At 46.2% G+C, this 53,267-nt stretch overlaps 2 protein-coding genes across 3 annotated transcripts; one reads left to right on the plus strand and one right to left on the minus strand.

The window, feature by feature from the left end:
* The first annotated feature begins 2,078 nt into the window (after window positions 1–2,078).
* Window positions 2,079–9,927, plus strand: UCN3 (urocortin 3). Its single transcript, XM_083573234.1, has 2 exons — window positions 2,079–2,341; window positions 9,054–9,927. Exon 2 carries the CDS (start codon window positions 9,067–9,069, stop codon window positions 9,541–9,543), a length of 477 nt encoding a protein of 158 aa, XP_083429360.1. The 5' UTR covers window positions 2,079–2,341; window positions 9,054–9,066; the 3' UTR covers window positions 9,544–9,927.
* A 5,813-nt stretch (window positions 9,928–15,740) lies between these two features.
* On the minus strand, window positions 15,741–40,592 carry TSGA13 (testis specific 13). Of its 2 annotated transcripts, none has more exons than XM_083573185.1 (6): window positions 40,285–40,592; window positions 34,346–34,422; window positions 27,380–27,580; window positions 23,262–23,362; window positions 16,692–16,798; window positions 15,741–15,955 (listed from the first exon to the last, which is right to left on the minus strand). In XM_083573185.1, exons 2-6 carry the CDS (start codon window positions 34,400–34,402, stop codon window positions 15,762–15,764), a joined length of 660 nt encoding a protein of 219 aa, XP_083429311.1. In that variant the 5' UTR covers window positions 34,403–34,422; window positions 40,285–40,592; the 3' UTR covers window positions 15,741–15,761. The 2 variants fall into 2 exon arrangements, with proteins under 2 accessions (XP_083429311.1, XP_083429312.1); XM_083573186.1 differs by lacking the exon at window positions 40,285–40,592 and adding an exon at window positions 37,622–37,952.
* Window positions 40,593–53,267: the final 12,675 nt, after the last annotated feature.

Here is a 53,267-nt window from a genome sequence, read left to right on the forward strand (position 1 = left end):
TACTGGTTATCATTGTGGCATAGATTACCAAACCATTACCTTGCCCAATGCTTATGGCGAGATGAATTCTCCAGCCTTTGGACTAGCAGAATTCATGCCAAACTCCTGAGTTATGGAATCTCTCCCTCAGATTCCCTAAAACTAGACCAAATCACTGCTCAGAGACTGATCCGCCAAAGACTGGATGACATCGATTTACAGCGAAATTATACGCTGGGGGGAGGTGTTTGTTCGCCCCAGAACATTGGTATCACTTTAACTTACTGCGTTCCATCATACCTCTCCTCCCTTTCGACTGTTGCACATAGACTGGCCTTCACCAAAGCGAGGTTTAACGTTTTTCCCTCCAATGTCCTGAGACATAGGTTCTCAAAGGGTCAAGCCCCCGCCGTGTGCGAATGTGATAAGGTGTCGCCGGAGTCGCTCCAGCACATTATGTTCACTTGCCCCTTGTTTAATGTGCTACGGGCAAATTTGTTGGGATCAATCATACAGAAACTAGAGGGTACCCCACCAAAATTCCACCTTGCCCAAATCTTGCAGGACAAGGATACCCACACGACCCTGAAGGTGGCTAGGTTCCTAGTTGCTGTCCTTTCCCAAAAGCGACGCCAAGGAGCTCTACTAGCTAATTAAGGCGTAGTATGCCTTTCCATTTTATAGTATTTTATTGTTATAGTAGTGTTTTAGCGATTGCTTTTTTTTTCTCCTTACGGCACAAGCTGTTATTTATGTGTTGTTTTTACCTGTATGGGCCTATGGCCGTAATAAATGATATTCTATTCTATTCTGTGTTTATGGAAGAGAATCTTACTCGGCTACGGGTGATCGCCAAAGGAGAAGAAAAAGGGGACATTTTGCTTTGCAAAAAATTTGCGCACATTAGAAAAAAGATTGCATGGAAAGAGATGAATATGAGGAGTAATATGCACTAAAATGCCCGTGAATGTTCATGAGACTTTTTAAAAGTCACAAACTAACGTGGAAATGTGGAGAAGTGCATAGCTGTCAACGTTTCCCTTTTCTTGAGAGGAATCCTATTTAGAATAAGGGAATTTCCCTTTAATAAGGGAAGTTCCCAGCTATGGAACTGACGATTGGAAAAATGAGAAATTGACAGGAACTGAAACTGACACGTTCACCCTTCTCTCTCTTATACACACAAACACACGCTACATCATTGTCAATGGGACAGTTTCTCATCCAGATGCAAACAGAATCATCAATTTCTCCCTGATCTCTGCGCTCCTTACAGTCTTTTTTCCTTGGGCTGGTCCTCCCGAACCCACAGCCAATCAATCTCAATGGGTGGTCCTCCTTTTACAAGAGAAGGGGAACAAAATCACCTCTCCATGCCATTTGTGACTTTGCGACAGCTTCCCCCACCTTGATCTAAACAACCACCCCTCCCCAAAACTTTCACCTTCTTCCAAAAGGAAGGCGCTTTGACACCTTGATCATTTCAGTTGCACCTGTTTGAGCCATTGCGATATTATTTCTCAGATGGGCAAAGGAAGGAAGGAAAGGAGATAACTGAGGCAGGGCCCTATTTTTAGGTAAAGCCAAAGGGACCCCTGACCATTAGGTCCAGTTGTGGCTGACTCTGGGGTTGCGGCGCTCATCTCGCTTTACTGGCTGAGGGAGCCGGCGTACAGCTTCCAGGTCCTGTGGCCAGCATGACTAAGCCGCTTCTGGCGAACCAGAGCAGAACACGGAAACGCCATTTACCTTCCCGCCGGAGTGGTACCTATTTATCTACTTGCACTTTGACGTGCTTTCGAACTGCTAGGTTGGCAGGAGCAGGGACCGAGCAACGGGAGCTCACCCCGTTGCGGGGATTCGAACCGCTGACCTTCTGATCGACAAGTCCTAAGCTCTATAGGTTAGGGCTAAAGGTGGCTTGTGTTTGAAGGCCACTGATGTAAGGTGTTGCAAGAACCTTTGCCTCCCCCCAAAAAAAACAGGAACAGGGAGGGTGCCTCTGTTCCGTGACGTCGCCAGCTCTTCTGATTTCATTCAGATGAAATCATGTCCTAATAAGATCCCTACCTCTTTGGATTTACGCTTTAAACCCCGTGATCATTTCCTCTCTCTCTTCCTTTCCCCCCCATATATACTGGAGAGAAGAATTGAGGTGGGGAGGAGAGGAGAGGAGGTGTTTCCATAGAGAGAATAAAAGAGGGGGGGAAACACCCCCATATTGCCAGCTCTTTAACAACAATCATAGCCAGGGAAAAGGATTGAAGTTCAGGTTTAATGTGTCTCTCTCGTCCTGAGAGAGCCTCCTTGTAGCACTGACTGAGAGGTCTCACACTCTCCTAGCTACACAGCAGAATCGCAGGTAAGTGGATTTCGTCAGCCTGCTTCTTTTAGGGGGGAAAGCACCGGCAGACTTTGCTTGCAAAATGAATATTAAAAAAAAAAAAACGGAAAGGAAAAAGATTTAATACTCCAGTGTGCCTTGCAGGTAGCAGTGTTTCCAGGCAGGGAAAAAAGAAAAGAGGGGGGGAAATAAAGAAAGCGTTGGTTTTAATTCTGGAGACTAATTTAAGAGTATTAAGAGAAGCAGCATCTCTGGAGCTGAAGTGTAGTTTCGACATCGGTCACCTACAAGGTGGACTTTGATTTCTGCGATAAATAATCGTTATACTCTCTTCCGAAGCGGGCACTGGCAAGAACAAAAAAAATAGTATCAGGGTTCCAAGAAGCAAGTTATAAGAAAGGATGAAATAAAGTTGCTTAACTCCAGAAAAAAGAAAGGTTTGGGGGGTTGATAATATTTAAAAGCGGCAGCTGGAGGGGGGAATGGTTGCTATCTACTGAGGATAAGTGGCAACAGGAGGAAATGGTGAATCAGGTAGATTTAGGGTTAAAAATTAGGTACAGGAGAAGTTAAGACAGTTCGATGGGGAATGCCCTTGCCCCCACTGAAATGAATGGGTGCTGCAGGAGCCCACAGCAGGTTGTTAAAACTGCGAGCACAGTTGCAAAGCTAAGCAGGGTCCATTGTGGTTTCAAACTGGATGGGGACCACAGGCTGATATTCCTGCCTTGCTGGGGGTGGACTGGATGACCGTTGGTGTCCCTTCCAGCTCTACAATTCTATGGTTCTATGGTTCCTGCCAAAGTCTGTGCTTGAAGTGATCCATTAATGAATGGAATAAGAAGCTGTCTAGGGAGACTGTGGGTTCTCTAGCCTTCAACACACCTGCAATGCTTTTAGTACAGTATAGGAAATGAACAAGTCCCTTCGCACCCCACCAATCGCTGTCCATGGTGTGTACTCTCATCCCACTGCTGTCTCTTCTCAGATTTTCCAGGTTTCCTTTGCATTTCTTCTAAAAGGCAGCTGAAGGTTGTATGTGACCATTAGGCATCGTTTCTCAGAGTGCAGTTGTGCTTTTTCATTTGGTCCAGCTGTCATCCCCAGTCAAAACGGTCTTGCAGGGTTGGCTTGCTGGTTGTTGCTTTTTTGTAAAAGAACTAGCACAACGTTTCATGGCTAAACTGCTGGAGAGAGACAACAGAGGCAATGCAGTTTTGATGCCACCTTGAATTCTCAGACCATGCAAAGGAGCACCAAAAGGTTGCCTCCAGCCGGAACCCTGCACAACCTTCTTTGGCCAGTTTTGCATAAGTATTCCAAGAATTTGAGTTTCTTTATTCATTTAAATAGGGGGGAGGAAGGGACTAGGGAGTAGAAGTCTTCTCCACTGTGACCCTCTCCCGATGCTTTGGACTACAGCTCCCATTCGCCCACATGCAAATGTCTGGGACTCATGGGATTTGTAGTCTAAGATACCTGGAGAGCACCAGTGTGCTGAAGGCTGTGCTAGAGATTTTGTAGTTTTAAAAAGATATAGTAGTTTGGAGAAAGGAGAGAGAGGGACAGAGAGGGGTGAGTTTTCCTTCCTTGCCTGCAACACTAGACCTCAAGGACCACCCAACGGAACGGACCTGTGTTCGAATCAGGGCAGACCCAAGGAAAAGACCTCTCGTTCACTGCAGTACCAGGATGGGGAATCTCTCGTCTTCTAGATCTTGCTGGGCTCCAACTCTCATCAGCACCAACCAGCACAGCCAATAGGGGTGAATGGAACAGTAGCCTAGAAGCATCCCGAGAATCACAGACTCCTCAATCTCTGCTGTAAAAGCATCGCCGGCTTGTGGGCTTCACAGCCACTTTGGCCAGAGCCACCAGCTCTGAAAGGCTTCTAATGGACTATGGATAAACCCACATAGATCTATCAGCTGGCATTAGGCACGGAGGCTAAAATGATTTCCCATGAACGTGTTCTTGCAAGGACTAGTTGCTGGGCAGTGGTTGGAGGTGGCGATAGCTTGGACGATTCCCAGTGGAGTACCTGCCTACTGTAAAGATGCATTTTGCCGAATCTTTTTCCAGCAGGAAGGGCTGTAGCCCAGAGGCAGAGTGTCTGCCCTGCATGCAGGAGGTCCTAAGTTCAGGTGGGGCTGGGAATATCCCTGGTCTGAAACCTTGTAGAGCCACTGGCAGTCAGTGCTGTCCATACAGAGCTAGATGCATAATTGGTCTGGCTCAGTATAAAACACCTTCCTATGACTAGCCAGCTAGCCCTGGTGGTCATCCAATGTTTATTGGATGGATTTCCCCCCTAAACTGATATTTGAATTCTGAATTTATTGTTATTCACGTTTTATACTGTATTTTAAGCTGTTTTTTGTTGCATCAATTAGGTGTTTTAAATTTGTTAGCCGCCCTGAGCCCGGTTTTCAGAACCGGGGAGGGTGGGGTATAAATAAAAAATTATTATTATTATTATTATTATTATTATTAGGTAGACCTTTGCTCCAATCTAGCAGATGTCCCTGTAGAATTTCTTTAATCTCTCTCCAATGGAGTAAAAGTAAACCTACCTATCGTGCGGCAGTGGGTTAATTTGTCTTCTCCACTTTTAATTACTCAGCAGGGCAAAAGAAAATAAGTGTGCTCAAACTATGCTTTCTCTTCTGCAGTACAGTGGTACCTCGGGTTGCATACGCTTCAGGTTAAATACACTTCAGGTTACAGACTCCGCTAACCCAGAAATAATACCTTGGGTTAAGAACTTTGCTTCAGGATGAGAACAGAAATCGTGCTCCGGCAGCACAGCGGCAGCAGGAAGCCCCATTAGCTAAAGTGGTGCTTCAGGTTAAGAACAGTTTCAGGTTAAGAACAGACCTCCAGAACGGATTAAGTACTTAACCCGAGGTGCCACTGTATAGCCTTCCACTCTTTCAGAATCTTCTGTATCTCTTTCTTCAGCCTGATTGACTACAAAGCTGGGATTTATTGTCCTTAAGATTCCGTGAAACAAGCGGGGGGGGGGGGGCGGGTTTCCTACGCTTCCCTTCAAATGAGGAATTCCAAAAGGAAGGGAGAGGATAGTGAGGAGAGGAGATTTTAGGATGAGCAGAGAGCTGGTGAGAATTTAAAAGCTTTGAGGGTGCTCAAGATGTTCTGTCGAGGGAGAAGCAGGAGGGTTAAGGAAGCTGGCTTGTAAGCGACAGAGCTGATGTCCTATTAGAAACCTTGTTGGGTCAATAATGTATATTTGGTGGTTTTCCTTTGGAAAGGGGCTGGAACTCAGCGGCACAGATTCCTATGTTCTTAATCAAATACTAAATCATTTGCAAAGCAATCCAGCAAACAACACGACTTTATTTAAAGTCCGCACGAATCAAACTATTGATTAAAATATGGCAATTCGCAAAAAAATATCATAAACTTTCCAACGCAATCACATGGCAACAATCGCATAAGCAGCCGCCACTGTATGGCAGTAGTATTTTCAGATTTTTTTGGGGGGGGGGTTAAGTGCACACCATCCCTAGCAACACGATCATACATTATAAAATACATAGCAATGAATAAATCTCTACTGCAAGGTGGATAAAGAATTTATAGAGGCTAACAGTAGAAAGTGAACACATTTCAAAGTCGGTATAAAGCGACGAAGTGTACATTGCCGATCAGTGTTAGACAATAAATAAAGGTAAAGGTAAAGGGACCCCTGACCATTAGGTCCAGTTGTGGCCGACTCTGGGGTTGCGGCGCTCATCTCGCTTTACTGGCCGATAAATGCCGTTTACCTTCCTGCCAGAGCGGTACCTATTTATCTACTTGTACTTTGACGTGTTTTCTCGGTCCCTGCTAGGTTGGCGGGGATTCGAACCGCCGACCTTCTGATTGGCAAGTCCTAGGCTCTGTGGTTTAACCCACAGTGCCACCTGTGTCCCTAGACAATAAATACTTGGACCCATAGTCTGACTTTCATATAAGGCAGCTATAAGATGTCTGCCTTTTAATGCACTGATAAGTAAGCAGATCGTGACAGCAGCTTTTATGATGCTTTTAAGAGGGGCAAGGAGGGAGTCTCTCTGCGTCAATTATTGCAAACTTCCTGCACCGATATTTTGCTACACAGACACATTGGGCTGGGATCCTCAATATACCTGACACATTTAAGGCTATAAATGGTGACCAGCCATGATGGCATGTGAGAACAGAGTGCTGGACTAAATGGGCCGTTGGTCAAATCCAGAAGAGCCCTTATGTTTGTTAACCAAGAAATCTGAGGGCTCCCTTAGGCAAAAAACAAGGACACCAGCCAGAAATATCAGAGCTAAACAGCAGCCAGTAGGATTGGTCTTTATTGAAGACTGTCGTGACAGGACTCCCATCTGCCACCAGGTGGAACAAAATGGAAGCCCCGAACAAAAGAGAACCCAAACTTTTATTAGCTGCTAATCCCCATGTTACACCCCCCAAACTACATCACTAATACGTCATGGTTACATCATGAAAGGGGAGGTCTGGTGGCAGGAATCTGAGCATCCTGGACCCTGCCCCATGGTTCCCCTTGCCCTCCACCAAACACCCATCAAGTGCAACAAAAGAGATATTTACATTTCCCTGTTTCCCAGCCAAGTTAATCACACCCTTTTGTCTTCATCTGGGTTTGTTATTTCTGGAATGGCTACCTGTCTGGGACTCAGGTATCAGGATGCCAGGGATTATCACTCAGGCAGAGGGGCTGCTGAGTAGCTGAGCTCACATATGCTTATTCCCAGCAAAAGCAAATTTGCTGTTTTCTGAATGGCTCACTGATATACATTGCTGTTCTCGATTATGGCCACTAGGTGGAGCCTAATAACCGCAACTCCCTTCCTTATTTAAAAAGAAGATGGGTAGGCAAACTAAGGCCCGGGGGCCGGATCCGGCCCAATCGCCTTCTAAATCCGGCCCGCGGACGGTCCGGGAATCAGCGTGTTTTTACATGAGTAGAATGTGTCCTTTTATTTAAAATGCATCTCTGGGTTATTTGTGGGGCATAGGAATTCGTTCACTTTCCCCCCCAAAATATAGTTCGGCCCCCACAAGGTCTGAGGGACAGTGGACCAGCCCCCTGCTGAAAAACGTTTGATGACCCCTGAAATTGACCATCCTTCATCCAAAAATCACAGGGCAGCTTACAATACAAAACACAAAATGCATAACATAATGATGATATAATGATAATATAAGATATATAATGAAGGTGACAGGTGAGCCTCACCGGGGACAGCATTCCACAAACAGGGGGCTGCCACTAAAAAGGCCCCGTTCTCATGTTGCCAAACTCCAGGTTTCACATGAAGGAGGCAACACAAAGAAGAGCTTCGCGTGATGATCACAGGGACCAAGTCAGTTCATAAGGCGAGAGGTGGCCCTTGAGATATTGCTTTGTTGTTCCTTTCCAAAAACCAGGAACACTTAAGAACATTCCTTCCTTCTTGGGTTTCCTGTTATCAAAAGCTCAAATTACTTCCCACTAATGTGAAAGATGAATAATGTATACACTTAAATGGGGGAAAAATTGTTGCCGTGTTAAAATGCAAAATGTGAGCGATTGTGGGGTTTTAAAAAGAAAAAAAGAAACTCGTTTTTTAAAGTGTTATCTTGTATTGAGAGGACTATTTCGGTAATACGGTAAAAAGGACGGATTGTTAAGTATTGGGGAAGAGATCCGTTTGATTGGCGTTTTCATGTGAACCCACCAATTTTGCACATCCTGAATGTATCGAACATACATACAAGCCAATATGTATATATTTTTTTGAAATTCATTCTTCTTCTAATTTTGCTCTGCAGCTCCCCAGCCAAAGAATGGGAGTGTGCTAGGAGAAAGTACATCCAACCATCTCCAATGCGAGATCTACACAGAGTATACCCATTTAAATTAATGGTGAGGAGAGAGACAGTGAGGTGCAGTGGTTAGAGTGTCGGACTAGGAAGTGGGAGACCAGGGTTCAAATCTCTACTCAGCATAAAACTCACATGGTGACCTCTCAACCTAACATACCTCACAGGGCTGTTGCGGGGATTAAATGAGGAGGGCGAGAGCCCCAAATCCCACCTTGAAGGTGGCATATAAATGTAATAAACAAACAAACAAAATAACTCGGGTTAACTGGGGTCCAGTGCTGAGGGCCTTCTGGTGGTTCCCTTGCTGCGAGAAGCCAAGTTACAGAGAACTAGGCAGAGGGCCTTCTCGGTGGTGGCACCCGCCCTGTGAAATGCCCTCCCAGGAGATGTCAAAGAGAACAACTATCTGACTTTTAGAAGACATCTGAAGGCAGCCCTGTTTAGGGAAGCTTTTAATGCTTGATATACAGTGGTACCTCGGGTTACATACGCTTCAGGTTACATACGCTTCAGGTTACACACTCCGCCAACCCAGAAATAGTGCTTCAGGTTAAGAACTTTGCTTCAGGATGAGAACAGAAATCGTGCTCCGGCGGCGCGGCAGCAGCAGGAAGCCCCATTAGCTAAAGTGGTGCTTCAGGTTAAGAACAGTTTCAGGTTAAGTACGGATCTCCGGAACGAATTAAGTACTTAACCCGAGGTACCACTGTATTACTGTATTTTAATATTTGGTTGGAAGCCGCCCAGAGTGGCTGGGGAAGCCCAGCCAGATGGGCGGGGTATAAATAATAAATTATTATTATTGCCCTCAAACTGATGTGCCTCTTCTCCCTTCCTTGTGGCGCAGGGCCTCCAGGACGATGTCTCGCCCCAGGCTCCTCATCCTCTTCCTGATCCTCTTTGCGGCGCGGACGAGCCTCTCGTTCAAGTTGTACAAGGCCGAGTCCATCTTCGGCTGCGTCGACGCCGCGCTCTCCGAGGCTCGGAAAGGTCTCCCCGGCGAGAACTCCGTCCTGGGCAAGAGGAGCTTCAAGTACCCACGGGTGGCCGAAGAAGACCTCTCCTTGGAGGACAACCAAGAGGAAGCCGAGGAGGACAAGGACAAAAGGACGTTCCCGGCCGTCACCCGCTACCGATACCTTGCCCAGGCGCAGGGGAAAGGCAAGGTGTACCAAGGTGTGCCGGCGAAGGGCGACCGGCGCTCGAAGGTCACCCTCTCGCTCGACGTCCCCACCAACATCATGAACATCCTCTTTAGCATCGCCAAAGCCAAGAACATGAGGGCCAAGGCGGAGGCCAACGCTCAACTGATGGCGCAGATCGGCCGGCGAAAGTGATGAGGGACGGGGAGGGAGGGGTCCGGGCGAAGGTCGAGGCGGCCGCGAGGGTGGCGGTGGCGGCGGAAAAGGGGGCTTCTCGGCCGGCCTTCCCTTCCTCGAGACCCCCGGAGACGGAACTGTCCGCTGTACTATGTTATATAAGCGCTGTAGATTCGCCAACCCTTCCAGCTATCTAGCATTCGTACATCTTTCTGTCTTTCTCTCTCCCCGCACCCCGGTCTCCCATCCCAACCCCAGTTCTCCTCAAGTGGAAACCTGTGTTGTGGGACAAAAAACATACCAAAAGAAGAAAAGAAAGAAAGAAAAAACAACCATGAGGGGTGGGGTGGGAAATTGTTCACATCACATGACGCAGGCCCTCATTAAAGCAAATTCTCTTGAGTTTCTAATTATTATTATTATTATTATTTCCATTATTTCCAGTCAAGGCAGGGGGGTCTCTGTTTGGATCAGCGCCCTGCCTACCTCAGTGAGAGAAAGCGTGAGGAAGTGTCCGCCATGTTTTCTGGACCTAGACAGAGCCTTTTCCGGCCCGTTGCTATACCGTATTTTTCTGTGTATAAGACTAGGTTCCCCCCCTAAAAAAATAATGTCCGAAATTTGGGGGCGTCTTATACACGGATAGATCTTCCCAAATTTTCTTAAATCGGAGTCTCCCCAAAAATAGGGGGTGCCTTATACATGGGGGCATCTTATAGATGGAAAAATACGGTACATATTTATTTACTGGGGTTACGGACTGCCTTTCTGCCAAAGCATCCAGGTGATTTACCATGAAAAACACAAAAACGAAGACATCCTATAAAATGTAGAGTGACACAATAATTCCCTCAGGTCAACTGTGTTACCCTCCATTTCTGACTTCCCCCAGGTCACATGGAGCTCTAGGGAAGATGGCGGAGGAGCTGCCCCAACAGCTCTCTCAGGCCATTGATGGTCCTTGCTTCTCATAGCCTGTGGCAGACATTCGTTGCTGCTCCTTCGATTATGTAACAAAACATTTCAGTGATTTTTTTCTGTTCAGCTGCCAGCCAACCTTGCCCTTCACTAAGATATTCCATTCCACACACCCCTCTCCGTTCCCTATTTTATCATCATTTCCCCATAGCAGACATTCAAGTGGTTTTGGGGGAAAGGGGCTGGGTTGCCCACTTCATTTCTGTTGGTACAAATATATAGGTTTCTCGGGAAAGAGGCTGCGTTGCCCACTTTGTTTCAGTTGGTAAAGGTAAAGGGACCCCTGACCATTAGGTCCAGTCGTGGCCGACTCTGGAGTTGTGGCGCTCATCTCGCTTTACTAGCCGAGGGAGCCGACGTACAGCTTCCGGGTCATGTGGCCAGCATGACTAAGCCGCTTCTGGCGAACCAGAGCAGCGCACGGAAATGCCGTTTACCTTCCCGCCGGAGTGGTACCTATTTATCTACTTGCACTTTGACGTGCTTTCGAACTGCTAGGTTGGCAGGAGCAGGGACCGAGCAACGGGAGCTCACCCCGTCGCGGGGATTCGAACCGCCGACCTTCTGATCAGCAAGCCCTAGGCTCTGCGGTTTAACTCACAGCACCACCCGCGTCCCTTCAGTTGGTGTATACACACACACACACACACACACACACACACAGTGGTTACATACACTTCAGGTTAAATCCGCTTCAGGTTACCCAGAAATAGTGCTTCAGGTTAAGAACTTTGCTTCAGGATGAGAACAGAAATCGTGCTCCGGCAGTGCGGCAGCCGCAGGAGGCCCCATTAGCTAAAGCGGTGCTTCAGGTTAAGAACAGTTTCAGGTTAAGTACAGACCTCCGGAATGAATTAAGTACTTAACCTGAGGTACCACTGTGTGTGTGTGTGTGTATATATATACATATATATATATATATATATATATATATATATATATACACACACACACACACAGTCCTACATCATGTTATGTCCGCTTCATGTTACGTTCTTTCAGGTTACGACCCGCAGCGACCTGGTAGTACTGGACAGGGTTACCTCTGGGTTTCGCCGCTCGCGCATGCGCAGAAGTGCAAAATGACGTCGCACGCATGCACAGAAGCGGCGAATCGCAACCCGTGTGTGCACAAATGCACCGCTGCGGGTTGTGTGCTTTTCATGTTGCAAACGGGCCTCCAGAATGGTACCAGAGGTACCACGGTGTATGTGTATATATATGTGTGTGTTTGTGTAGGATAACTCCTAGATGCCAAGACCAAAGTATGGGACAAGTATTCATTGGTGAGAGAAGCCCAGCAGAGATTTAAAGTCACAAAATATGCAGCAAAGGAAAGCGTGGAAATATAAGCTGTTGGGCCTTTAAAATATTCACTTCCAAGTGAATCCCAAAATTTCCCTCTTCCCCTACAATAGGAAAAGACCACATGTTTGGTAAGTTAAAAATGGGTTTACTTACAAACTCTTCAAAGCTCTGATTCATGTGCTTTTCCATACATCAGTCGGAAAAGTTGCACAGACAGTGAAACTCAAGAGTGGTTGGTGAGAGCCATGCGGCTGAGCTGGAGCAACCGGTTTCTCAGGTAGACCGGGAGGAACAGTAGACTTAATTTCCTATTTCCTCCCAAGGTAAGGGAAGTGACATAGCTAAGCCTGGCAGCAACAGCTTGCTCCATGGTATTAACTCCTTCATGCATTAATTCGACTTTAGCATGTTGCTTATATGTGGGTGGTTATTCCACAGTTTTGTTCCCGTCCCCCCTGTCTTGGCAAAATATTTTTTACACTTCTGCAAAGCTTGGCGTTCTCCCCAACATGCTGATTCCCCTCATTCCTTTCCAAGTGTAAGGTTACCAGATTTTTTTCAATGACTCCAGGGACACAATCAATCAATCAATCAATCAATACTACATGTTCGGGACATTGATGCTGCAGCGATGGCGGTGGCAGAGGGGCGGCCGCCACCTTGACCTCAACCGCCATGTTTCCCCTTCCTCCGAGGCTTCTATCGCCTTTCTCCATGAGCCTCGGCAGCCCCTGAGTTGTTGGTTCATCGGTGGTGGTGGTGGGGAAGCAGTGCGCAGTGGGTCAGGCATGGAAGGCGGAGAAGGAGGGCTGAGAGCGGCGGCGAGGCTCGGGCAGCGCGATGCCTCCCTTCCCATAGGAGCAGCCCCAATCCCATTCCTACTTGCGTGCAAGCAGGAAGGGGCAGGGATCCCTCAGCTGGGAAGGGAGGCTTCCCGTTGCCTAACCGAGAGATCCCTGCCCCCTCCTGCTTGCACGCAAGTAGGAGTTGGGAGGCTGCTCCGATAGGCAGCATGAAGCCTCCCTTCACAGCTTAGTTGCTGGGGTCAGGGAAGGTGGAGGCATCCCGGAAGCTGCATCTTGGAGCCCCTGCGCCACCATCATATGGGGACTTCTGAGCAGCTCCTGAAGCCAGCCAGAGCCAACTGCTCCGGGCTGCTGAGACTGCCGCTGCTGCGTTTCCCGGGGACATTAGATGAAATCCGGCGACATTCCGGGGATGGAATTTGTCCGGGGACTTATTCACAAATCGGGGGACTGTCCCCAGGAAACAGGGACGTCTGGTAACCCTATAAAAGTGGCTTTGTTTAGGACTACAATCATGTTGGCACGTACCCATGGAGTTCCCTATTAGAGGGAACAATTAATAATAATAATAATAATAATAATAATAATAATAATAATAATAATAATATCTTTATTGTCATTGCCCCCTCTCAGGGACAACGAAATTACCTGACTGCTCCATAAAAACACTAATTAAAACAATACAGTATAGTACAGCAAGGAAGATTAGATGACTTTCAAAGTCCAGGCTTCCCATTCAGGGCCGAGATCGCTCTGGAGAAGAAGCTGTTCTTAAGACGGCTCGTTCTTGTCTTCATCGTCCTGTATCTCCGTCCCGACAGCAGGAGCTCGAAGAGACAGTGACCAGGATGCGATGGATCTTTTACTATGTCCAGTGCCTTCCTATGGCACCTTGTGGCATAAATCTGCTCTAAGGTGGAGAGTGGGCAGCCAACAATGCTCTCTGCTGCCTTAACAACTCTGCACAACCCCATCCTGTCCTGGGTAGTACAGCTTCCGTACCACACACATAAGCCATAAGTGAGCACGCTCTCAATGGCACAGTGATAGAAGGCAAGCAGCAGTTTCTGCGGAAGATGGTTTTTCCTTAGAATTCTCAAAAAGTACAGTCTCTGCTGCGCCTTCTTCACAAGCCCCCTTGTGTTGACACTCCAGGACAGATCCTCCTGTAATTCAATGCCCAAAAATCTGAACGTTGTTACCCTCTCCACACAGACCCCATCAATCAAAAGTGGCTGGATATTGCTCTCAAAACCAGCAGGCATATTAAAATATTAAAAGTGAGTGAGACAGGTCCGTCCCTCCTGCAACCTAAAATCAATAGTCCTGTTTTGTTCCATAGTTTGACCTTTAAAGATAGTTTAACAGAAGGGCATTGCGCCATCACAGGAACATAGGAAGCTGTCTTACAGGAGTCAGACCATTGGTCCATCCAACTCAGTATTGTCCGCACTGATTGGCTCTTCACAATTCATGCTCAGACCTTCCTGAAGATGTCAGAACTTGAACCTGGGAACCTCTGCATGCAAAGCAGGAAATTTACCACTGAGCTACAGGTCGATTTTGCAGCAGGTTGTGAGAGCCACTGCTTATGTACCCCCAAATGACACCACCCCTGCAAGAAGAGGTGTAGGTGTCAGCAGGCTTGAGGGTAAAACCCATCTTCAGAAAGATAAGAAATATTTAGAGGGGGGTGACCCCAAACACAACCCGTTGTGGAAATGTGCCTGTTCAGTGGCCGTAAAAATGACTGTTGGGAGTGGAAAACCAGGCTTTTGCCTCCTTACCTGTGGGTTCTTTTTAGCCTTGAGCTTAGGATGAAAATGGCATATATCTGGGGTGGCTAGTACCTATGGCCCTCTAAACATGATGGAGAAAGTTGTAGCTTTAAGAAATACAGTTTATTCCCCTATGTACACCTTCAGTCTGCATGCATGGAGTCCAGATCTTACAACATGGTCATTTCAAGAGGGGCTTGTCCCCCACAGCAGTCCAGGGCATCTTTCCCAGCCAGCCTTCAGCCAGCCTGCCCAAGATGGATCCCTGTTTTTCTTCTCTCCCGTTCTTCTTCCCAGCACAGCATGCTAAAGACTCTTGTTTCCTGTGGCCTCATACCCAGTTACCCCAGCAACCTTCCAACCCCCCCATTCTCTGTTCACACCTCAGGGCAAGGGGAGAAAGGACAGCTCTCTTACATTGCCAAGGAACTTCAATGGCCCTCTATTGTAGGAGTCGGCAAGGTTTATCTCGCCTCGGCCAGTTCACTCCAGCGGAGATTCCTCCGTGGGCTTGAGCATGCGCACCCACGATTCCCAGTGTCTGTGTCTGCACAGATGCGATTTTTGGCGTCTGCGCATGCGCAATTTCCAGAGCTGCAGAAGCGAGTACCCGCGCTGCGCTACGCCGGTTTAGCGCGGCACGCGGGGACGTGCCAAGCAGGCAGCTCGGTTCGGGGGCCGGTTAAATGACATCCGTGGGCCGCTTGTGGCCCACAGGCCTTAGGTTGCCAACCCCTGCTCTATTGTTTCTTAACGGTCCCAGCTTGGCCAAGTTGTTTTGCATAGGCTGGCCCAGGAATTCCATTGCAGCTTGTATTTCTCCCTCCGCATCCCAAATAATCAACATCCTAAAGGTAAAAAGGTAAAGGGACCCCTGACCATTAGGTCCAGTCATGGCCGACTCTGGGGTTGCGGCGCTCATCTCGCTTTACTGGCCGAGAGAGCCGGCGTACAGCTTCCGGGTCATGTTGCCAGCACGACTAAGCCGCTTCTGGCGAACCAGAGCAGCGCACAGAAAGGCCGTTTACCTTCCCGCCGGAGCGGTACCTATTTATCTACTTGCACTGGCATGCTTTCGAACTGCTAGGTTGGCAGGAGCAGGGACCGAGCAACGGGAGCTCACCCCGTCGAGGGGATTCGAACCACCGACCTTCTGATCAGCAAGTCCTAGGCTCTGTGGTTTAACCCACAGCGCCACCCGCGTCCCTAATCAACACCCTACCATTTATTAATTTCTAGGAGGGGAGGGGGGAATCCCCTCCCAAATCTATAGCGATGCACTAAACGCCAGTGCAACTGGGCAGTGCCAGGATCAAGGCTTCGCGTCGCAGAGAAGCAAAGAATGTGCAGAGTCAGCAGAAGGCTTTTATTTGGCATACTTAGGTACAACCGAGCTGTCGACGATCCAGAGCGGGGCTCTCCCATACCTGAAGCCATCTTCTCCTGGTACATTAATAGTGCGCCTTGTTTCCGTCAAGCACGAGATGGTCAGAGGCTCCCAATGCGTTGGTTTGGGGGACCAGCCTTGGATACTGGGGAGGGGTTCCATTTCGTTTGTACCTGGAAGCACAAACAAACCAACCAATAGCACAGGTGAGACTGACCCATGCAGATGGCTCTCAGAGCATAAGATGGGGTGGGCCAGAGCTGTGCACCATGTTCTTCTCCCCCCAACTGGTCCCCTCCAGATGTTTTGGACCATAAAACATGGGACTGACTGGACGATAAGGAGTGGTGGGCCAGAGAAGCCATTTGGAAGGCCTCAGAGGGTGACGGATGAGAGCCAGGGGAGCAGTGGTGGGACACTGGTCAGAGGACCAAACGGGAGGGCAGAATGGTTGGATGCTGAACAAGCAACAGGCTTAAGTGAGAGAGAGGAATCAGAGGCAGGAAGCACTGCAGACGCAGGATAGGCAGCTGAGGATCTGTGGGCAGGGGAGAACCTATAGTTCTCTGGACACCAGGACTCAGCCAACATGGCCAGTGAGTGGTCAGGGATGCTGGGAGGTGGAGTTCAACGTTTGGAGGGCCACGGGTTCCCCATTGAATTTGGCCCGCTCTGCGTGTAAAACATTTGCACTTTCACTGAGCCCAGAAAACGTCCTTTCCTCCCTTGAAGTTAGCTGTTGGTTCAGCATTAGGAAATCCACTTAATAGGTCAGAGCAGTTTAGCCATGGAGCCCATTACCTAGAGGTCTTAACGCAGAGGCTGGACCTCTGCAGCTGTGGATATCCTGTATCGAGTAGGCCTCCCCTCCACCTCTTTGTATTCTTTGAGTAAAGGAAGACTGCTTACCAAGCCTCATGTGCTTACGGAGCTGGGGGTACATTCTCAGCAAGCGCCTCTCCGCGTAATTTTTTGAAAAATGGGCTTCGCTGGTGAAATCCTGATCTCTGGAGAACCTGCTTGAGGAGTAAGTTTGCTCAGTACGCATCGATCAAGTTTACTTTGTTAATGGAAATCCCCTCTCCCCCCCCCCCCCAGTGGTATCATAGACTTCTATGGTCCTCGTACGGTGCAACGACAGTGAATGCCAGTAAGTGAAAGCAGGCCATAATGCGTTTTTTTTCATAACAAGAGGTAATTCACATATCCCTTCTGTCCTTAAGGTCTTCAACGCCAAAATTATAGCTCAATTGCTCTATGGTATTCCAGTCTGGCTGCCAGGGTTTACCCAGCTGGTAGAACGTGTGCAGGCAACTTTCCTCTTCAAGATTTTTACGGTCCCATGCTGTGTACCCTATGCAGCCTTATGTCTAAGGTAAAGGTAAAGGGACCCCTGACCATTAGGTCCAGTCATGGCCGACTCAGTGGTTGCAGCGTTCATCACATTTATTGGCTGAGGGAGTCATGTGGCCAGCATGACTAAGCCGCTTCTGGCAAACCAGTGCAGCTCACAGAAACGCTGTTTACCTTCCCGCCAGAGCGGTACCTATTTTATATACATTATAAAATAAAATTATAATTAAAAAACTTTACTACTAATACTACTACTAATAATAATGCTCCCTAGGGAAGCTGAGAGGCTCGGTTTTGAAATGGTTTGCATGGAAAACAGTTGCTAGAATAAGCTCATTATTAGCAAAGGGTTTTCATGCAAACTACTGTGTGCTAGTGGAGAAAACCTCCCGCCACCGATCAGCTGATTGGCACTCAAAATGGACCTTCAGAGGAGGTCGCTGCAACCATCAGCAGCTCTGACAGGTGTCTGTTTACGTGATGTCTTTATTTAGGACATCAGGTGACTGAAGGTGGCATATGGAGGGTGGGGCACTGAGGGATCTGGCCCACGGCTTGGATCCAGTCCCCCCACCCCCGTTTTAGATCCACAGATCTTCAGATAAATCCTGACCTGTGTTCTCCCTGTCCCTGAACCTCACCATGTGCTGGATGTGTTGAAAGGTGCTAGATTGGGTCTGCCAGTTTGCTGTTTGCAGGTACTGAACACATTTCCACAAAGATACACCTTAAAATGGCTTCTGTGGCAGGCCTGGTTTTGGTTCCAAACAGCAATAACTTTGCACTTGGAATTTGGCTTGGTGGCGGTAACTCCCTGCTGAAGGGTGGAGGGCTCACTCTGCTAGACCACATCTGGAGACGGATATAACCCGATGGATTCCTGAATGCTCTGGGGACCTTCTGGCAGAGAAAGCTGATGGTCCTTGCCAAAGCCCAAATGTCACTATGGAACGGTGGTGGATGACACAATCCAGGCATTCTGAGTACTCTGTGTAGCTATGAGCCAGGTGGAGACCAGAGCAAAAGGGTGCACGCCTTGCTCTGAAGTTGACCGGGTACAAGTCAGTGCACATAAAGGTAAAGGACCCTCGAATGGTTAAAGGTAAAGGGACCCCTGAACATTAGGTCCAGTCGTGACCAACTCTGGGATTGCGGTGCTCATCTCACTTTACTGGCCGAGGGAGCCGGCGTATAGCTTCCGGGTCATGTGGCCAGCATGACTAAGCCGCTTCTGGCGAACCAGAGCAGCACACAGAAATGCCGTTTACCTTCCCGCCGGAGTGGTACCTATTTATCTACTTGCACTTTGACGTGTTTTCGAACTGCTAGGTTGGCAGGAGCTGGGACCGAGCAATGGGAACTCACCCCGTCGTGGGGATTCGAACCGCCGACCTTCTGATCGGCAAGTCCTAGGATCTGTGGTTTAACCCACAGTGCCACCTGCGTTCCCCCTGGATGGTTAAGTCCAGTCAAAGGTGACTATGGGGTTGTGGCGCTCATCTCGCTTTCAGGCCGAGGGAGCCAGCGTTTGTCCACAGACAGCTTTCTGGGTCATGTGGCCAGCAGGACTAAACCACTTATGGTGCAACAGGACACCTTGATGGAAGCCAGAGCGCACAGAAACATTGTTTACTTTCCCGCCACAGCAGTACCTATTTATCTATTTGCACCGGTGTGCTTTCGAACTGCTAGGTTGGCAGGAGCTGGGACAGAGCAACAGGAGCTCAGCCTGTTGCAGGGATTCGAACCGCTGACCTTTTGATCAGCAAGCCCAAGAGGCTCAGTGGTTTGGACCACATAACCATGTGGCAGTGCAGGAGGTAAAGATAGGACACTTTGCAGCCTGCAATGAATTCTCTAAGAACCAGCCAGCTGGCCCACCGGAAAGAGCCCCGCTAACAAATGTTTTGTTCCAGCAAGCCTGCCTAGGCATGTAATTTTAGCATGCAATATACACACGTTATTCCAGTAAGTCTAAATGTTTTAAATTTAATGGTGATATATATTTTTAAAAATCACACGTAGCTCGTTTTCAATGTTTGCTCTTTATGGTATTTTTAATTAATATCTTAGACTACTGTACTGTAAACCACATAGAGGTCTTATGATCTAGTATAGAATTGTAAAGTTGGAAGGGTCCAGGAGGGTCATCTAGTCCAACCCCCTGCAGTGCAGGAATCTTTTGCCAGATGACTGAGCTATCGCAGCTCATGTAAGGTAGGCAGTGAGAGCTGGACCATAAAGAAGGCTGATCGCCGAAGAATGGAAGCTTTTGAATTCTGGTGTTGGAGGAGACTCTTGAGAGTCCCATGGACTGCAAGAAGATCAAACCTCTCCATTCTGAAGGAAATCAGCCCTGAGTGCTCACTGGAAGGACAGATCCTGAAGCCGAGGCTCCAAGACTTTGGCCACCTCATGAGAAGAGAAGACTCCCTGGAAAAGACCCTGATGTTGGGAAAGATGGAGGGCACAAGGAGAAGGGGACGACAGAGGACAAGATGGTTGGACAGTGTTCTCGAAGCTACCAGCATGAGTTTGACCAAACTGCAGGAGGCAGTGGAAGACAGGAGGGCCTGGCATGCTCTGGTCCAGGGGGTCACAAAGAGTCGGACACGACTAAACAACTAAACAACAACAACAACATACATATACATATACATATACATACACACATATGAATAAAAAAATAAAATAAAATCTGTAATTATTTGAGTACAGGAGAACCTTTCCGTTTATATTTGCATTAATGAACAAATAAGTTTTCTAACAAAACCAGGAATTAAAGCACACAGCAATATGAAGCTCTTAAGCATTTCTAGTTACAAAGAATTTTGAGCAGGACATTTTCCTTGTCACATGTCTAGACAACGCTTGCAATAAGTTGCTCCGTGCTAGTCAGTAGTATTGGCCGACGATAATAAGCTTCTGTGTCCAAATTTCAGAGATTCTTTTAATAAAGTTTTTGGAGAATCTTACCAAGTGAAGATAATAACCCAGCTGCGTCAAAGATCTGGCTCACATGCTAAATTATCTCATTGTGTCTAAATATTCCCAAGATATCAGCAAGGAGGCATGCATCTTTCTTCTAAATAATATGATTTCTAAACTTATGAATTCACTTTTGAAGATTCTCTTATTATTATTATTATTATTATTAAATATTTATTAAAATTTTCCACCTTAATAAAAAAATCAAAAAAGAAAAAACAAAAAAAAAATTAAAAACACATAAAGTTTACAATCCGTATTTTCAATAACATATTTCCCTGACTTCCCCACACCTCCCCTTCTTATATTCCAATTCAAATTGTTAGTTCAACAAGTTCTTATCCCCAATTTTTAACCTTTTTATATTTAATTCATTTTAGAAAAACCAATTTTAACTTATAAACATCAATATTTATACATCAGTGCTCATTCTTAAAACCTTTTTCTAAAGTCGACCCAAATTCCCTTCCACGAATTCCCCAATTTTCATACTAATAACAAAACAAAATAACAAAACAGATTATAATTGTACACCCTTTGGATTCCCAAACCCCACCACCCCCTTTCCCGGTTTCGATCCCCAACAGATGTCCATCAGTCTTAATCTACTATCAGCCTGGAGACCTCACGTCCGAGGCTCTTAATTCTCTCTCAATTCCTCTCTGCCGGTTTTTTTGATAGTCCTTAGTATTAAACACCAAATCTCGGAGAAGCTCTGTCCCAATAAGGTCCATGTTTCTTCCAGCCAGACCTCCATACTTAAAAGTGGAGCCCAAATCTTGTTTCTTACTCCTTTTAAGTCCAATTGTCCCGAAAGCTCCAACTTCCACCTTAATCAAATTTGTAATCCATAGGTCTTCAGATCTCCACATAAGGAGATCTCTCCATTCTTCAATCTCCAATTCAAACCAGATTTTCATCATCCAGTACTTATTTTCCTTTGTAACCATCATGTGAAGATTCTCAACTCAAGTCTTAAAAATAACCTCAGTACAGTGGTCCCTTGCTTCTTAATCTGTTCCGCAAGTCCATTCCAAAACCAAAGCATTTAAAAACCAAGTCGTGCTTTCCCATAGAAAGTACAGCGGTACCTCCGGTTGCGGATGGGATCTATTCTGGAGGTCCGGTCAGATCCTGAAGTTTCTGTAACCTGAGGACCACTTCTGTGCATGCACACGCGGCGAAACCTGGTAAAATACTTCTGGGTTTGCCATGCATGCATCCCGAAGTTTACGTAACCAGAGGGTTACGGAAACAGAGGTACTACTGTAATGCAAAATGGATTAATCCGTTCCAGACTTTTAAAAACAACCCCTGAAAAAGCAATTTAACATGAATTTTGACTATCTAACGAGACAACTGATCCATAAAATGAAAGCAATAAACAATGTACTGAGGTCTTACAATCAATCCATCAGTAGCTGAACTGGGTTCCACAGTCACAAAAACAAAGCAAAAAGAGCCGCAAAAACGCAAAATAAATAGCAAAAACAGACCACAGCATAACACTCAAAACAGAACAGAAGTGTAGCACTGAAATTGGAAGTGTGGCACTCAGGTCGGACGCGTAACACTCAAAACGGAGAACGTTCAACTTACAAAAGAAGTTCGCAAACCGGAACACTTCCCTCTGGGTTTGCAGTGTTTGGGTTCCAAGTTGTTTGATAGAGCTGTTGTCTCTCTCTGTGCCTGAACACGCTTCCTGCAGCCAATCAGAAGCTGCACTTTGGTTTCCGAACGTTTTGGAAGTCAAACGGACTTCTGGAACGGATTCCTTTTGACTTCCAAGGTACAACTGTATTATACTTATGCCCCGCACGTCTGACTGAGGTGCCCAAGCAACATATACAAAAACGTAACAAAACATTAAATATTTTAAAACTTCCCTATCCAGGGCTGCCTTCAGATGTCTTCTAAAGGTTGTTTGGTTACTTATTTCCTTGGCTCGGGGGTCACATAACTCCCATACCCTCCAATGTTTCTCCTATGAAAATAGGGACATCCTAAGGAAAAGCTATGCTTTGAATTGACCAAACTGCAGGAGGCAGTGGAAGACAAGAGGGCCTGGCGTGCTCTGGTCCAGGGGGTCATGAAGAGTTGGACAATACTAAATGACTAAACAACAACAACAAAGGAAAAGCGGGACATTCTGGGATCAAATCAGAAACTGGGACAGCTTCTGTAAATCCAGGACGGTCCCTGGAGATAAGGGACGCTTGGAGGGTCTGAAATACATCCTGAATGATAAACTGATCACCCGCCAAATTCTAGATAAATCCTATCCCTTATTGGGAGATGAATCAAATACAGTTACAGTGGTACCTCAGGTTACATATGCTTCAGGTTACATACGCTTCAGGTTACAGACTCCGCTAACCCAGAAATATTACCTCAGGTTAAGAACTTTGCTTCAGGATGAGAACAGAAATCGTGCTCTGGCGGCACGGCAGCAGCAGGAGGCCCCATTAGCTAAAGTGGTGCTTCAGGTTAAGAACAGTTTCAGGTTAAGAACAGACCTCCGGAACGAATTAAGTACTTAACCCGAGGTACCACTGTACAGCCATTCCAGAAGAGGCAGAGCACCTGTACATTCTGATTGATGACGCTCCCAGGGGCTGATGGGAGTTGTAGGCACTCAATGGAGAAGGCTGGTTTAGAGCGCTGCGCATTTAAGCCGCAGTGAAAACCACCTTGAAGCTGTTAGGATATTTCCGTTCCACCTTAAAAGGGAGCAGGCTTTGTGAGTCACAGAGTCTGCGTATTTCCTGTTCACAGGATGTTTCTGTTTTGATAGAGCTGTTGTCTCTCTCTGTGCCTGAACATGCAAACAGGCGGTCATGTTTTTTCCTTTGCTCTGACCAACGCTGAATAAACTTCTAAATAATGCTCTCCTGCGTGCATCTTTCGCTGTGCGAATTCTGCTGATAGAGCGTGCATCAGCTCTGGAATGTTACAAGCTATTTTCTGGAGCTCGTGTCGCTAATTGCTGATACTGTATCTACGGGAGATCGATGGATCGTCCGGAGGTGACGTGGGGGCCATGATGGCTTTATCTCCCTGGCAGTATCCCAACAGAAGCAACGTGTGTTAAAGCACAACGCCTGTTTCTTTTTCCAACAGAAAGATCTGTGGCCTTACCTGAATTCTGCTGGTTTCCTCAGCTTTCTGATGCTGGGACTCATTTGGCTCTTTTGGGCTTGCACAGGGGGTAAGTGGTCCGAATCAGGTTGGTTTTTCCTCTAAAGGGAAGGTGGATTAGCAAAAGAAGCTCTCGTTATTTATTTTTTTCCAAATAATTTTTTATTATTTTCTTTACATAATCTTTTTTTTCAACAATCCATACATCCATCAAAATATAACCCTTTTGCTCTGCCGAGCTATGGCTTCCCTCCATCCCTTCAGTTGGTGTCCTTTATCACATTTTTTCGCGTATTTTATACTCACATCTTATCTGTTTTACATTGTAATAGCTACTTCAGTCCTGCTAGTGTTTTTAAATTTTTACAGCTTTTAGATACAGTCTTTTAGATACGCAATAAATTTACTCCAATTGTGAAGCTCTGGTTAAATCTAAAGCAGGGTTAGGCAACCTAAGGCTCGGGGGCTGGATCCGGCCCAATTGCCTTCTCAATCCAACCCACGGATGGTCTGGGAATCAGCGTGTTTTTACATGAGTAGAATGTGTGCTTTTATTTGAAATGCATCTCTGGGTTATTTGTAGGGCCTGCCTGGTGTTTTTACATGAGTAATAATCATCATCTTTATTACAGTCCAACAACCCATAACATGGATTCAGAATAAAATACAGATTCATACAGACAACCCCCCAGGGAAGGGAATTTACATGAGTAGAATGTGCACTTTTATTTAAAATGCATCTCTGGGTTATTTGTAAAAGGTAAAGGGACCCCTGACCGTTAGGTCCAGTCCCGGACGACTCTGGGGTTGTGGCGCTCATCTCGCTTTACTGGCTGAGGGAGCTGGCATACAGCTTCCGGGTCACATGGCCAGCATGACTAAGCCGCTTCTGGCGAACCAGAGCAGCGCACGGAAACACCGTTTAGCTTCCCGCCGGAGCGGTACCTATTTATCTACTTGCACTTTGACGTGCTTTCAAACTGCTAGGTTGGCAGGAGCAGGGACCAAGCAATGGGAGCTCACCCCATTGCGGGGATTCGAACCGCCAACCTTCTGATCAGCAAGTCCTAGGCTCTGTGGTTTAACCCACAGCGCCACCTGCATCCCTGGGTTATTTGTAGGGCATAGGAATTCTTTCATCCCCCCCCCCCAAAAAAAATAGTCCGGCCCACCACATGGTCTGAGGACCGGCCCACGGCTGAAAAAGGTTGCTGATCCCCGATATAAAGGCTTGGTAACCTTCATGATACTGGCAGCTCATCAGCAGGTCGGGGCAGAAGAATCCCACAGGTGGGTCCTGGGAGGGGATGAGGCAGGGAGGGCGGTGTGATGGCAGGAGTGCTGGGTTCGAGTTCTGTGTCATGGACTGGTTGGACGAAGAGGAATGGTGGGAGGAAACAGCTGGGGAACCTCAATGAAGAAGAATCAGAGCCGGAGGACTGACTCTACCAATGAGAGAGGGATAGGGGGAGCATGAGGGTGCCGTGCACCCCTTAAAAAGCCCAAAGGGGTCCTTTGGGTGCCAAAGGGTCCAGCTGTGTATTTTTTCAAGCTCTCTTGTCTTCCCATGTAGGGTATGTGTGTGTGTGGAGTAGGAAGAATTGAGCCGAAATGTCAGGCTCCAGCGCAACTCCACAACAGGAAGCCTCAATTTCCAAGCATTGAAGCGGTATCCTCTCCAAAACTTTAAAGCAACGAAAATATAGCTGTGTTAGCGGAGGAATCTGAGGTCTCCCTTGGACAAGAAACAAGGACACCAGCCAGGAATACCAGAGCAAAACAGCAGCCAGTAGGCTTGGTCTTTATTGAAGACTGTGGTGACAGGACTCCCACCTGCTACCAGGTGGAACAAGATGGAAGCCCCAAACAAAAGAGAACCCAAGCTTTTATTAGCTGCTAATCCCCATGTTACACACACACCCCAAACTACATCACTAATACATCATGGTTACATCATGAAAGGGGAGGTCTGGTGGCAGGAATCTGAGCATCCTGGACCCTGCCCCATGGTTCCCCTTGCCCTCCACCAAACACCCATCAAGTGTAACAAAAGAGATATTTACATTTCCCTGTTTCCCAGCCAAGTTGATCACACCCTTTTGTCTTCATCTGAGTTTGTTATTTCTGGAATGGCTACCTGTCTGGCACTCAGGTATCAGGATGCCAGGAATTATCACTCAGGCAGAGGGGCTGCTGAGTAGCTGAGCTCACATGTCTATATGAATTTCTGAAGTCTTCCCAGTGAGCCAGTACATAGATACATTTATCACTGAATTCTTACATTTGGTATTGTGCAGCAGAGGCCCTTTGAATAGATAGGAAGAAACTGTGATGAAGTGTTTTGTGGGGACAAATCACAAAAATCACAAAAGTGATTGTGCTGATTTTGGTAGTGGACTGCATGTGCATGATATCTGCTGGAGGGGCAACCCCCCCCCCACCTATACATAAATTCCTGCAACAGTTGACAGGCAAAGAAATTATTATTTTTGGAATTTATTTGGCGAAATGACGGGGTGAAAGAAAAGGAGGTCCATGCGGGACATGGCTGTCTTTACTCTGCGTGGGAACATTCTATGAGTGTAAGAAGTTATTTTAATTGATTTTGGTTTGTTTATTCCTGCTAATGCTTGACTTTCGAAGAAGCTCTTGAAAGGGTTTATTTTGGTTTTCGGTTTACTGTAAATACTTTTCTTTTCCTTACTGTGGTTCCAAGGTAAAATAAAAGGCACAGTCTCTGATTGGGGAAAGCTCTGGAGAAGATGGAGACTTAGATGATTGTGCGAGTTATGAGAGAGGAAGAAAGAGCTTTTCTTTTCTCTATCTGCTTTCTCCATGCCAGGCACAATTTTATAAACTTCTGTCATGCAGTCGGGACTACAAACCCCATCATCCCACAGCCAGTGTGACCGGTGGTCAGGGTAATGGGTTTGGTAGTCCCACAATACATAGGGATCTGGAATTAGGGAAGGCCAGTTTAGAGCAAGCATAGGCAAACTCCGGCCCTCCAGATGTTTGGGACTACAATTCCCATCATCCCTGACCACTGGTCCTGTTAGTGTTGTAAACAAAAATGGCCCTTTTCCCTTATGGGGTATCCAAGAGCCCATATAGAGTCCTTACATAGGTTCCCTATTGGTAGGAGAGAATAACAGAGGCCAACCAGAGAATATTGAGAAGCAAAGCAGCTAGTAAGCTTGATCTTTATTGATCTGTTGCAACAGGGTGCTCCCCTCACCCGCAGGAGAGGGGGAGGAACCCAGAAAAATGGCACGCAAGGCATTATAAAGACTTTTGAAATTGCCACCCTGTAGATCAAGACCACCCCCAGAAACATCATACATACATCACAGAAGGGGTGTAACCTAAGACCACCCCTCAGATACATCACACCTACATCACAGAAAAGGCAGTCTAAAACAGAAATTTGAATATTGTTTTTCTCCTGTCGTTTATCTCCTGTCTGGCAGGTTACTTGATTGGATTGCCTGGGGAGCCTGGCCAGTCTTTTGTAGTGATAAATACTTAGTTCCTGGGCCAGGTCACAGGCTCACACCCTATTCAAACACAGACATACCCTTAAGACAGGATTTGTGAAGGAAAAGACAATGGGGAGGCTTTTCCATTTTCCTTTGACCTTGCAGATAAAACATTTGCTCAGTTTGGGACAGTTTGAAAATCAAAATGGTTCCAGGTCAGTCTTCCTGTCCTGATCTATGTATGTGCTTGGTTGGTACACTTACGAACATTTAACATATATCTAAGACCTCAAAATTCCTATCACATTAGCTAGGGATGATGGGAATTGTAGTCCCAAACGTCTGGAGGGCCGGAGTTTGCCTATGCCTGGTTTAGAGACACCTTTTGTGGAAAGGTCATGCCGCAGAGTTCCCTCCTTGACCCCCCATACAATAATAATAATAATAATAATAATAATAATTATTTATTTATACCCCGCCCATCTGGCTGGGCTTCCCCAGCCACTCTGGGCAGTCTCCAACCCAATATTAAAATACGGTAATACATCAAACATTAAAAGCTTCCCTAAACGGTGTCAGAAGTGGGGGAAATCCCCTTTTCACTTTAAGCAAGGTATGCGTGTCAGAGAACCAACTTACCCTGATGTCTTCAGGGAAAAACTGGAAAGGTGTTGAAAGCTGTTGTCCGGATATGAAGAGGGGAAGTGGGTTGTTAGTCACAATCAAGGCAGTTTTGTCTTGATTGAACTCCGAGGACCTTAGCATGATGGCAATCTCTCCCTTGTGTTGTTCCAGCCGCTCTTGGAACTCAGCATCAGTGAATGGAAGGAAGTATTGGACCTACCCCAGGAGAGAGAAAAATAAAATAAGTAAAATGAGAAGGAAAGGCGGCCTCAGACATTATTGGCTTTGTCATGCTTGAACAGGACAGCACCATTTTACCCAGCGTTATAAGAATCCTAAGAATTGCCATAAATAAAATGAATGCTCCGAAGTGCACAAGATAAACACACATAGGCAGGCATGTAAACCGTATGTCTTAATCCCTAGCCGGAATTAAGATTGCTGGAAGAAATATCAACAACCTCAGATATGCAGATGACACAACCTTGATGGCAGAAAGTGAGGAGGAATTAAAGAATAGGGGCCACCAGGTGGCGCGTTGGAAGATGGCCGACAATAACATCTCTCTGACCCATACGAGGTAATTAAGGGGCTGCTATGGGAAGTATGCAGTCTTCTCCCCCCCCCCCCCAGGAGACGGGGGCGCTGCCTTGCTAGCGGTGTTCACAATGCACCCCCTGATCTGAGAGATGGGGGTGCCGAACACTTGGCACGAGCCCTCGGTGAAGTCAGATCTTCCTGACGCCGATTCCAATTAGCGCGTGCTGGTTAGCTTCAGCTCGGAATTATAATTGGAAACATATGATTGGAATGAAGCTGAAGCACATACATCAAGTAATGTTCGAGGATAAGACTGCTGATTTATGGATCTCTGTGACCGGGAGTGACGGATGGATAAGTAAATCTTCTGATGAATCACCACTAGGAGACTGTATGTTTGGAATGAAGGGGGGGTGGAGGAAAAAACTTTTTTTTTCTTTGCACGATGTGATATTAATAACCCTTCACCCCAGATAGAAATAAGATCGTTGCGTTTTTATTAATCACAAGCAGGAATTCAAGAACTGTGTGGGATGGATTATAGCAGGAGAGAGGATTGGTGAACGGTGAGAAAGAGGAAAATTTTTATGACGCAGTTAAAAAATGGTGTCTCGCCAAGACAGGCTTGCCGGAGAAAGAAGGACAGGGGAAGGAGAATCAGGATCGTTCGAAAGAGAAGGAATGTTGTAACACAAGCTTGACCTGACAGAGCCTCCTGATTCATTTGATTTATTTGGAAAGCCTGAGAAAAGTAAAGGACAGACAGAAGATTAATTTTTTTATGGAAGCATTGAAAAGAGGCTGTCCCTGAGTGATATGATCTTTGAAGAGTACAAAACCCACACAGAGGATGCCTGTTTTCAATCTGCTTGTGAAAATTATCAGAGATCGCAAAGAAAGGAATATACGATAACAACAAGAAGAGAAAGAAAGTAATAAAGGACTATCTAGATTGAACTGGATAGAACTGTCTAATTAAAGCAGTAATATAAGTGATGTTTGGACTCGTTCGGAGTTTTGGACTCGTGCGGAGCTTGATGTATGGGTACCCCCAACAAAATTTAAAATTTGGCTGTATAATTTGGAACTAATGTGATTTGGATGATGTGATTGGCCTGTTAATAAAAATTATTTTTTTAAAAAATAAAGAACCTTTTAATGAGGGTGAAAGAGGAGAGCGCAAAATATGGTCTGAAGCTCAACATAAAAAAAATGAAGATCACGGCCACTGGGCCCATCACCTCCTGGCAAATAGAAGGGGAAGAAATGGAGGCAGTGAGAGATTTTACTTTCTTGGGCTCCATGATCACTGCAGATGGTGACAGCAGTCACAAAATTAAAAGACGCCTGCTTCTTGGGAGAAAAGCGATGATAAACCTAGACAGCATCTTAAAAAGCAGAGGCATCACCTTGCCAACAAAGGCCCGTATAGTTCAAGCTATGGTTTTCCCAGTAGTGATGTATGGAAGTGACAGCTGGACCATAAAGAAGGCTGATCGTCGAAGAATAGATGCTTTTGAATTCTGGTGCTGGAGGAGACTCTTGAGAGTCCCATGGACTGCAAGAAGATCAAACCTATCCATTCTGAAGGAAATCAGCCCTGAGTGCTCACTGGAAGGACAGATCCTGAAGCTGAGGCTCCAATACTTTGGCCACCTCATGAGAAGAGAAGACTTCCTGGGAAAGACCCTGATGTTGGGAAAGATGGAGGGCACAAGGAGAAGGGGATGACAGAGGACGAGATGGTGGGACAGTGTTCTCGAAGAGACCAGCATGAGTTTGACCAAACTGCGGGAGGCAGTGGAAGACAGGAGGGCCTGGTGTGCTCTGGTCCATGGGGTCACGAAGAGTCGGACACGACTAAACGACTAAACAACAACAGAGCAATCCTGAATCCACATCAACTCCTAATGACCCCCAAATATTCCTCTGTAGAAGGAAATATCTTGGAAAAAGCTCCCCCAGTGGTGCGTTTCACTTGCAAATCCTACAGATTTAATGTCAAATTTTGTCTATGAATATTCTGCCGCTGTGGCCTGGATTCAGGGTCTAAGGCATTTACCGTGTCAAAAGAATGGCTCAGACTGGCCAGTAATGCAATCGGTAAAACTTTATCAGGTTATCTTGGCCGGCAGCAGACAAGCCACACACAAACTTCTGTTGCAGACCACATCTTTCTGCGATGCTTTTGGGCGGTCTTTGGCTAAAGGGCTGGGCAATTTCTAAAGTCTTCAAAAGTTCTTGCACACCTCTGTTCCAGGCCCTCACCTCCTGGCAAAGGTGGCAGGAACTCTGTCGCAACAGAAAAATAAAGATCTGCCTTATTGTCACTGGATCCTGCCTCCATCCATTCTTCTCTGACCGATCATGGACTTAGGGGACACTGGGTAAAAGCCAACCCCAGATTTTTCTACACCAGGAAAAGGCACTGATGGCAGTGTTGCAGGAATTTATCTATAGGTTGGGCGGAGGTTGCCCCTTCAGCAGATATCATGCACATGCAGCCCACTACCAAAACCAGCACAATCACTTTTGTGACTTTTGTGATTTGTCCCCACAAAACACTTCATCACAGTTTCTTCCTATCTATTCAAAGGGCCTCTGCTGCACGATACCAAATGTAAGAATTCACTGATAAATGTCTCTATGCACTGGCTCACAGGGAAAACTTCAGAAATTCATATAAGACATGTGAGCTCAGCTACTCAGCAGCCCCTCTGCCTGAGTGATAATTCCTGGCCTCCTGATACCTGAGTGCCAGACAGGTAGCCATTCCAGAAATAACAAACCCAGATGAAGACAAAAGGGTGCGATTAACTTGGCTGGGAAATAGGGAAATGTAAACATCTCTTTTGTTACACTTGATGGGTGTTTGGTGGAGGGCAAGGAGAACCATGGGGCAGGGTCCAGGATGCTCAGATTACTGCCACCAGACCTCCCCTTTCATGATGTAACCATGAAGTATTAGTGATGTAGTTGGGGGGGTGTAACATGGGGATTAGCAGCTAATAAAAGTTTGGGTTCTCTTTTGTTCGGGGCTTCCATCTTGTTCCACCTGGTGGCAGGTGGGAGTCCTGTCGCAACAGTCTTCAATAAAGACCAAGCCTACTGGCTGCTATTTTGCTCTGGTATTCCTGGCTGGTGTCCTTGTTTTTTGTCCAAGGGAGACCTCAGATTTCTCCGTTAACAGTAGATCCCTTACCCAGTTTCCCCAAACGTCAGCAATGCTGACTGAAGAGTTCTTTACCTGCGTTGGTCCCCATCCTGCTCTGCTTTCTGTCCCCCCCCCCCTATTCACAGCAAGAAAACATAGAATATCACTGGCCTTTTTGCCACTCCAGCTACTGCCAAAGGTGACCAGTTCATTGGATTCTTCCTCCAAAACCACCGTGATGCGCTAGTAGACAGTGTGAGTAGCCAGCAGACCCAGTACTGGGCTTGCTGGCTAATCACTGTCCTTGCATATCCCATGGCATTGTGATTGACAGCACACGGCGACAGGGAGAATAGCTTCATCACCATGCAACAGGCTGGCAAGGTAATCACCTTGTGGGGAAATGGCTGCAGGGGTCCATCATGGCTTGTGGGGACAGTGGGGAGTGTGGTGGTTTGGGAAACAGGGTCACAAAAGCCGAGTTAACTGCTGAGAAAATGTTAGAAGCTTAAGAGTTGGAAGGGACTCTCTCATCCAAAACCCCTGCAATGCAGGAATCTCAACTAAAGTGTTATGTACTGAGTTGAATAGGATCCAAAATGCAGCAGTCTAATTGGTCTAGAACAATGCAGCAGTGTGATTGGTCTGCAGGAGCCAACCAATCCAGCTCCAGGTGGAAGTGAATCCACAACCTGATTGGCCTACAGGAGAATCCCAGAATTAGCCAATCACGTGCAGCCCATTGTGTAAATAATGTATATAAAGCAGACATTCTGGAGGAACTTCCATTCCTCCTCACCACTATGAGCTGAATAAAGAGCATGAAATCCACTCTCGACTCTGAGTATATTTCATAAAGCATCCATGACAGATGGCCTTCCAACCTCTACAGGTGACAAGGTATGGCACCTTGCTCATTTTCCTCCCCCACTATCAGGCCTTACCTGGCACTGCTTCCCACCGTCACGGCTCCCTGTTGGCTGTCATTGCCAGCAGTCACTTGCCCATCTCTGTTCCAGATAGGAACAGATCCCAAGCAGAAGATTGGAAGAAGTATATGAATTATTTGAAGAGCAACTGTAATCAACAAATTACGCTCCTAGGACTACAAGAAGTTTTGTAAGGAGAAATATATGAAGTGCTACAAAGTAGGAAAAGATAGAGCTATTGGTTATGAGTTTGAAATGTAATAGGGAAAATAAGAAATACATACTAAGAGATTAAGGAAAGCGGGTGGCGCTGTGGGTTAAACCACAGAGCCTAGGACTTGCCGATCAGAAAGTCGGCGGTTTGAATCCCCGTGACGGGGTGAGCTCCTGTCGCTCGGTCCCTGCTCCTGCCAACCTAGCAGTTCGAAAGCACATCAAAGTGCAAGTAGATAAATAGGTGGGAAGGTAAACGGCGTTTCCGTGCGCTGCTCTGGTTCGCCAGAAGCGGCTTAGTCCTGCTGGCCACATGACCCGGAAGCTGTACTCCAGCTCCCTCGGCCAAGAAAGCGAGATGAGCGCCGCAACCCCAGAGTCGGCCACGACTGGACCTAACGGTCAGGGGTCCCTTTACCTTTACATTTAAGAGATTACACTGGGAATTTTTCAGACAGGATTGATGGAAGTAAAAAAAAATTGAATAAGATGTAAAAGAATGTTTAATTACTGTTGAAAATGATATGTTAAAAAACTAATTTTATATATATATATGTAATGTGTGTGTGTGTGTGTGTGTGTGTATGAATGAATGAACAGATCCCAATCTCTGGCGCTCGGCTGCCATCTTAGATGCCCAAACTGCATTGAGAAAGGGCATGGCATTGAGGGGAAGAGAGGTAAGATGGCGAACAGGTCTGCCACAGACCGGTGTAGTGGCTCGTAAGCTTCATCGTCTAGTGTCCAGGTCAAGGGAAGTAATAGTACCACTCATTTCTGCCTCAATCAGGCCATACCTGGAAGACTGTGTCCAGTTCTGAGCACCACAGTTCAAGGACAAAATTAACAAGCTCGAACACGTGTAGAGGAGGGTGGCTGGGATTAGGATTTTTAATCTATCCGAGCTGCTCCAGCAAGTAGTTCTATGGTCCTATGATTTGTATACATCATGTGAGTGTCTGAGTGAGCGTGAGAAAGGAAGTCTGAGGACTATTGGAAGTTAGTTTTACTTCTGTGTGTGTCGCAGTTCTGTACTGGTGTTCAGAGAGCACAGAAGTACTGATCTTCAAATATCTCAAGGGCTATCACATGGAAGATGGAAGTTTTCTGCTGCTCTGAAGGCCTGGACTCGATCCAATGGATTCAAGTTGCAAGAAGGGAGATTCTGACTAAATGTTAGGAAGAACTTTCTGACAGTAAGAGCTCTTCAACAGTGAAACAGTCTCCCTTGCGAGGTTGTGGACTCTCCTTCCTTGGAGGTTTCTAAGCAGAGGTTGGATGGTCATCTGTCAGGGATGCTTTCACTGAGATACCTACACTGCAAGGTGGACAGGATTGGTGCCCTTTCCATATCTATGGCTCCATGGTTTTAATGAGGGTGAAAGAGGAGAGCGTAAAATATTATCTGAAGCTCAACATAAAAAAAACTAAGATCATGGCCACTGGGCCCATCACCTCCTGGCAAATAGAAGGGGAAGAAATGGAGGCAGTGAGAGATTTTACTTTCTTGGGCTCCATGATCACTGCAGATGGTGACAGCAGCCACGAAATTAAAAGACGCCTGCTTCTTGGGAGAAAAGCGATGACAAACCTAGACAGCATCTTTAAAAGCAGAGACGTCACCTTGCCAACAAAGGTCCGTATAGTTAAAGCTATGGTTTTCCCAGTAGTGATGTATGGAAGTGAGAGCTGAACCATAAAGAAGGCTGATCGCCGAAGAATTGATGCTTTTGAATTCTGGTGCTGGAGGAGACTCTTGAGAGTCCCATGGACTGTAAGATCAAACCTCTCCATTCTGAAGGAAATCAGCCCTGAGTGCTCACTGGAAGGACAGATCCTGAAGCTGAGGCTCCAATACTTTGGTCCCCTCATGAGAAGAGAAGACTCCCTGGAAAAGACCCTGATGTTGGGAAAGATGGAGGGCACAAGGAGAAGGGGACGACAGAGGACGAGATGGTTGGACAGTGTTCTTGAAGATACAAACATGAGTTTGACCAAACTACGGGAGGCAGCGGAAGACAGGAGTGCCTGGCGTGCTCTGGTCCGGGGGTCACGAAGAGTCGGACACAACTAAACAACAACAATGGTTTTTCCTCTTCCTTTGGCACCTTTTCATGATGGAAAAAGAAGTCAGGTTTCACTCACCAAGTTAGGATGTTGTGAGTAGGTGGCTTCATGCTTCAGCTGGAACTGACTGCACATGTTCGGATGAGTGTCTCGAACTGGGAAGTTAAAACAACATCAAATCATTTTGACACCTGAGGAACCCCCAAATCCAATCTCGTTTCTGCTATTTACTCTTCCCACCAACCATGGTCACCCCACTTTCCCCTGGACAGTTTGATACCCAGGGTGGGGGCAGTCACTGGTTGGCAGAGTTTGCTCCTTTTCAAGAGAGAAACATGTGCCATCTTCATGTGCCACCCAGTTTACTTCCAAACAGACCTTTAGGTAGAATCAAGCACTCCTAGCAAGCAGAGAAACCAGCTACCCATCCTGCAATCTCCAGACCAGAGAGGGGCCTATCATATTGGCCTGATTATAAGCCACGCCTGAATATAAACTGCATCTTTAAAACTCGGGGGGGGGGGGTTAAGAAAAAAAGACAATTCCCGAATATAAGCCACTCCCTTAAATTCCGCAGGCACTCACACCTGTCCCATTTTACCGTATGTCTGTTTCAGCAGCGATATCGTAAAAGCCAGTTTTTGTAAGTTCGCAAATTTCAGCTGCACTTTTCACGGTCGGAATTTGGAATAAAAAGGGGGAGGCTTATATTCAGGCCAATACGGTAGTACCCAACAATGATTTATGCCAGTGGTTACTGAAATGGGTGGTAGTGCCTTGCGAGGGGGTGTTGGTTAATTACTTAGGGGTGCCATAACTACATGTCTTTATGTACCCGACAAAAACCTTCCTCTTTACCTAGGCCTATGGCTGTTCATTAATCTCTGACCTGTAAAAGTGAGGGGAGAGCTCTGTTATTATGACGCTGTGGGATAAACCACAGAGCCTCTTGGGCTTGCTGATCAGAAGGTTGGCGGTTCGAATCTCCGTGACGGGGTGAGCTCCTGTTGTTCGGTCCCTGCTCCTGCCAACCTAGCAGTTTGAAAGCACGTCAAAGTACAAGTAGATAAATAGGTACCGCTCCAGCGGGAAGGTAAACAGCGTTTCCATGCGCTGCTCTGGTTCACCAGAAGTGGCTTAGTCCTGCTGGCCACATGACCCGGAAGCTGTACGCCGGCTCCCTCGGCCAGTAAAGCGAGATGAACACCACAATCCCAGAGTCATCCACGACTGGACCTAATGCTCAGGGGTCCCTTTACAATTTACCTTTACCTATTTCATTATTAGGCTGTCTGTCAGCATCCTTTTTACAGTGGTACCTTGGGTTACATACGCTTCAGGTTACAGACTCCGCTAACCCAGAAATAGTACCTCGGGTTAAGAAGTTTGCTTCAGGATGAGAACAGAAATTGTGCTCCGGTGGCAGCGGGAGGCCCCATTAGCTAAAGTGGTGCTGAGGCATCTGATCAAGGCCTGTATTTTAAAATGAGCTTAAAGATGTGCAAATGTTTCATGCCAGGCAGAAAAGCAGCTGGCTAAGTACTTTGGCAGATGTCTATCCTCCTGGACAAGGCCCCCCCTGATTTATAGCAGGAGACAAAATTATCAAAGTTGTAAAAGGGAATTACAGGCTGGGAGCAAAGGTTATACTGACCCTACATATTACAGAATACAATCAAGCTGCAAAAACACTAATTAAGAGTTGGTAAATAGTAAGATTTATTGTTTAACAGAAAATAATACCATGTGCCTCCCATTAGACTCTAGCCACATTTTCCTAAGGTTAAAGGGCAAGAGCTAATGGGAAAAGCAGCTGGCCGGGAAAGGGGGGTGTAAACTGAAGAGGTTTTACTTTTAAAATGCCTTTTCTTCTAAAAAGCTATCTATGTTAATGGATGAGATTTGTTGGCTTAAATGTAATTATGCAAAGGATTTAGAAAGTAAGAAATGTTAGATTCTTATGTTAGATTCTTATTTCATTGATGGTGTGTGAGAATGTGAACCCAAGATCTCTGTTTGGACAAAATGTAAGACCATGAGCCATCTGTTTTAGCCATCTGTTTTGGAATGGAGGGGAAAAGGGGCAAAAGGTGATCTGGTAATTAAGGTGCCTTGTCAAGGCAAATGTAAGATATATGGCTACTTGTTTGCCATTTATGGATAGAAGGAAATATAGCTCTTTGTCTCCCATAAAAGGTAATAGGAAATGATTATGATTGGTTCTAGCAAACAGCCAATAGGAATTTCAACCAGGCTGATTGGACAGAGGCAGCCAAAGGAGGAGCAAGGGGGCTGGGCTGAGGAAATATAAGTGCTGGCCATCAGGGCTGGAGGATAGACAGAGCTTTGGTAACCATATACCACTGTGCCTATCATTTATTTGTCTGACAGATAAATTATTATTTTAATTTCTCTATTGCTGCGTTGAATATTTCATTCCAGCTAAGCGTTAGCCACAAGCAGGGTGCTACAGTGCTTCAGGTTAAGAACAGTTTCAGTTTAAGAACGGACCTCCGGAATGAATTAAGTACTTAACCCAAGGTACCACTGTATTATGCTTTTATACTTGATGTTCTGCAATGTGTACACCGCCCTGGGATCTTCTGATTAAGGGCGGTATATAAATCATGTATTATTATTATTGGTTTTTTCAGCTAGAACTGACAGGAACTCAGTTCTGGCACCTCTCAAGTGGACATCGTTGCCCCTCGTTCTCGCTGGTTCTCTTAGAAGAGGACGAGGGAGGCATTCACAGTGAGTTCTGGCACCTCTTTTTCTAGAAAAATAGCACTGGTGATAATAATAAATAACTCGCTCCAGTTGCGTTGATGGAAAGGAAGCAGAAATGGGTGCCAATTCCCACCCGCCTCAGCCAGCAGAAGTGGGATTGCCATGGCCTCGGCCCAGTATACCTGAAGGAGCGTCTCCACCCCCATCGTTCTACCAGGACACTGAGATCCAGCGCCGAGGGCCTTCTGGCAGTTCCCTCCCTGTGAGAAGCGAAGTTACAGGGAACCAGGCAGAGGGCCTTCTCGGTGGTGGCACCCGCCCTGTGGAACACCCTCCCACCAGATGTCAAAGAGAAGAACAACTACTGGACTTTTAGAAGACATCTAAAGGCTTTTAGGGAAGCTTTTAATGTTTAACAGACTACTGTATTTTAATACTTTGTTGGGAGCTGCCCAGAGTGGCTGGGGAGACCCAGCCAGATGGGCGGGCTATAAATAATAATAATAATTATTATTATTATTATTATTATTATTATTATTATTATTATTATCATCATCATCATCATCATCATCAGATGGAGCCGCTTCTCTGGCTTCCTGGTAGGTACGGGTCTCCATTACTTACACGTAGAGAGGGATGCTGTGGCGATGAGAGCAGCATGGCGCCATCGCCAGATGACATCTTCATTTGCACCATGTCGACCCACCCACTGAAGCACCGCCCTAGGAACCATTTGTCCGTTAACTAGCATAATGGCCAGTGGTCAGGGGCGATGGGGTCTGTAGCCAGGGAGGGACGGATCAAGTTGATTTTGGCTGCCCTGCGCATGCCGGGGCAGAAGGGACGCTGAAGGGAATCAGTCAGTCTGAGGGCGGGGAGAAGATACTTCACCCACAGAGCCAGGTTTGTGGCGACTGACAACTTGCCCCCTGGGCAACTAATTCCTGCCTAAAAGCTGCAATGCAGGTTAAAGGTGATGGTTGCTTGGAGGCCCTAGAATCTTAAAACACCCCACACGGTTCTGAAGATTATGACAAGGTTGCAAGCCACATTTTGTAAGGTCGGAGGTCACATGAGGGCAGTGGCGAGTTGAACAGCGGCTCTTTTTTTTTCTTTTAAAAATATTTTTATTGGTTTTTACAAGAACCAATTTAAAATAATGAAAAGGAAAAACTTTTTGAATATATCCATAAATGAGATTCTCTGAATCTCGTGACTTTCCCCCCATCCCCTGCACGGGTCCTTAAAATAATTTTTCTAAGACTACATATCAATACGTTCTTCATAGTTTTCATCTCTCTAAATTATCCATGTCTTTCATTTCTTTACAAGTTATTTTACATCTAGCAACTTCTGACTGGGGATCTGTGTGTGAGCTCAGGTGTATAGCATGGGTAATAATAATAATAATAATAATAATAATAATTATTATTATTATTGGCTTTAAAGGTCAGCACCAACACTTTGATTTGTGCTCGGAAACATACTGGGAGCCAGTGTAGATCTTTCAGGACCAGTGTTATATGGTCTCGGCAGCCACTCCCAGTCACCAGTCTAGCTGCCGCATTCTGGATTAATTGCAGTTTCCGGGTCACCTTCAAAGGTAGCCCCACGTAGAGCGCATTGCAGTAGTCCAAGCGGGTGGACTACCAACTAAAATGACGCCCTCCACAACCACATGATTAGATGCAACTATTTGGATGTATCACTACTGCATTGTGTCTGTTGTGAAGAAAGTTCTGTTAGTAAAGCTTTGAAACCATATTTATGATCTAGACAATTTTCATTCCCAGAGGGGGGGGGTGTCTGTTTTTATTCATCCTACTGCTGAACAATATCAACATACCCTCCAAAATTTCTCCGATGAAAATAGGGGCATCCCATTCAACACCAAGAAGTTCTCCCGCCTTTGATCTTGCCACACACAGGTACGTCTTTTGCACATATACGTCTGTCACCTTGAGCCAATTACAATCTCTCAGCCTAGCCTACCTCACATGATTGTTGTAAAGAAAAAATGTGTAATTAAGATATATATTTTTCCACCTTTGTGTGTACGCTTGTTTACACTGAATCGCATTTCCCATGCTTGCAATGCTTCCCCAAGCCTACTTCATTATTGCTGTCTCGATGGTGCACTCTTGCACCATGGTGCAGTGAAAGTGCAATGCACTAATGGTATAAAAAGCCACAGGATTTCAGCTACAGAGCATGCACCAAATGAAGCCGTATGTCCGTCCTGAAGCTTTTGCAGGTTCGAAAGGTACTGACTAGGCATAACTGCCCCGTACCATCAGGAGCACAAATCACCATGCATAAAAAGGGCAGTCCTCATCCAATTCTAAACGTTCATCAATGCACGCATACATCACCATATGCAAATCTTATGCAAATCTGTGCCCTCTCCGGCCATCTTTATTTTTTCTTTTGGTACTCTTTTGGTATTCTGTACTGGATACATGCTAATATGGTCACATATTCCATGAAGCAGTTGGGCAGGGCCAACAGACTTTTCAAAAACTTCCATCTGTTGTCAATATGTTCAATTTCATTCTGTTCTTAAGGGCATTAACATGAGACTGACCCTAGAGTTTCCGAGCTAAGCCAGTGAACTATTGATTTATAGACAAGGCAAGCAGATAAAGATCGCTGTTTTCATTGTTCCACAGCGAAAGTAAATGATTGGTTTGTGGAATTAACTGCAGATCACACCTGTCGATGGTTTCCATTCTGAGGAATTTAAAGCTTCAGAAATAAGCAACATGCCATTATTTCCACGGCCAAATGTCCAAGAGCCAGAAGGGCTTAGTGGAAGGACAGCTGATTGGCTTGCAGAAGGTGCCATGTTCAATCCCCGACGACTCCGGTTTCTAATGGAAAACATGTCAGTCTGACACCCTAGCAGCGGTTCTCAACCTGTGGGTGCCCAGATGTTGTTGGACTACAACTCCCATCATCCCTGAGCTCTGGCCTTGCTAGCTAGGGATGATGGGAGTTGTAGTTCAACATCTGGGGACCCACAGGTTGAGAAAGGCTGCGCCTAAAATCTGCCACTCTTAGTGCAGTCGGTAAAGAGCTATGTTCTAACTCAAGAGTCCAGCATCTTCCTCTGCACAACCGAGATATTTGCTGCGTCCTTTCCTAGACTTCCTTCGGGAAGTTCAGAACCATTCCTGAAGGTGTTCCAGCAGCCTCTCACCCAGACAGGGCCCAGATGGGAGACCCTAATTTAGCTCCAGGGCCCCCAACAACATCCTCCTCATCACCGCCACAAAATCAAAAGTCACCTGGTATTGTGGCTGTTGGATGACGGCTGCCCACACTGGCAAAGTGGCCTCAGCTGGCTGCGCAATGGAACTTCACTGGTTGCTGCAGAACTTCAGGAGGTGGAAGAGTCGAGTTATCACGTGGCCCCGTAAGCATTGTCCGTGCCGAACGCACATCAGTGAGAAAGAGGCTCCATTGGGTGGAAGGGTGATGTGACTCCTTTGCCTCTGCCTCTTTTGGAGTGGCAATATTCTGGGGCAGATGTTCAAGCCAGCATTGGGAGCGACAGTTGAGGCAGTTAGCGGAAGACTCACAAGGTTCCATGCACAGAACGGAGATCTCTTTATTTTCAATAGCTGTGTGCGGAAGGAAGAATGTTGGCAAACATCACTTCCATGTCATGATTCCGCAAGGCCCAGGAAAAGTTGTTGCTGTGTAACAGGACGCGGTGCATATCCACCAATGTTTCTCTGATGAAAAGAGGGGTGCCCTATTCCATTATTATTATTATTATTATTATTATTATTATTATTATTATTTATTCCCCACCCATCTGACTGGGGAAGAAATGGAGGCAGTGAGAGATTTTACTTTCTTGGGCTCCATGATCACTGCAGATGGTGACAGCAGCCACGAAATTAAAAGACGCCTGATTCTTGGGAGAAAAGTAATGACAAACCCAGACAGCATCTTAAAAAGCAGAGACATCACCTTGCCAACAAAGGTCCGTGTAGTAAAAGCTCTGGTTTTCCCAGTAGTGATGTATGGAAGTGAGAGCTGGACCATAAAGAAGGCTGATCACCGAAGAATTGATGCTTTTGAATTCTGGTGCTGGAGGAGACTCTTGAGAGTCCCATGGACTGCAAGAAGACCAAACCTATCCATTCTTAAGGAAATCAGCCCTGAGTGCTCCCTGGAAGGACAGATCCTGAAGCTGAGGCTCCAAGACTTTGGCCATCTCATGAGAAGAGAAGACTCCCTGGAAAAGACCCTGGTGTTGGGAAAGATGGAGGGCACAAGGAGAAGGGGACGACAGAGGACAAGATGGTTGGATAGTGTTCTCGAAGCTACCAGCATGAGTCTGACCAAACTGCGGGAGGCAGTGGAAGACAGATGTGCCTGGCATGCTCTGGTCCATGGGGTCACGAAGAGTCGGACACGATGAAAGACTAAACAACAACAACAACCCATCTGACTGAGTTGCCCCAGCCACTCTGAGCGGTTTCCAACATATATAAAAATATAAATATATTTTCTTCTTTTGTATTTAACTTTTCTATACTTACCTTCGTTGTAAATGATCCTTTACGTTTGTATTTTAAACCAATAAAGATTTACCCAAACAAAACATACCGTAGATACATTCCTCTTCTTTGGCAAACACTTGCAGCCAAGTAAGATTGTCTTCCATAAACACAGTTTTAGCAATGAGTCTGTAAGTGACTGTGGAGGTCAATTCTGGATCCACACGTCCTTCCACAGTGGGGACATTGGTTTCCGGGCGGAAGTTGATCACCGTGTGGATTTGCCAAGCATGCCTTCCTCTTAGCACGTTTCTCCCTTGCATCCTGAATTTGAGCATCTTCAAAGCCCGTGACACCTTTGGTAAAGGCTGTTCTCCAACTGGAGCTCTCGCAGGCCAGTGTTTCCCAATTGTCAGTGTTTATACTACATTTTTTAAGATTTGCCTTGAGACAGCCTTTAAACCTCTTTTGTTGACCACCAGCATTATTCTTTCCATTTTTAAGTTCGGAAGAGAGCAGTTGCTTTGGAAGACGATCATCAGGCATCTGCACAACATGACCAGTCCATCGAAGTTGATGTTGAAGAATCATTGCTTCAACACTGGTGATCTTTGCTTCTTCCAGTACACTGGTATTAGTTTGCCTGTCTCCCCAAGTGATGTGTAAAATTTTTCAGAGACACCGTTGATGGAAACTTTCAAGGAGTTGGAGATGGCGTTTATAAGTGGTCCATGTTTCATAAGCATATAGTAAGGTTGGTAGTACAAGGTGATGATCCAACGAGTGGGATATAAAAACATAATAAAACAGTAAACAACTTCCCTAGACAGGGCTGCTTTCAGATGTCTTCTAAAGGTTGTATAGTTACTTATCTCCTTGTTTCAAGGCTCACATAACTCCACACCCTCCCACATATCTCTGGTGAAAATAGGAGCATCTTAAGGAAAAGCAGGACATTCCTGGATCAGAAACCGGGGCAGCTTCTGTAAATCCGGGACTGACCCTGGAAAATAAGGACATTTGGAGGGTTTGGCAATGGTGATCACCAACTTGGAGGGCTTTAAAGAAGGATTCAATATACTTGAAGGAGATGCTGAAGAATGCTCAGTTAAAAAGCTTTTATTATAATAAATAACAGCTGCTCACTTGGCTGTTGCCAGGAGCCATTGAACCCTCAATGCTGACCTATATGAAATGTGGTTGAATCAAATCTGGGACATGGCCCTAATGGATAAACTGACTGGATAATTATATGAAGAATAATTAAACAAGGAGACCTTTTCCCAAACACACAGTCTGGCTTACTGCATATGCTTATTGTACAAAAAAGGATGATTACTGACCACACAGCAAACCATAGACTTTTATTTAACATTTCTTAACAGGGTAACTCTCAAGTCATGACCTTTCTGGTAATCTTTGACAAAGGCCCCCATTATATTTTTGTGGAGAAGCTGGTAAAATGCAGGATGGATGGGGTAACAGTTAGGTGGATTTATAGCTAGTTGGCTGATTGAAATATACTCGGAGTCGAGAGTGGATTTCATGCTCTTTATTCAGCTCATAGTGGTGAGGAGGAATGGAAGTTCCCCCAGAATGTCTGCTTTATATACATTATTTACACAATGGGCCCCATGTGATTGGCTAATTCCAGGATTCACTTGTGGGCCAATCAGGTTGTGGATTCACTTCCACCTGGAGCTGGATTGGGTGGCTCCTGTGGACCAATCAGACTGTTGCATTCTGAACCCTATTGTTCTAGGACCAATCAGACTGCTGCATTCTGAATCCTATTGTTCTAGGACCAATCAGACTGCTGCATTCTGAATCCTATTGTTCTAGGACCAATCAGACTGCTGCATTCTGAATCCTATTGTTCTAGGACCAATCAGACTGCTGCCTTTTGCATCCTATTCAACTCACTGATTGAATAATAATCATAATAATGTTGTTATTTATACCCCGCTCATCTGCCTGGCTAGCCCCAGGCACTCTGGGCAGCTGAACCCAAAGAGTTTCCATTATGGTTCCTTATCATCCTGGACCATAAAGAAGGCTGATGGCCGAAGAATGGATGCTTTTGAATTCTGGTGCTGGAGGAGACTCTTGAGAGTCCCATGGACTGCAAGAAGATCAAACCTCTCCATTCTGAAGGAGATCAGCCCTGAGTGCTCACTGGAAGGACAGATCCTGAAGCTGAGGCTCCAAGACTTTGGCCACCTCATGAGAAGACTCCCTGGAAAAGACCCTGATGTTGGGAAAGATTGCGGACACAAGGAGAAGGGGACGACAGAGCACGAGATTGTGGGACAGTGTTCTCAAAGCTACCAGCATGAGTTTGACCAAACTGCGGGAGGCAGTGGAAGACAGGAGTGCCTGTCGTGCTCTGGTCCAGGGGGTCACGAAGAGTCGGACACGACTAAACGATTAAACAACAACAACAACATCCTGGGGAAAAGTGACAAAGTGGGGTGCCACAGGGTTCTGTCCTGGGCCCATTGTTGTTCAACGTCTTCATATACGAATTGGATGAAGAAACTGAGAGGATGCTCATCAAATTTGCAGAAGACACCAAGCTGGGTGGGGTAGCAGAAGACAGAATCGGGATTCAAAATGACCCCAACAGATTGGAGAACTGGACCAAACTAACAGAATGAAATCCAACAGGGACAAATGTAAGGTTTTACAATTTTGCAGGAAGAACCAGCAGCACAAATTTAGGCTGGGGGACACCTGGATTGCCAGCAGTGCATGGGAAAAGGATCTAGGGGGTCTTAGTAGACCACAAGCTAAACATGAGTCCACAGTGTGATGAAGCTGTGGGATGTGATACATAAGTAGCAGTCAAGTACTACATTCCTTGTTTGCCTAGAGTGGACATGCAAAGGGGATGTTTGTTCCAGCCAGTCGAAAATTTCCTGTTTCCTCCTGGCCTGGAGCATCCTTCCTCTTGCATGTGACAAGAGGTGGGCATGACCTTACCTGTGCAGGTAACACAAAAGGACAAGGCATGCAGCCATCTCTCCCTTTTCTTTTCTTTTCTTTTCTTTTTTCTTTTCTTTTCTTCTCTTTTCTTCTCTTCTCTTCTCTTCCTCTCCTTGACTTCATCTGCCGTGTGAGCTGAAGTGACTTCTAGTCTGCAGTCACTGGGATTATCCCCCTATATGGGGTAAATCCACATGTATGTAGCTTTGTAACTAAGTCTGCCTTCAGGGATCCAACTGTGAACTGAAGCCGGTGCTGTGAGTAAACTACTTTTATAGATCTTAAATAAGATTGTGGTGTGTTCATTCTTTTAAGAAGGAAACAAAGGGATCTTACCAGGAATCTTTTTGAATTCTGGTGCTGGAGGAGACTCTTGAGAGTCCCATGGGCTGCAAGAAGATCAAACCTCTCCATTCTGAAGGAAATCAGCCCTGAGTGCTCACTGGAAGGACAGATCCTGAAGCTGAGGCTCCAAGACTTTGGCCACCTCATGAGAAGAGAAGACTCCCTGGAAAAGACCTTGATGTTGGGGAAGACGGAGGGCACAAGGAGAAGGGGACGACAGAGGACGAGATGGTGGGACAGTGTTCTCGAAGCTACCAGCATGAGTTTGACCAAACTGCGGGAGGCAGTGGAAGACAGGAGGGCCTGGTGTGCTCTGGTCCAGGGGGTCACGAAGAGTCGGACACGACTAAACAACTAAACAACAACAACCAGGAATCTATACAGTGGTACCTCGGGTTACATACGCTTCAGGTTACATACGCTTCAGGTTACAGACTCCGCTAACCCAGAAATAGTACTTCAGGTTAAGAACTTTGCTTCAGGATAAGAACAGAAATCGTGCTCCGGCGGCGCAGCAGCAGCAGGAGGCCCCATTAGCTAAAGTGGTGCTTCAGGGTAAGAACAGTTTCAGGTTAAGAATGGACCTCTGGAACGAATTAAGTACTTAACCCAAGGTACCACTGTATTGAGAAGCTTAAACAAGCCTGCAACCAGCTACCCGTTGTGCGTTTCAAAGGGGAATGTTAAAACTCTGCTAAGTTATAGCACTTGCTAGCGCAATTTAGGAAGGATATTAATAAGCAGTGTATCCTCTCCTGCCTCCCTGAACATTCCCACAGCAGCAGCACAAAAAGTGAATACTATTCTCGGCTGCATCAACAGAAGTATAGTGTCCAGATCACGGAAATAAAAAGTGCCACTCTATTCTGCCTTGTTCAGACCATACCTGGAATACTGTGTCCAGTTCTGGGCACCACAATTTAAGGAGGATATTGGCCAGCTGGAAGGTGTGCAGAGGGGTGTGTGTTTGACCAAGATGATTAAGGGTCCAGCAGCCAAGCCTTATGAGGAACAGTTGAGAGAGTTGGGTATGTTTATTTCCCCCCCCCCCAAAATTTTTTAATGCTTTTCCACATCTATAACACATATAACATATAAAACATACAAAACAAAACAATTACAATGCTACAAGAAAAATAAAAAATAAAAACACATATTCTTTCTTATATTAATTTTAAATTCCATTGTTGCGTGACTTCCTCAAATCCCCCCTAACTGAATTTCATTATATTCCCTTGTAACAGTTTTCCCAGTCAACTTTCTATTACAATCAGTTCCTTCAATTTACTATCTTCATCTCTTTTCTTATTGTTTTAAATCCATCTTACTATACAACATTCTTCTGATACTCCTAGGCCTGTTTAATACTTTCAAGTACCTTCTTAATTATCTGGAGTTGGGTATGTTTAGCGTGGATAAGAGGAGATATGACAGTGGCTGTGGAAACTCAGCCAGATGGGCAGGATATAAATAATAAATTATTATTATTATTATTATTATTATTATTATTATTATTATTATTATAATATCTTCAAATGGCTGCCACATGGAAGATGGAGGAAACTTGAGTTTCGCCACTCCAGAAGGTTGGCCCCTGACAAGAGGATTCAAATTATGAGAAAGAAGATTCCGAATGCACATTAGGAATAACTTCCTGGTGGTAAGAGCTGTTTGAAAGAGGTTTTTATGCAGAGGCTAGACAGCCACCTCTCAGGGATACTTTAGCTGTGATTTATGCTTTGACTTTTGGGTGTAGCTTCTATGGTTCTTTTTCAGTTCAAACTGGCTTTCAGGGGCTTGGGGTTAGGGAGAGCCAAAGTGCCATCAATCATCATAAATCATAAAATGTTTATGATTTATTTCAGGAACTGACAAAGCTTTTCATGTCAGCACAAAATACATTGGAGCACAGCTGCTGCTGTTTCCCCTCCGCCCCCAGAAATGTCACTCCATTTGCAAGCAGAGATTTAAAGCCAGTCTTCTCCCAATTTGGTCAATGGCTGTTCTGGCTGGGAGATATTGGAGTTGTAGAACAAAACATCTGGAGGATGTAACGTTTGCAAAGGCTAGTTTAAGCCAAAGAGCAGGTGCGTTAGCTTGTTTCCTTAAAAAGTCCCTAATGTGCTTTCATAGGAAGAATCTCAGGGAGGTTCCATTGCAACCAAAATCTGAATTCTCAAAAGCTGCTGTTTTCCCAGAAATCAGCTGCCCTGAGCAAAACTCGCCAAATCTCAACAGGCCTATTCGCAAGCATCGTCAAACATGATTCCATGGAGTTCCCCATTCACTCAGGACACTGGAATTTCTAGAATGCTTCTCTCCTCCCATTGCTCCCCATTTCCCATTGCAATAACGCTCTGTTTCGCCTGGAGAAGACCGACTGATCTTGTGTGGTCCAGAAGCCCACTCTGTATGACGGCACAATATCCAGGGAGGTCTCTCCTTCCCAGTTCGAAACCATCTCCCAGATAAATGGTTGGGATGAAGGACAGAGATGGAGGTTCCTAGCAGTCCACCGTAGCCGGCCAGGGCTGGCGATCCATCAGAGAAAAGGCAAAGCTCTCCTGATCTGGCAAAAGGCTTTAGATCTGTGGCTTGCTCTGGTTATCTCCCGCCTGGACTACTGCAATGCGCTCTATGTGGGGCTACCTTTGAAGGTGACCCGGAAACAACAACTAATCCAGAATGCGGCAGCTAGACTGGTGACTGGGAGCGGCCGCCGAAACCACATAACACCGGTCTTGAAAGACCTACATTGGCTCCCAGTACGTTTCCGAGCACAATTCAAAGTGTTGGTGCTGACCTTGAAAGCCCTAAACGGCCTCAAAGGCCCAGTATACCTGAAGGAGCATCTCCATCCCCTTCGTTCAACCCAGACACTGAGGTCCAGCTCTGAGGGCCTTCTGGCGGTTCCCTCCCTGCGAGAAGCCAAGTTACAGGGAACCAGGCAGAGGGCCTTCTCGGTAGTGGCACCTGCCCTGTGGAACGCCCTCCCACCAGATGTCAAAGAGAACAACAAGACTTTTAGAAGACATCTGAAGGCAGCCCTGTTTAGGGAAGCTTTTAATGTTTGATGCATTACTGTACAGTGGTACCTCAGGTTCCAGACGCTTCAGGTTCCAGACGCTTCAGGTTACAGACTCCACTAACCCAGAAATAGTATCTCGGGTTAAGAACTTTGCTTCAGGTCAGGATGAGAACAGAAATAGTGCGGCGGCGGCAGTGAGAGGCCCCATTAGCTAAAGTGGTGCTTCAGGTTAAGAACAGTTTCAGGTTAAGAACGGACCTCCAGAACGAATTAAGTTCTTAACCCGAGGTGCCACTATATTTTAATATTTTGTTGGAAGCCACCCAGAGTGGCTGGGGAAGCCCAGCCAGATGGGCAGGGTATAAATAATAAATAACAAATTATTATTATTATTATTATTATTAGGAGCAGTACGCCAATCTGAGCCAGCCAGGACCCGATTCAGGACCCGATGGAGGAGGAAAGAAAAGGCCTTTCCAAAGTTTGCTGGCCCTGTGACGAAAACAGCCACAAAACAGGAGGAGACGGCTTTCTTGCCAAAGGGAAGACAGGACAGAGTGCCATGGGAGAATGAATTGATTCTGGGAAACAGGGTACCAGAGGGGCAATTCTTGGAGGGTAGAAAGGAGGCCCCAGGGCGTGTGCCCAAATCTGGGCAACTCGGCTATAATAACAGCAACCTGGCAACTGGTTGCAAGATGTGGGTGGTGTGAAATGCATAGGGATACTGGATACAGGGTCTTTTAATTAGCACTAAAGTGCTTTTCCATATACGTACATTTTGGGCTTAATAATAATAATAATTTTAATTTATACCCGCCCTCCCCAGCCAAGACCGGGCTCAGGGCGGCTAACACCAGGTATAAAAACAATTGATTAAAATACAACTTAAAAACAAGATTCAAATACAACATTAAAATGCAGCCTCATTTCAGCAGAAACTCAAATCAAAAGCTTTTTGGGGATGAAAACGTCAAATCTTCACCCAGGCCAACTATCCAGACTGGTCCTGCGTGGGCCACAAAAAGTCAGAGAAGTCCCCAAATAAGAGTTTCATTACAGAAGGAGAAAGGAAAAAAGAAAGAGGGGAAGGGGATCAAGTTGATTCCAAGCCAAAGGCCAGGCGAAACAACTCTGTCTTATAGGCCCTGGGGAAAGAAATCAGATCCCGCAGGGCCCTGGTCTCATGAGGCAGAGCGTTCCATCAAGTCGGGGCCAGTGCTGAAAAGGCCCTGGCTCTGGTTGAGGCTAATCTAACTTCCTTAGGGCCCGGGAACACTAGGGTCTTGCTATTTATGGACCTTAAGGTCCTCCGTGGGGCATACTGGGAGAGGCGGTCCCGTAGGTACGAGGATCCTACAAAGAAAGAAAACTTAAACCTGAGGCCCAGGTACCAAATGCAGCCTGCAAATCCTCTCTTAGAATCAAATAATCTATTCTGTTTTATATAAATTCCTAAACTTTAATAAATATATTATAAAAAAAAATAGAATCAAATAACCTTTGCAAAAAGACCAGAAGCCTTTCTCTTAGGAATTTTTGGTGCAGATCTACCAAAGAATTTGAGAAGACTGTTCCTGTACGCGACTACAGCTGCAAAGATGCTACTCGCCCAGTGATGGAAATAGGCTAAGGGGCCAACAAAGGCCGACTGGCAGATGAGAGGCCCAGGACCCAGTGTACGCAAAGAATTTTGGGGCAGGCCCTGCATGGGTACCCGCCAGAGTCACCAGGGTCACTGGCCCCGTGTTGTACGAGGTGCTAACAGATGGGGGGCAATGCTGGCGCCGCCACTGCGACCAGATACGGCGACGATTCCCGGGAGAAAACCAGGAGGAGGAGGACAGGTCAGGGAACAGTGGGGCAGTGAGGCCCATAGAGCAGCAGGGGCAAGCAGGAGAGGCAGAATCAGTAAATACAGAGGGGACCCGTGAGGCCGAAAGGACACCGGAACCAGAACCACGACTGAGCGAGCCGGTTGCACCAGACCAAACAGCCCCATCACAGCCAGCATCCTTGGAACACGAGCCAGAATCTGAACCCCGGACCAGGGAACACCCCAGGCCGCAACGCACACGTAGGCCGCCGGCGTACCTTGAGGACTATGAATGCGACCTCCCGGGCAGAACTTAGAGGGGAGGAGTGTTATGTACTGAGTTGAATAGGATCCAAACTGCAGCAGTCAGATTGGTCCTAGAACAATAGGATTCAGAATGCAGCAGTCTGATTGGTCCTAGAACAATGCAGCAGTATGATTGGTTGGCAGGAACCACCCAATCATGCTCCAGATAGAAGTAAATCCACAACCTGATTGGCTTACAGTAGAATTCTGGAATTAGCCAATCATGTGCAGCCCATTGTGTAAATAATGTATATAAAGCAGATACTTTGAGGGGACATTCATTCATTCCTCCTCACCACTATGAGCTGAATAAAGAGCATGAAATCACTTTGCGACTCTGAGTATATTTCAGGTGGCCAGATGGACTGGGGAAATCCAAAATCTGGAGGATCAAAGCTTCAACAGAGAATGAGACAAATACAGATTGTATTTAAAAGAACACTGTAAACACTTGAATCTCTTTGGCAGGCTTTGAATAACTCTTGCAATGTCACAAAGACTTTGGACATACTGGAGGACTAAAATTTGGATGAACATATGCAGTTGATTAAGATATCTAAAGGACCCACGGAGGGGAGGAGCGAAGAACTAAGATTCAGAAGAATCTTGTTTGGTTTTGAAATTTTAATGTGTTAAATGTGAAATTTATCTTGTAAAACTAATAAAAAATATAATTTTTTAAAAAATAGAACTGTGGAAGTTGGAAGGGATCTCCAAGGCTCATCTACTCCAACCCTTTGCAATGCAGGAATCTCAACTAAAGCAACCAAGACAAGTGGCTATCTAAAAGGGAATAATAATAATAATAATAATAATAATAATAATAATAATAATAATTTATTTATACCCCGCCCATCTGGCTGGGTTTCCCCAGCCACTCTGGGCGGCTTCCAACAAAGTATTAAAATACAGTGGTCTGTTAAACATTAAAAGCTTCCCTAAACAGGGCTGCCGTCAGATGTCTTCTAAAAGTCTGGTAGTTGTTCTTCTCTTTGACATCTGGTGAGAGGGCGTTCCACAGGGCGGGTGTCACCACCGAGAAGGCCCTCTGCCTGGTTCCCTGTAACTTGGCTTCTCGCAGGGAGGGAACCGCCAGAAGGCCCTCAGCGCTGGGCCTCAGTGTCCGGGCAGAACAATGGGGGTGGAGATGCTCCTTCAGGTCCTTCAGGAAGACTTATCTGACCCATCTCAGCCATACTCTGCCCCTCCTTTCCACCATCACGGAGTATTTATTGACCGGACTGGGATGTGCCATGGAACCCTCCACAAATCCTAAAATGGTTGGACGACACCTTGCTCGCCTCCTTCCAGCAGCTCCTGCAGCCAAGCTGGTGCCAAACGTCTTGCTCTGCTATGCTTTGGACCACATCAGCCAGGCTGAGATGGCGGTCTTGTCGTCTGGGCAGCCCAGGACCTCCAGACACACTGCCCAGGCTTGCGCCCCAGGGAGGTCACTTTGGTCACTCCGGAAGTGTACTCCATTGTCTTTGAAAATTTATCTCCCAGACACACCAACTACGTGATAAGGACAACTGTGACTTTAAAGAAGAATCAGAACCTTTTACAGAGTTATTAAAGAAACAACAGGACGCGGGTGGCGCTGTGGGTTAAACCACAGAGCCTAGGACTTGCTGATCAGAAGGTCGGTGGTTCAAATCCCCGCGACGGGGTGAGCTCCCGTTGCTCGGTCCTTGCTCCTACCAACCTAGCAGTTCGAAAGCACGTCAAAGTGCAAGTAGATAAATAGGTACCGCTCCAGCAGGAAGGTAAACGGTGTTTCCGTGCACTGTTCTGGTTCGCCAGAAGCGGCTTAGTCATGCTGGCCACATGACCTGGAAGCTGTACGCCAGCTCCCTCGGCCAGTAAAGCAAGATGAGCGCCACAACCCCAGAGTCGGTCATGACTGGACCTAACGGTCTGGGGTCCCTTTACCTTTAAAGAAACAACAAAATGAACTGGACTCCTTGGCAGGTTTTGAATAAACATACACAAACTTTTTATTGGTAATATATAGATAGATAAATTAAGGATTTTTACAATTTTATAATAAGCAGAGAATAACATGTGCTGAAAAACCAGAGAGAGGAGCTGAGGGAAGTCTGGGGGTGGGAGGATGGATTTTTCCTTTTGGGGGGAAGGGGGGGAGAAATGGGGGGGATGAGGATGATGTGTTTTTGATAAAGTGTTATGTTGAAATTTCTATTTTTTTTTTTAAGAAAATTTATCTCCCAGGTCCTCTGACCACCCACTACACCACGCCTAGGGTTGTATTCTATGTTAGCCCAACTCAGAGTAGATCCACTGAATATTTTTTTTTTTTTAAACCAACTAACTTAGGCCCATTAATTTCAATAGGTCCATTCTGAATGGTTGGGATACAAAGCCCTGCAGTTCTCCCAGCGTTGGTTTGGTTTGCTTCCTGGGCACTCTGCACGTGCTCAGAAACAGAGTTGGAAAGAACCCCGAAAGTCATCTTGTCAAATCCCCTGCAATGCTAGAATCTCAATTAGCTCATCCATCCTCTCCGTCTCCCAAGCCCCATGCTGTCGTCGGCTTTCCCTCCCACAGGCACTCTGCTCATGCTCAGGAACCCCTTCACCTTGGCAGGAAGAAAGGCACACAGCTGATCTCCACTCCCTTCCACTTCCGCAGGAGTACTACACATACAGCATATCGTTCCTCCTCAGCACTCTGCATCTGCTCAGGAACCCCTTGTTATTAGAGTACCAAAGCACTGTAGAGTTGGAATGGGACACCGAGGGGTCATCTAGTCCAACCTCCTGCTATGCAGGAGTCTCAACTAAAGCAGATATGACAGGTGGCCATTTTATCTCTCCATCTATCTTCTGAGCCCTGTCCTAGGACTGCCTTTCCTACTGGGCACTCTGCACCAGCTCAGGAACTCCTATCTCCTTGGCAGGAAGGGAATGCCGATCTCCATCCTGTCTCCTCAACTCTTGGTTCCTGCAGCGGCGCCATACTGCGCACAATCCCTGAATTAATTGCCTTTTCTCCCGGGCACTCTGCACGTGCTCAGGAACTCCTATCTCCTTGGCAGGAAGGGAACGCCGATCTCCATCCCGTCTACTCAACTCTCGGTTCCTGCAGCGGCGCCATACTGCGCGCGATGTCTTCCCCGCCCCATCCCTGAATTAATTGCCTTTTCTCCCGGGCACTTTGCACATGCTCGGGGGGGGTACACATGGGCGAGGGGAGCGGACCGGGCAGGCCCCTTTCCACTGGGGAGGCAACCCTCCTCCTCCTCCTCCTCACCCCGCT

The sequence above is a fragment of the Podarcis filfolensis genome, assembly GCF_964270895.1.
Source record: "Podarcis filfolensis genome assembly, chromosome: 10".
Taxonomy (NCBI): Eukaryota; Metazoa; Chordata; class Lepidosauria; order Squamata; family Lacertidae; genus Podarcis; species Podarcis filfolensis.

Bases quoted from the DNA above. Each gene is read 5' to 3' on its own strand.
- UCN3 (XM_083573234.1), top strand. From the start codon at position 9,067: ATGTCTCGCCCCAGGCTCCTCATCCTCTTCCTGATCCTCTTTGCGGCG.
- TSGA13 (XM_083573186.1), bottom strand. From the start codon at position 37,748: ATGCTAGTTAACGGACAAATGGTTCCTAGGGCGGTGCTTCAGTGGGTG. The intron at 27,581-34,345 runs GTGAGTGAAACC...CTCCTGGGGTAG, and splicing joins ACTCACAACATCCTAACTTG to GTCCAATACTTCCTTCCATT. The intron at 16,799-23,261 runs GTAAGGCCACAG...CTCCTCAAGCAG, and splicing joins AGGAAACCAGCAGAATTCAG to GTTCTCCAGAGATCAGGATT.